The sequence below is a fragment of the Vicia villosa genome, unplaced genomic scaffold (assembly GCF_029867415.1).
Source record: "Vicia villosa cultivar HV-30 ecotype Madison, WI unplaced genomic scaffold, Vvil1.0 ctg.000602F_1_1_3, whole genome shotgun sequence".
Classification (NCBI taxonomy): Eukaryota; Viridiplantae; Streptophyta; class Magnoliopsida; order Fabales; family Fabaceae; genus Vicia; species Vicia villosa.
The window spans coordinates 196,933-269,021 of record NW_026705276.1 but is presented as its reverse complement, the minus strand read 5'-3'; the positions used below and the strand labels follow the sequence as shown (position 1 = coordinate 269,021).

Below are 72,089 nucleotides of genomic sequence, written 5' to 3'. Positions count from 1 at the left end.
CAGGAATCGAAGGTTTATTCGCAGCTGAATCCGCAGGAGAATGCGCGGGTAAATCCGCAGGAAAGTGGGGCCAGGAATGTGAAGAAGATAGTGACTAAGAAGGATCACGCGTGGCCGAACGTGGTTGGGGGATTGAAATTGCCGAGTCTCTCCCCACATCCTTTGGAGGGTCAACGGTCCAACGCATCCTCTCTCCACTCTGATTCGTTTCCATGTGATATCATGGGGCCCAGGTTGACTAGCTTCTTGAATATCCCAATTATTATTTGTTTTAATATATATTTTTGTTTGTTCAGTTTAATATCAACACAAACGAGTAGCACACATGGCAATGAGAGAGTCCTGGTAACCTAATAATACTGGGTTCGTGCCCCAGGTTCATCACACTCAATCAAAATCCTGGTTACTTTTATTTTATTTTATTTATTTAAATATTTGTTTTATACTTTTAGTTGAAACCTTAGAAACATTTCATAACCTATTTTAATTTAGATAATAATAATTTTAAGTTAGGTTTAGGTTAATAGTGTTAAGTTTAAAAAAAATTTATAATAATTTTAATTTAAGTTTAATTTAGGCTAATTAACTTAGTTTTAGATTTAATCAATAATTTAATCAATAATTTAATTTTAGTTTAATTATTTTTAGGTTTTAATAATTATTAATTTTAGGTTATATCACTAACCTTCTCTCCAACCCTAGAACCCTCAGGTAGGTGTTATCCACTAACGCAATTTTTAAGCCTTATAAACATTTTGGGTCACAATAAGTTTTCTTAAAAAACCCTTTTAGGTTCAAGATTAGTGTTCATAGGTTTTTGCCTTTATTATTTGTGCTTTTATTTACCTTTATTGTTTCTGTCTCTTTATTTGATTTTTTTTATGTGCCTCTTTATTTGATTTTTTATTTAAATGAAACTGTTCCGAAAAGTTTTCTACCTTTCTTTCTGCCTTTTATTTTCTGTTACCCTTCAAGGGTTTTGTTGTAATAATAATTAGGTTTATTTTTTGCCTTTACTTTTCTGCCCTTTAAATTTCTGCATACAGGTGTTTATTGTAATAGCGTAGGAATATTAAACTGTTCTATTTTCTGCGATGGTTAGTAATCCTAGGGAGTGACAAGACTATTAACTGAATCTAGATCACTAATTTACAAGATAATATAATTGAATCAGAATCACATGATTGTTGCACCCACACACCTTTAGGGTACCCCTTCTTATGCTGCCTGTTGCCTCTAATTATACTAAAAATAGTCAAGTCCCTTTGAGCGTAGGGATACCTTAGCTTGTTGCCTTCGATTCAAAATCACCATGTCCCTCCGATGAAAGATCATAGTCCCTTCCGAGTTGCCTACGATAAATATGATCTCGCCCCTCGATTAAATGGTGATAGTCCCTTCAAATGCTAAGGTATCCTTACTGTTGCCTAAAATGACTATTATATCCTTCCCTTAGACTACCTGCCCTCTTTATGGTAGGGACAGTCTTTTGGTGAACGATACTCTCGATGACCCTTTCAAATCCAATTGAAAGACTTCCTGCCCTCTCATGGTATGGATAGACCCTTTCGCCCGAAAGACTTAAAAGAACATGAAAGACAAACTTAGGGTAGGTAGTTCTTAAATGCTTGCTCATATTCAATTCAAAGTTCAAATTACTTTTCGCACCCCTTTTCAAATCAATTCAAAAAGGCTACGCTTATTTACAAGCTAAAGTCCTTATTCAAATCTTTACTATTCACACACGACACTTCAAACTTTTCAAACAAACAAACAAGTGAGCTAAGCAATTAAGAGCCTAAGGATAACCATGGATACAAAGGGTGCCTTAAACCTTCCTTTTGTATAACCTACCCCCCGAACTCAAAATCTTTCAAAGGTCTTTCCTGTTCTTTTTGCCTTTCCAATTGGATAAAATAAAAGTCGGTGGCGACTCTTGCTTAACCGCGACATTTTAAAAGTCAGTTCAAACCACCGCGTTACAGAACTGGCGACTCTGCTGGGGATGCTTTCGATTAAAAAGAGGGGTTACCTTAATGTTTAGGATTCACTTTAAATGTTTGTATTGTTTGTTTTATATTTGTGGGCCTGTTTGGGTTTACTTATGTGAAAGATCCTAACCCGAATCTGAGTACCTCAGGTAAATGGCATGAGACCAAGGAGACTGCACATCGTATACTGATGTGGTTGATATGGTGGCCATCGTTAGTGTGGCACATTGGTTTGTCCTGGTGTTCCTTGGGATCCGACTTGAGGAAACACTTGGCTGCTGCGTGGTGTCATTAAGCACTAATCTGCCCCTAGAACCCTAGTTAAACTTGACTTTGGCCTATTAGAAAGTAGCGAGATGGCTGGCTTCGGTTCCGACTGAAGTTGGTTGATACTCGAAGCTACACTCATATGGACTGGACTTTCAATATGAGAACATCCACAATCCTGCTTTCCGCTACTTTCACAAGATCCTTGCTCACTACATTTTTGGTAAACCTGATAATGTCACTGAAGTTACTAGAGAAGAGTTGTTCATCATGTTTTGTACCTCTCAGAATCGCCCGGTCAATGCCATCGCATTCATGCTAACAAACTTCGAGCGCATCACGCAAGACGAAGTTTCACCCATTAGGATCGGCGGATTTGTCACTATGATTGCTAATGCCATAGGAATGAGAGTGCCTTTGCTTAGATTGACACCTTTTGGTACCCATACCTCTATGGACATCAATTTCTGTTTTAATCGAGGTATCATCGGTAACCTTGGACCTGATCGGTTTGAATTGCTCATTGATAACAAAGTTTGGTATCAGTTCACCTTACCGAATCCTAGGACGAGTGTGCACAACCCTGCCAACTGGCTTTACTATGGTCAGATTCCCGAGAGAGAGCCATCACCTGAAACTCCTCAAGCTTATGAACATTTTGATGAGGAAATGCCTGCATCTGAATCTGAACCTGAAACACCTCCTGGTTACAATGAACCTAATCCTGAAGATGAACCCATTCCTGATTACGAACCTCTTCCTATTGATGAACCTATATCTGAGTATGAACCTGAAACTCGTTCTGAAGACTCCGTTGATGATCACACTGTTGATATGACTGATGTCGAGCTCGAGCAACAACAACCTGCTACATCTACCGCATCGGTAAATCAAAGAATGCCTAATCTGAATACGCACGAGCAAGCCATCACTGCGCTACAACAAGATGTACAACATATGCGCAACGAGCTACACACTTTGCAAATGCATTTCTTCGATTTTATCGACACCGTAAATGCTCAGTTCGACGAAGTTTTCAAACACATTCAGTCTAATCAGAACAACAATAGACGTGGCTAGATGTTACCGTATTAGACTATTAGATTTTATTTCTAGTTTTAGTAGTTTCTATTCCTAGTTTAGATTTTCATTTTTCTGCACTTTTGCTTTCTGTTTCTGTTAACACTCAGCACTGGTTTAATATTAATTGCAAAAATTCTTTTGATTACTGCTACTGTGTTATGTTACACTGCTATTGACTGCTATATATATACTTGCCTAGTTATCATTTTTGCTGTTAATAGTATTAAAATTCGACACTGTTATGAACTGATGGACAATATTAATGGTATCTGTCAGCACTGTCTGGTCACTTGCATGCGTGACTCACCTGCCTGCAACAGGAGACGCCCGTCTCCATCTGTGTGGGACCAGCTGACACGAAACAAGGGACAGGAGACGCACGTCTCCATGCTCTGCCCCAGCAGACTGGCTGCCTGAGACGCACGTCTCCCAAGGCCAGCAGTCTGCATTTGACCACGCAGACCATCTCTCTTTCCCTCTTGAATTTTGAATTTAAATTTCAAAAATTCATCTTTCAATCTTCTTCATTCTTCCCCTATTTATTCCATTTAAACTCCATTAACCTCATTCATCCTCCATCATTCACCTCTTAAACTCCATTCATTTCCCACTTCTCTATTCTATTCAAACTTCAAACACCACCATTAATCCATTTTAATTTTCCATTAACCACACCATTTTCAAACCTCACTATAAAACCACACCACCACCACTCTTCTTCTTCACAACTATCATACCATTCTCTATTTCTCCTACACTACATTTCTATTTTTCATTTCCATACTCACCATGCCTCCACGTTCATTCATCCGTCGCGAGCGTCCCGAGAGACCACCTCCCGACCTTTCAAACATTATCTTCCGAGATGATGACAATGATGCTCAACGAACAAAATATGTCGCCTTCTACGAACGTTCGGTTGTTCCCACAAAATTTGTGAACACCGAGTGTCTAGAAACTTTGGGTCTCATTGATGGTGTTACCCGTCTGCTCACCAAATCTAGCCTCCACCATCTTTGTACCGAACCCGTACCTACTTATGAGCCGCTCGTCTTAGAATTTTTGAGTTCTTTCAACTACGACACTCCCTCTAATCAACCACTCTCAACCGGTAGCATCCAATTCCGGATGTTCAACCGTGAATATGCTCTAGATCAAGATGTCGTAGCTTCATATTTGCATTTTAATCATGCACCAATTGCTCACCGCTCAATCTTTCAAGAACTCAATGGTCGATCCTGGGAGGAACTCGCTTTTGAATTTTGGTTCCATCTAACTGGAGAAAATCCTACCGGTTGGAGGGCTCTCCATGCTTCCCACATTCAAAACCCCGCTATACGTTATTTTCAACGTGTTTTGGGGCATACTATTTTTACGAGATCCAACAACCACAAGGTAAACCAAAATGAATTATTTTTCCTTTACTGTGCGCTTAACAACATCCGTTTCAATGCCGCACCGTTTATGTTCCAACACATCCAAGGTTTAGTTAACGCCCCCGCTACAAATCCATTCTTGCTTGGAGGCATTATTACTACCTTGGTCTGTGCTTTAGGTCTTGGTGACGAGCTCCTATCACTCTCACATCTCATGAAGCCCGCTCAGTCACTAGATCTCACCTACTGCCGTGACTCCCACTTGGTTTCACCCCGCCATGATGGCCGATACACTTTGGTCGTCAACAAAGTTCCTATTCCTTATGTCATCCTTCCATGCCCTGAAAGAATCAACATCCGTTATGTTCAACGTTGGAGGCTTATTGAAGACAACCCTCAAGATGACCAACAAGAACATCCTAATGAACCTATGGATGCAAATGAAGAAGAACTCAACCAAGGGCAAGCTGATGTCAACCAACCTCCTCCAAACAACCCTCCGCCTATCACTCTTGAAGCCATGTATGCTGCTATTCAACGCCAAGATCAACTCGTTCAAGCTATGCAGACAAACCAAACTGAAACAATTAGGCTCATCCGAGAGATGCAACAGGAGCACCGTGACTATGCTATTAGGAACGAAAGTCAATACGCTGAAATTGCTACATATTTGCATGATCTTGACATTCGTGTGAATGACTCTCCTGATAGACGTCGCCGTGTTCGTACAAGAGGCGCGAGCAGTTCTCGAAACCGCAACAATGAGGAGTAGTTCTTATGCACTGAGGACATTGCATCATCTAAGTCTGGGGGTGTCGTATTATTTCTATTTCCTTTAGTTTTATTTTTTCCCTTCAGTTATTTCCCTTCCTTGTAATGTTTTTCTAATTCAATAAAGAATATTTATGGAATTTAAGTCTTATATGTATAATTCCGTAGTTATTTCAATTTCTTCCATTTTCTTGAGCCATAACAAAAATTTTGCTCCTGAACGATAAACGCAAACCCCACACGTTTAAGAAATACGAAGCTACTCAAACACTCAACACATTGAAACTGAATATAGTCAATATCCTTATTTGTCCCAACACTCTAAAACCCCCGAGTATGCGTAACCGATTTGAATACCCGTTATACCAAAACCATCGACTTTAAGTTTTGAAATAACCCTTAGTAGTTTATTCTAGCAGTCGGCACCGTCTTAGATACAAACTACGCAGAGAGTCGATGAATATAAGTGTATGATCCTCATAATAATAATTATGTGCTTAACCATAAGAAGAAATGTGCCTACTAAGTAAGGTGATCTTCACAAGATCATTTAACCTAACGGTCGCAAATCTCAAATACAAAGAATTTAAAAACTCACTGTCGATTGGTTCAGAAGTCATCTGGTACTGAACTTGGTAGGAAGGACTATTGTCCGATTCCCCACAATCTACAAGTGAATGCTAAGGAGTATACCACTTATTGTGCCAGAACTCCATGAGAAGGATCATAGTCACTAACCGACTACTCTGCTATGTGCGTGTCAAGATAATGGGCTTAATGTGATTGCGCGCGAATGAAAAGGGTGAAACATGATGACGAGTCAAAAAGGTCGAGCTATAATGGCATGATTCGGATTGGTATGCATACTGGGAGTCGTTTAGTGTTGTTACTATAAGTTTATTGCTAGAATCATTATCATTATTTTCAAATAAGAACACTATGTAGCTGAGTATGACTGAACGACGTGGTGGAAGTGTGTTTCATTTATCTTTATCTTCTTATTTTGCTTGAGGACAAGCAAAGGTTCAAGTCTGGGGGAATTTGATAACACGATTTTATATCGTATATTTAGCTTAAAATCCATAGATATTTATAGCATTTTCCGTTTATTACGTTAATTTATTATGATATTACGCGAGTTTTTGCTTTGTTTCAGGTTTTACACTCTTATTATGCCGAATTGTGAAAAAGAGAAGAAATGGAGCCAAAACGACCCTTTTCTATGCCTAAAAGACGTAAATTGGGTGCTGAAGTAAAAAGGGAGTGCAATTAAAGGCCAAGTGTGCTGAAAGAGACCCAAAGGCCCAATGAAGTAATCCAGCCCATGAAGGAAAGCAGCCCAAGCCACACAAGTAAGCAGAGACGCACGTCTCTGCCACCTCAGCAAAAGGGAGACGCACGTCTCCACCTCCCTAAATTCTCTCCACTTGAGACGCACGTCTCAAGTCTTCCTGAAGAATAGGAGACGCACGTCTCCACGTCCAAGTCTGCAAGAATCTCCTCTTTTCACGCAAAGCAACTGCAAAGCTTCCCCTATAAATAGAAGCAGTCACTTCAGTCCAAACGGTCCGATTTCCTGCCAACGAAGTGCTGCCGAAATTGTACCGCGAACTGTTTTTCCTTACTCTGCTTTCATTCAACCGTTTATTTTCTCACAACGATTTCTACACTGGAAATTGTTGTGAACTTTTCGTAGATCTAGCCTTACGTTGGATTTATCGTTTTATTTCATTGTTTTTATTTTCTGCCATTTAAATTCCGAAGAACGATCCAGCCAACCTGTGGTGGAAGTTCGAGTACTTCAAGATTCAATTCAATTCAGATTTATTTTAATTCAGGTTTTTATTTACCGCCTTTATTTATATTATTATTGCATGATATATTATATGCCATTTAATATGCCTATTATTATGAATCGAACCGATTTATGCATGTTTAATCGTATTAATATGTCTGGCTAAATTACTAAAGGTGTCGGTATGTAAAGTAAGTTAACCGTAGGGATCCGAAATAAATTGGCTTGATTATGTTTTATTAATTATCACTTATTTTTTGTTTATATGTCTAGTTTAATTAGTAAGTCTTAAAACCAATAGAGCGAAAGTTTGAGGGGTTAGGACGGTCAAAGGTTAAAACCAATAGAGCGAAAGTTTGAGGTCTTTAACTGGATAGTAGACATAGGACATTAGTTTTAAGGATGGCGAAAGCGTATTACAACTAATTGGAACTTATTTATTTTCAAAAATTGTTTTTACACTCGAGCGGGATGGCGAAAGCGTACGTTAGGGTTATTAGCTTGCTCCGAGTCAACAGAGCGAAAGTTTGAGATTAGGAGATTTAAATAGATAACAACCTCGTAAAATAGGCATTTTATTAATTACATTGTTTCCAAAAAGCTCTTCTAAAATCTAATGGGATGGCGAAAGCGTACATTAGGATTAGGATAGTAGTCTGAATCAACAGAGCGAAAGTTTGAGACGAGGATTTTTAATCAATGGAATTTAGTAAAGATTTTTAATTTAATTATGCAAAAGCCAATGGACCTTCGGATTACCTTTAGTTAAACGAAATACATACTGATACCTGTCTTTTATTATTATTCTTTATTTTCTCACAATCACTTTCCCTTAGGAACAATCGAAATTTTAGTACTCCTAGCTTTACATAGTAACCTTAGATAACGGTAGATCGATTCATAGTCCCTGTGGATTCGATATCTTTTAAAACTACACGACACGACTGTGCACTTGCAGTTATCAGATTTATAGACACGTAAAGTCGCGATCACCCTTTGGTTTTCTTGCAGGTTTTTCTTGTAGGACTTACTTGTCCATACTACCTTCTGCTTTTACATAACCTGTTGACTAACCTTTTTCTAGGATCTTAGGGATTTAGGGCGCATAGTTTCCAAGTACTATTACGGAAGGACTATCAAGAGCCTAAATTTCTATCAAGGGGTAAGAGGAATTATTTTCCTCTAGACAGATGCTTTTCAAACTCGAAAGTACAATAAACTTCTGTCAAGGGGCAAGAGGATTTATTTTCCTCTAGCCAGATGCCTTCAAACCCAAAGGTACAGTTCCTATCAAGGGGCAAGAGGATTTATTTTCCTCTGGCCACGTACCTTCCAATTCAGAGGCGTCGTACCTATCAAGAGGCAAGGAGATTTATTTTCCTCTAGCCTTATACATTCAAATTCAGAGGTATCCCAAATCAAAGGCGATGGTGAGCTCAATTCCCATAGAAGAACGTCCAAGAATCATAATTCTTCAGACAAAGATGCGACCAAATCATTTTCTAATGTTGCTAACTAAATTCATAAAGATCCTTGAAAAGATTGCGTTTGCATTCATAACATCACAGAGAACTAACTTTGCCTTTCAGGTCAACCAACTGGTTAGACAAATACCGTCAACAAATCAATCTCTATCAGATGAACATTCTGGAAGCTTGACCCCTCAGACTTCTGAAACATTCCAATCAGATTACATTCCAAAAGCTCGAACCCCAGACATTCTGAAACATTCTTATCAGATACACATTCAGGAAGCTCGAACCCCGGATACTCTGAATCTCTACACCAATTCCACAACAACGACGCAAGCCAGACACGCCTAAGCGTCAATTCACCCAAATTAATATGTCACTGGCTCAGGCATTACAATGCTTGTTGAAATCAGAGTTGATTACTTTAAAGGACCCCCTAAGAATCCTAGTACTTTTGCTCGTGGCTATAGTCCCAATGCAAGATGTGCATACCACTCCAACAGCCCTGGACATGATTCGAATGATTGTTGGCCATTGAAAAATAAGATCCAAGACATGATTGATGCTGGTGAAGTTGAGTTCGACAGTCCTAAAACTCCTGTAGTGATCACTGCTCCCATGCCTAATCATGACAAGACTGATTAACGTCTAGAAGATGGACTATCGATTCAATAGCTTTATTTTCATTTGCAAATTCTATCCTGTTTGTTTAAACATTCGGCTTATGATAGACATTATCTGTTTTAATAATCATCATCTGTGCATTGCATATGTTTGTCTTGAATAATTTATTTCGCTATCACTCATTTTTAACTGCATATGTTTTGTGATACTTAACTCCTGCTAAAGTTGTATGCCTTTTGAGGGAGGATGACGAAAATGATACCGCAAACTCATACAACATGCTTTTGAACAGACTGTGCTGACCAATTAGGAAAACAAAACTAATTGTCTAATCAATCAGAGCCTTCTACTAGTTGATTTAGGAGTGGGTTTACCTCCTAACCGAGTAGGAATCCAATTAATCTATTAAAAAGAAAACCTCGAGCCGAGTTTTTTATTTTGGCCAAGTCTAATCGATTAACATTGCAGTATAATCGATTAGAGAATTGTTAAAGTCATGATTTGTTGCCTTTTTAGCTAAAATATTTTCCTATATTAATTAGTGTCGTGCTAACTTATAAAACACGATTTTTTGAACTAACTACTCTCCTATTAAACTCATTATTATTTTAAAATCCATTTTATTCACTATACATTTCTTTAGTGTTGAGAGAGTGAAAGGTTTGAAGTTGCTCTACACTTCTAGGGTTTCGGTTTTGCTACTTATCTTGTTTTCTCTATTATCTGGTATTGCTTTTGGCTATTGAGTATCCTCTAAGGTAGGTTTTACACATATATTAAAATTGAGTTCAAAGAATTAAATGATGTTTTGCATGCATTAAATTTAATTATGAGATAAAAGTCATTGTAAAGTAGTTAAGTCAAATTAGTTGATTATTGGGGCCAAGAAATACATGAATGAATGGTTCCTATTATACTAGTTTTAGATTCAATCAAACATTTAATTTTTCTTAAAATATCAACTTTTTGAAGTGTGATTTGAATCAAGGTTATGCATGATTTGAGTAAAAAATTGAATGTGAAAAATAGGATTTGCCATTACCCATAGGATTTCACTTGTGTTAGCTTGATTTGAATCAAATATTTCCTTGACTCAAGTCACTTTCTCGAATCACTGATTCGAATAAAATTGTCAAATTTTGGGTTTTAAATTCTTGAATAAAATCACTTCCTCGTTCTTATTGAATCATACTCACTACACTTGACTCAAATCAAATAGGTATTTTTACTCACTTATAGGACTCTATCTCAAGCCCATATATAAATCATCTTGTGTCATTTTTCAAAAGGATGTGTGATAACATCATAACTTTGATATTTTTTTAAATCGAGTTTTTAGCTTTCAAAGTACACCAAACCACAATATTCGTTTAAATCTTCATTCATATTCAACCTCTAGCAAGATACCACGAATTGTTTGCTTCTCAATTCTTAGTGATAGTGAGATCTATCATAGAGAAGGGTCTTTTATCATTTTCGGGAAATTATTGAGGTGCAAGTCAAGATTATTATTGTGTGGTGTTTATTGGAATTGATAATCCAACAGAAGCAAAAAGAAAAGGATTTCTTCTCTACCGAAGACTTCGGTAATGCAAAGAGAAGGTAGTTGCGGAACAAAGTTAAGAGTTTTTGTCTCGTAGATTGAACCAAGAGCTCAGACAAAGAACTAGTACGATCAAACAAATATCACTATAAAACAAATGCTTAGAGCCAATCCTTGATTGTGTAAAACACACATTATATAATTGTGAAAATAGTGGAAGACTAAAATAGTTCGCCATTAGAGATTGAATTAGGTGTAAACCAAGAACGAGCATGTTGAACTAGTACTATAAACCCCTAGTGCAATGTTCTCTTTCCCTATCTCATTTAATTTTTTTCCGAATATAATTGCATGTTTGGGTTTTTACCACTTTCTTAGAAATTGCATGTTGTTAGGTTTCTTCTTTTCATAGAGATTTGTTGTGTAAAGTCTAGGTTTGGTAGTGATTAAGTCATCGATATTATCTTTCTTGTGATTAAAGTTGTCTATAAATGTAATGTTAGATTGATTAAATTGATCGATAAAATTCTATTTAGACATCCTGTATAAATTGTTTTTTAAGTTGATTAATTCATTGATTGGATTTATTATTCAAGATTCCATATTTCATTCTCTTGTCCAAATATATAATAATTCTTGATATCAATTCAGTGCATACACAATAAATTTTTTGGCTCTGGTTTTTGAAAAACTCTTATTTTTAAGAAAATATTTTTTAAACAAATTTTTTAAGGTAAGATCTATTCAACCCCCCTTTTAGACCTTTCTCACTCATATTTTACATGTACAAGAATTATATTGAGAGTTTTGTAATTATGTTATTGTGTTGATATTGTAATATAAGAGCTTAGTATCGTTGTGCATTTGTAATTGACTTTAAGTTTGCACTCTAAAGTTAATAAAAAGCTTGGTGTAAGGAATGTTGTTGGGTTGATCATGTGTAAAAACTCAAGTTGTTGATAATGTAAATATTATGGAGAAACACGTGGGAAATGTGTAGGCCGCGTGGTTTAAGGTCGCTGAAATGTAATTTATGGTGTAATTCCTCTAACTCTATCTTTTTACTTTTTGTTCTTTATTTTTTTCGCTGCCTAATCTCTGTTTCTACTCTCTTCTGAAAATCAATCAACTTAAAATTAACCTTTTGCAAAAAAAAATTAAAAAATCAATTAACATGATTCAGTTCTCTCTTTTGTTTGAAGTCACTTGGTGAACAAGTGGAGTCATATTCTAACTCTTGATATAAGATTAATTTTCTCATGAGGTATGAATGAATTCAAATGATTCACTAAACAAAATATTATCCTTTAATGGAGAGGGGTATTCTTATTGGAAATAGAAGATGAAAATCTTTATAGAAGGTAGGAATTATGATATCTTGGTTGTTGTAAAAAAAAAACAATTCATTTGTTTCCACACATCTAGTTGATGGCATGAATGCATTTTTTCGTGTTTCACATTTTAATTTTACAAAAGAAATGTGGGACACCCTTCAAGTTACCCATGAAGGTACAATCAACGTAAAAGTTCAAGAATGAACGCATTGATCCATGAGTATAAATTGTTAAAAATGTAACCTGATGAAGATATTCAGGACATGAAAAACTATTTATTCCTCTTGTTAATCAATTGAGAACTCTGGTAAAAAAAATTATATATAAATATTTAATTAACTAAGTCTTTAGATGTATAATCCATAGCAGGCAACCTAACGTCACTTTGATTTATTAATCTAAAGATTTATCTTCTATAGATTTGGCTATCTTGTTTGAAAAATTGGAGGAAGGGACTAAAAAATATAGCTAAGAATGAAGAAGGTGATAAGAAAAAGAAAAGTTTTGCAATAAAATCTACGAATGTCAAAGACATTGAGTCAGAAGATGAAGTATGTCAAAGTGAAAGTGATAAGGACATGTATCTCATATTTCAAATATTCAAAGAATTTTTAAAACGCAAAAAATATCCTCCAAATGACAAGAAGAAACTGAAGAAATATCAACCTCTATGTAAACATGCTTCCAATGCGGAAAGAAAGGTAACATAAAGGTAAAATGTCCGCATGATCAAATAACATCTACAAAAGACCTCAAAAATGACTGAAAATAGAATATATTGCATAAGATGACAACAACATGGACACATTCAATTAATCTAAAAAGGAGAAAAAATTTATATATGTCCCATGAAAAGCCATGAAGAAAACGAGGTAAATAATTTAACTTCTAAATTTACTTATAATGAGCTATCCTCTTCTTTAAAAATTTAGATAGCGGATCAAGTAAATTATAAAACATTGTTTCTATCTCTAAGTCAACTATTTATTTATTTTTTTGAAAAAGAAAATAAAAATTTATTGAAGGAAATAGTCTGTCTTATAGAAAAAGAAAGTATTTTAATTCAAAATTATCATTCTCCTTCTTCTCCTTCTTATGGGAATTATAGAGAACCTATCAAGTGTAATAAATGCAACCTTTTAGAAAATAAAAATTGATACTTACATAACACAATTGATAAGTGTACCAAAAGGAGAGATAACTTTCTCAATCTAGATAATCAAAGAGCAATCTTTAACAAAATTCGTATAGGTTATGAGTTTAAAAATAATGCTAAGAGTTTTAGCAATATTTGTCGTTCTAATTGAACCTATAAGTGTAATATTGCCTAAATGTAATTATTGTGGTAAAAAAAAAGTCATATAACTTTATTCTATTTTATTGAAAAAAAGTCGTGAAAGTAAAAATATTCATTCTTCATCTCATTTACTACAAAAATAAAATGAAATTTTTCTTCTTCTTTATCTTACCTCTATTATGATAATCTATTTGGAAATTCAGAGATAATTTATATTTCAGTAACGCAAAAGGACCCAAAAATATTTGAGTATTAAAAGTTAAAAAGTTAAGTTATGGTGAATACATGCTTGAGAATTCAAAATAGTATCTCGATAATGGTTCTTCAAAGCACATGATCGAATATAAAAATATCTTTTTTTCTTTCACTCCTAATAAAAGAAACTTTGTATCTTCTAGTCACAACAAAGATAAAATTATTGAATTTGAGACTATTGGTAAGAGTCATGATACTACTTTTGAGTTGTACTGATTGATTGTTGAAAGTTTTATAACATATTTTACTGAGTATAAAATAAGTTGTGTGACAAAGGTAATCGAGTATCGTCTAATTCTTTTTTATACAAGATCTTTAAAACTCACAAATGAAATTTATTTTTTCTTCTATTAATTTTTTCTCGAAAAGATCATGACTATAAAAGAACTCATACATGTTATCTTTGATGAAACTAACCTTATATATATATATATATATATGATAAAGGTATAATTGTTTGTTTATGCAAATATTATAAATAAATAAAAAGCCTCTCAAAAAATAAGGAAAAAACAAACTCAAAAAATGAACAACCTCAAAATATCATCATCTTGACGGATAACATAATAAATATCTCAAAAGGAGAATGCATCCTTAATCTAGTCAACAAAGATGAACAACATCAACAAAGACTTCCGCTAAATAATCTAGTCTAGAAAATGAATGTTGCCAGCCATAGAGATATCTTGTTTAAATGTGTCTCAGTGTGCTTATTTTTTCCCTTTTTATCATACAACTCATCTCTTTCTTTTAAAATGAGTTGTTTTCAGCTATTTTAGAATGTGAATTCAAAAATACAATTTGTTATTTTTCATCAAGGACACTAGAGTGTTAAACCATTAATAGTATCCCTGGTAACCTTTTTAATAACTATTATTTTATAATTTATGTACTTATTTTTATATTATAAAAAGAAATTTATAATGTCTCAAAATAATTATAGATTTTATAAACATTCTTTTTTTAATGGCAATTTGATTGAGCTGTATCAAAACAACACGTTCTTCATTAGTCTAATTTTCCTCAAATTGTTTTTGAAAAAGATATTACAAAAAGCCAACACAACTATTTTTAATTGATTTGTATTTTTTTTTTCTACTACGAACTTAACCAAATTCACATGTATTCTCTAATTTGAAAAATAAATTAGGTGATGAGTACCATACAAAAAATATATTTCCTATGTCATGCTTAAAACTCTTTGATAAAGAAAGGAAAGAGTTGATAAACTAGCTTATATGGAATGATATATAAATATGTGTATAGTTGATGGAGGATAAACGAATTTATGGAATTTATAGTCTTTAAAAAAATTAACCTGACGAATTAGTTTAAATTACACTTAAATTTATATATATATATATATATATATATATATATATATATATATATATATATATATATATATATATATATATATATATATATATATATATATATATATATATATATATATATATATATATATATATATATATATATATATATATATATAAATAAAACTAAAATTATGCGTAAATACAAGGTAAATGGACAACAAATTAGAGCGTTATTCTATTTTAGATGGCAACAATAATATTTAATTATTTATTAATTAAGATTATATAGATAAAATTGAGTGAAATTAATAAAGTATAAGTTTTAAACAATAAATCACTTGAATTGATTTATTAAAATAAGTTATAAGTTATTAAAAGTAAAATAAATTTTTGAGAAAATAAGTTTTTCAACAAATTTAAAAATAAATAATTTAATAATAAGTTATAAAATATAAACAAGAAATTCAAAATTTGGCATTGTCAAGTAGAAATCCAAATCTCAAATAATGCATGTATAAAATATAAAATAAATGAACCTTGGATAGTGATGGGGGATTACAACAATGTTCTTGCTAGTAAGGATAGAATAGGAGGCAACTCTGTTCACCTGTCTGAATATAGTGATCTGGAAGACATGATGCAGAGGCAGGGTCTTTATGAAGCACCTACGAGAGGTTGTCATTATACGTGGTCGAATAAACACTCTTCTGGGGTCATTTATTCGAGGATTGATAGGCTTATTGGTAATGTCCAATGGTTTCAGGCTTACCAGGATGCGATTGTTGAAATTCTCCACCCCAACATTTCTGATCATGCCCTTGTGAGGGTTTCAGTGAAGAATTTAATCAATAGAAGGAGGCAGCCTTTCAAATTTATGAATTGCACTATTAAGAAAGAAGGGTACCATGAGATTGTGAGACAAAGCTGGGAGGTGAATGTTCAGGGAAGTGCTATGTATAGACTTTGGTATAAGCTTAAGAGGCTTCAGTACCCTATCAGATATCTGCAGAAGAGCTTCAATGGCATTCAAATCCAGCTGCAGCAAGCCAGACAGGATCTCAGTAATTACCAACAGCTCCTCTCAACTGACCTGTTTAATAGTGTTGTTCTGGAACAGGTCAAGGTTCACACTGAGAAAATTATGGAACTTAGTCAAATTGAAGAAAGTATTCTGCAACAGAAAGCAAAAATTGACTGGCTTCAACTTGGAGACGGCAACAATTCTTATTTCCACTCTGTTGTGAGAGAGAAGAATAAACAAAAGAATATGGTGAGGATGACTTCTCTGACTGGAGTGGAGCTTAGCAACAAAGAAGACATTGTAGAGGAGATTATGGGATTCTACAAATCTTTGGTAGGAACTAAAGCACCAAATCTGCAGGGAATTGACTTGCCTTGTGTCTTGAAAGGAAGCATTTTGACAAGGGAGGATGCCCTAAGCCTTATTCAACCTGTCTCGGATCAAGAGGTGTGGGAAGCTCTTAATGGGATAGGCAATAACAAAGCCCCTGGCTTAGATGGATTCAATGCCCTATTCTTCAAAGACTCTTGGCCAATTGTGAAGAATGATGTTCTGGCAGCTATACAGGAGTTTCATAGAACTGGTATCATGCATAAGGCTTTGAACTGTGCCTTAATTACTCTTATTCCGAAGTCTAATGAAGCCAAGACCATTAAGGACTGGAGACCCATTGCTTGCTGTAGCACATTCTATAAGATTCTCTCCAAGGTACTCACTAAAAGGTTGAGCAGAGTGCTTGGAAGTGTTGTTAATGAAAGTCAGTCTGCCTTTATACCTGGCAGGAATATTCATGACAATATCATGATAACTCAAGAGCTAGTTAGGGGCTATGGTAGGAAGAACATTTCTCCTAGATGTATGGTCCAAATGGACATACAAAAAGCATACGACACTGTTGATTGGGCTGCTCTAACTCAAATTCTAAATGCCATGGGATTTCCTCACAAGTTTGTCATGTGGATTAGGGCTTGCGTGGAAACAGTTTCCTATCGATTTGCCATTAACGGTGAGCCTAGTGAGGTGCTTAAGGCTAGGAGAGGCCTCAGGCAGGGAGATCCTATCTCCCCCCTGCTGTTTGTCTTGGTCATGGAATATATGTAAAGGGTTCTGCAGAGTTTGAAAGAGAATCCAGGGTTCAGATTCCATCCTAAATGTAAGAAGATGAACATTGTTAATGTGTGCTTTGCTGATGATATTGTTATGTTTTCCAGGGCTGACATGAATTCCATTAGAATTCTTATGGACAAAGTCAAAGATTTCTCTCAGGCTACAGGGCTCCAAATGAGTATTCCAAAAAGTAAAATCTATTTTGGAGGTGTGGATAGGAACAAACAAGAGCAACTGCAACATTTGACTGGTTTTCAGATTGGTGAGCTGCCTTTCAAATACTTGGGTGTGCCGTTGGATAGCAAGAAGATCACCATTAACAACTGCCAGCCCCTCATTGAAAAGATGATGTGCAGAATCAAACATTGGAGTACTAGGATGTTGTCGTATGCTGGCAGACTGCAATTGATTAAGAGTATAGTCTTTGCTATCGCTAACTATTGGTTGCAGATTTTCCCTTTGCCTAAAAAAGTTCTTAAGCATATTGAAAGCATGTGTAGGATCTATCTCTGGACTGGTAAAGATTCAAAAAACAATAAGGCTCCTGTATCTTGGGATCATGTGTGTGATCCAGTTGCAGCTGGAGGTCTGAATGTTATAGACCTAGGAGTGTGGAACAAAGCTACTATAGGTAAACTGCTGTGGAATTTAAATGCAAAGAAGGATAGGATGTGGATTTCATGGATCAATCACTATTACTTGCGTGACCAAGATGTTAGGGATTATGTGACCAAACAAACTGATTCGTGGATTCTCAAAGCTATGTTCAGACATAGGGATGCGCTGATTAATTCTGATGCTTGGAATCAGTTTGCTAATGCGGGTACCTATAAAACTAGAGTGATGTACGACGAGATCAGAGGCGATAGAGATAGAGTGGTGTGGAGAAATCTGATTCGAGGTAATCAAGCTAGCCCTCGTGCCATTTTCATCCTTTGGTTAACCTGCCAAAACCGAATTCAAACTAAAGACAGGCTGCAAAAGATTGGCACTCAGACTGATGGGCTTTGTGTGTTTTGTGGAGAAGCCGAATCCAGTAAACATCTGTTTTTTGCTTGTGAGGAAACTGATAGAGTTTGGGCTGAGATGCTGCAGTGGATGAAGATATCACATAGACCAACAGACTGGGATAGGGAATTAGCGTGGATTGCTGGCCAAGTGAAGGGAAAGAGTAATCGGGCTAAGCTGCTTAAAGTTTGCATAGCAGAGGTTATTTACCATGTTTGGATCACGCGTAACAAGAGAGTCTTCATTCCCACAAAAGAGGAACATTTAGATATTCAAGACATTCAATATAGAATTAAGGGAAGAACTCAAAAGGATAGGGCCCTTTGGCATTATGTCAATGAGCTTTAGTTTTTTCTCCCTGTTTTGTTAATTAGAGGCTTGGACCTTTTTGGGTCAGCTTGTATCAACTGTTTTTGGATATAATATAATTCTTATTTCTCCAAAAATATATATATATATATATATATATATATATAAAATAAATAATAAAGTCGAGAGTAATTGGAAAAAGAAAATCATATAACCTTGATTAATATATTTAAATAAGAATTGAGGGAGTACGTTGTAATTTCAATACTATTCCAACTCAACATACGTCACTACGCATTCTTGACAATGATTAATATTCCATTGTTGTTTTTAAATTGATGGAATATTAAGAATTATAAATTAAGAAATTACTTAGAATATAGTAATACACTTTCACTAACTTATAAGTCATATACTAAACTAATTATAATGTTTATTATCCATCTTAATCTGAGATAACTATCTTTGTCCGTCTTAATTTTTTTAAAGAATTTGATTATTGTAAATGGTAATCCCTTTAGGGCAACTAAGGGTTGTCAAAAAAACTAAAGGGTTGTTAAAAGTTCAACTGTTCCTTACACTTTTATAATTAAAGATTTAAAGGGTGTCATGATTGCTTTAATTTAACAATAATTACTTAAGGAGTTGTAGCTTAACAATAAAAATAAAGTCTTGGTAGACATGCTTTGGTAAGTTTTTTTATGTTGTATCTTTATTTTTCACCATATAAGAAAACATATAGGGTGTAGCAGTGGGTGCACAATTGAAAATATTACAATTGAAAATACATTAGTGCAAAAAGAACAATATAATTTAAAATTTACACCCAATATATAAAAAATGGGTGTAAATGAGAAACGCGGTGGCAATTTTGTAAATAAAGTATCTTTCTAGGTATTTTCAGATGACAATATACACCATATTTTCTAAAAAAGGGTTTAAATTAAATATATTATTATAACCAAATCTGAATTACTCCCTTTAAACTAAAAAATGGGTGTGAATTTACATAAACTAAAATAAATTATAACTCAAAATATTATTAACAAGTTAATAAATTAATAAATGAATTTTAATAGGTCTCAATTTATTAGAAATAAAATAATTTAAACATATTAATGACATAGTAATAAATAGTAACAAATTTGTTAAAGTGAATAAAATAATCCAGATTCGTCACATTTCACGCAGATTCATCGCACAATGTTCTAAACCCAGATTCATCGCATTTCACCGGAACCCTTTTCACCAACGCTTCTCATCGAAACTCTTCGCTTATTTCACAGCTCACCATCACAGTTCACCACCGACAACAAAGCTGAAGAAATTTGAGAGGAACCCATCGTTCATTTCACAGTGACGACAACGAAGCTGAAGCCGTTTGATCAAATTCCCCAACCAAATACCCCAAAACGAACTTCATGGCGACGCCGTCGTTTTGTTCTGGAATGGAAACTGAAGTGTGCTGACGGCGATGCCGAATTGCTTCACGTTTCCGACAATCATCGAGTCGTGTGCGGAGTCGAAAGGATTTGCAGAAGGTGAAGAAGTTCATTATTGTGCTGCAAAGTGCTGTTTTAAGTAAAATTCATTTGTGGATACTTTGTTGATTGACATGTACTCGGTAAAGGGTTGTATTGAAGATGCTTATAAAGTGTTTAGTGAAATGCGTGAGAGTAATGTTGTTGTGTGGACTGTTGTTATAAGCGCTTATATATCTTGTGGTGATGTGGCTTCTGGGAGATTGTTGCGTTGTGGGATGTCGCTATTCTTCGGGTGATGATGATGATAGAGATGAAGGATTGGCATCGTGGTTTGGTGGATGAAGGATGTTGATGGTGATGATGTCGTTGCCGTATAGAGAAGATGAGAGTTCTGCAGATTGAAGGTTGAAGTGGTGGAGATGGTGAATGGTGAATTGAAGGTTGGAGTTTGAAGATTGTTTCGTGAATTGGTGAATGAAGACCCTCAAGGATTGAAAGAAATTTTCTGAGTATTTGTGATGAACAAAGAGTTGATTTTTCTTCAAGGTACCCTCAAGGGTGAGCCAAAAATGATTTCCCTTTGTGAATGAAGACCCTCAAGGTATGCTTTATTTCCTTTATGAGTTATATGTTAATGACTAAATTTTGGTGGACCGGTAAGAACCCCGACATCGATTCCAGCTTGCTGTAGGGGCTCAATGGCTTCTGGTACATCCTCTAGCAGCTTGTCCTCAATTCTAGTTGCTCCAAATAAATTCAAATTGCCTTCTATAAGAGCTGCAGATTGGTTTTGAAGTTATTGCTCTTTTTTTGTGGTGATTCTTTCTACTGGACCTCTATTGGTTAATTTGAGTTTTTCTATAAGCATAAACATCTTTGATACTGTTTATGATAGTTTATAGAAACAACTTATAACATGTCCATAAGCTGTTTTTAACAAATATCCAGAAGCTCTCCAACATAGCTTATTTGATAAGCACATATGCTATAAGGGCTTAAGTAAGTTGTTGATCCAAAAATATAACTAATAAGCATTCTATAATAAAATCACCTAAAGCTAAAATTACAATTTTCACTTTCAGATGCAATTTTCCTTTTTTCTCTATCAGTTCTCAGTAATGATTATGGCATGTTGAAAACAAGCACATAAGATTGTGTGATTTTCTGTGTTTGACATTAAAACATGCTATAGCAAGAGGACTTAAAGATCCTTCTTTTCGAGTGATTTAAAGCCACTTTGCAATTTCAGCTAATCTAGGAGAGGTAGCAGCAAAGGTGATGTATACTCTCATGCCATTCACTTAAGATCATTTGTTTCCGCATTATTTTCATGGTGTCGTTCTGTTATGTTACAGTGTTGATTTAGTGGAACTTCGACTATAAACACAATGGTTGGCGCTATTTCAGTAACCCACCCAGCAACCACCATTTTAACATCTCGGACATATAGTCGAAAACCTGGTAGGGAATGCAATCTAGACTTTCAGAACCACCAACCGCTCTTTTTCTTCATCTTTTATCTTCAACAGATTCCAGTAATACTTTCTTACTATTATTTCTATAGGTAACAAACCACGAACAATATCAATGTCTCTCAGAAACGGAAATAGCCATAAACAGCAGTTAGAACGTGAAAGGCTCTATCTCGGGTTAGACTTCGACTTATGTAGGTAAGATTTCAAAATTCGAGTCAAAACTAACCTATGTTATTATTATTGTATAGCAAGTCCGTGCATTCACGCAGTCCCTGCATTGGTAGTCATTGGATGTCAATTCCAGAATGCATGGATTGTATAATTATTTTCTTCAGGATAAGTCTTGATATGTTGCTAAAGTTTGTTGATATGTTACAGCTTTTACATTAATCTTTGGGATCACTTTTCCTTTCTTTGGAGATCTTCTTGGATTCTTTGGTGGATTTGGTTTTGCTCCAACTGCATATTTTGTAAGGCTTTTTGTTTTCACATTTTCTTCATGCTCATATCAAATTGCCAAATTTATTTCTCAAAACTAAAAAATAATGCAATTCTTGGCTTGTAATTGTTTCGGCTTCCTAGCATAATGTGGCTAATAATTAAGAAGCCAAAGAGATTCAGCACCAACTGGTTCATCAATTGGGTATTATCAATTCACATTATCATCTTTTCTTTAAAATCTAATAATCCAAAATCAGAATACAATTTATGTGTATTTCATTTCAGGGTTCAATTTACATAGGAGTGTGTATTATGGTGGCATCCACAGTTGGTGGCTTAAGGAACATTATTGCTGATTCATCCACTTATAGTTTCTATACCTAAACTACACGATGTTGCAATTATCTCAAACTTTACCCAATGTCTTTACTTTTTTTAGTAGTATGATGAATCATAGTTATTGTATGATTAATTATAAAAAATAATAGCTCACATAAAGTAGCACAATGTTGAATTGCATGGTGTATACTATTAAATTTTAATTGCAATTTTAGTCCTTCCTACTATTTCACTTTGTAAGAATAGTCTCTATTTTTTGTTTTATAATGAAACTCAACTGTAAATACGAAGGTTTAAACTCTAGTGATGACGTTCAATCTAACAATATTAACTTTTGTGTTTGTTGAGTTAGGATTTGTCAACAAAACAGTCCCAGATTGGCTTATGTGGCTTCTTCATGAAAAGCTTGGAGTTTCAGATTACAATAATGCGCAAGCTCTAACTTAATATCTGTTTTTGAATTGGACAATTTATCCATTTTTATGTTTTGCAGGTTGGTTATGTTCCTGAAGCTGACTCATATCCATCATGGCTAATCTCTCAACCTTACTCTCATCTTTTACCTTCAGTTGTTGCACCAGGAACTCCAATTGCTTGTTTAAAGGAGGAACTTAGAAATAAATTTGGTATGTTTTCTTTATCTGTATAAATTGTGGTTATATGAGAATCTATACAAAGCAACACTTAGGGGAATCTGTACAAGTAACAAATCTCTCTGGTCCTATTTATTGCTGTGTTGTAGTGGTACCCGATTTTCCTTAATTAACTGGTTAAAATATTTGTTGCTGAGAAATTGAGAAATATTTGTGGCCAGAAGTATTGAATCATAACTACAAATGGTATACATGCTCACATGCAAAAGAATCTAATTCAAAGATATAATCAGTCACATACTTCTTTAGATATTCATTTCTAAAATAGCATGAAAGATCTACATAATAATTAGTTATGGACTAAACATATAAATTGATTCAAATCATTTTCTATATGAACTCTTTTAATGGAACAAGTTCATGCATGCGCTAAAACCGGTAATTATTGAAACATTGGTAATTATTGAATTGGGGGAAATTGCACCTATCACTGAAAAGAATCTTATTCCTTTGGATATTCTGTTTTGATGTTGTTTTATTAGCCAAAGATTGTTTGAACTATTTAGTCATTTGACTTATGCATTTTCACGGTTGTTCTGATTATCCTGATTGGGCTGTTTCAAATATATTGTCATCTCTCTTATGCGTATTGAAGTGTTTTTTTTTTCTACTTTCGAGTTTTCAGTTGCAAAACCTCTAGTTGTGGATGGCACTGCAAAGTCACATGAACTATATCTTGCTTATGACGAGTTCTCTCTTTCAGAGCTTGAACCTCCTCTGGTTCTACAAGAGTTTGTGAATCATGGTGTGTAATCTGATTCATAGTCCACTATCAGTCTGTATGTTAGAAAGGATAACTCAGCATTAAAAATAAATGACGTGAGTATTATTCAAAAGACTAACGTAGAGAAAGCGGAATCTCATACAAATTACAATTGTTAATTTCTTTTATGTGTATGATTTTATAGTACTTGAAATATTATGACTGCACATGATTTTGTATACCTTTTGGTTAATATTAAAAATATTTTGACTTAGTGAAAATATGATTTTTATGTGTATGATTTTATAGTATTTGCAATATTATGACTGAAAATGAAATATAACTAAATGGTGTATATGAAATAGGGTGTAAATAGATATAATTGTTCATTCATAAATGGCGTATTTACACCCGATTTTTATTAAAATATGGTGTAATTAAGAACATATTTACACCCGATTTTTATTAAAATAGGGTGTAATTAAAACGTAATTACGTCCAATTACACCCGTTTTTTATTAAAACAGGGTGTAATTAAAACGTAATTACGTCCAATTACACCCGATTTTTATTAAAACGGGTGTAATTAAAACGTAATTACGCCCAATTACACCCAATTTTTATTAAAATAGGGTGTAATTAAAAACGTAATTACACCCAATTTTTATTAAAATATGGTGTAATTAAAAACGTAATTACGCCCAATTACACCCGATTTTTATTAAAACAGGATGTAATTAAAAACGTAATTACACCCGATTTTTATTAAAACAGGGTGTAACTAAAAACGTAATTACGCTCAATTACACCCGATTTTTAAACGGGTGTAAATTCGTTAGACATTTCTCACCCTGTGGATATACACCCGATTTTTATTAAAAATAATGGGTGTAAATTTAATAAAAAACGGGTGTAAATTAACATTTTTGTACTAGTGATAGTTGATAAAGTAGGGTTAAATAAGTTTTAGTCCTATAAATACGATATTTTTCACTTTTAATCCTTACAAAAAAACTTCGTCGAATTTTGGATTTTATAAAATTTTCCGTCATAAATTTTGGTTCCTTCCGTTAGATTGCTTTAACGGAGACTTACGTGACATGCCACACGTCTCGCCACGTCAGACAAAGGCAGAATTAATAAAAAAGAGGCAGATTGCGGGGGTTTTAAACACCCTTTAAATACCCTTTTTTGCTTGATATAGATACAATACAATGAATTTCCTTTTAATATAGACAATATTTATAGCTCTTTTTAAATCTTAATATTGCTTGATATATCACTATAACAAGACATTTGTAAAAACCATTAAATTTCATCAGTTTAGAATATCAGTATAGAAGGTCTATACAAATACAAATAAATTAATGTTTAACAAATCATTCAAATTTGCAAATAAATATATTATTATGATAATCATTTGTAATTTTGTTTTGAAGATATTCAAATTATATTAAATTTTTCTCATTAATGAAAAAAATAATTGAAGTGTGAAAAAGTATATTAATTTTACTATAATTATTTTTATTTTTACTTCGACAATATTAAAAAGAAATAATTTTAATTAATTTTTTATTCTCATTTGTCCCTATATATTTTTATAATAATATAATAATTCTGATTTTTAATTAAAATATAAAAATTAAAACTTACTAATTGAATTGTGGTAAAAATCATTTTTATATAAGGGTTAAAAATTTAATGTGTAAGAAACTATAGGTAATGTATTATTATTTTAATATTGATGTTGGCTATTAAAAAAATGATTAATTTTATTCTTTTACTACAAATATTTGTCATGAATATAACTTTTATAAAAAAATAATTTATATATTATAATCATTTTTTATTTTTTTGAAGATAAAAAAATAAATTACCGTATTAATTAACGACAAATAGTTCTCCCGAATATAAATTACATGCTCCAACATCAACCTTCGATGACTATTTTCGCAAAAATAAGATGAAAATAGTGAAGTATAAAAAATTATAATAGGTGTATTATTGTTCTTTATTTTTATGTTGTCAAATTTAAACAAAATACTAATTTACGTAAATGACATGCATTTCTGCTAAATATAGTTTTTATAATAATTATTATTTTATTTATTATCATTTATTTTATTAAATAGAAAAAAGTTAATTTGATTAATTGATAAAAGATAAATAATTGTCCCACCCATAAATTATATCTTTCAATGATATTTTTTATTGATTTATTTGTCAAGTTTATAATTCTTATAAAAAAATTATTAGGAGTACTAATTTATATTAATTTTATACAAATTATGCAAAAAATATTAAATTAAATTCATTAATGAATAAAAATATATATAGGTAGAGCAATACTAAATAAATAAAATAAACAAAAAAAAATAAGAAAGGTGACTAAGACTTTAATAATTTGATTAATTGATAAAAGATAAATAATTGTCTCGCTCATAATTTATATCTTTCAATGATATTTTTTATTGATTTATTGGCCATGTTTATAATAATTATAAAAAAATAATTATGAATACTAATTTATTTTAATTTTGTTAGAAATTGTAAAAAATTATTGTTTTTTAAGTTATTTAAAGGGGGTTTAAAACCCCCGCAATCTGTCTCTTTTTTCTTAGTGTTGACTATTACTGACGTGGCGTGACACGTGGTGTGCCACGTAAGCCTCCATTAGAGTAATCTAACGGGAGGGACCAAAATTTGTGACGGAAAATTTTGTGAGGATCACAATTCAATGAAATTTTTTGTAGGGACTATAAGTGAAAAGTGTCATATTTATAGGGACCACTAACATATTTAACCCAAGAAAGTATTATCACAACACGAAACAAAATGACACAGAGAAAACAGATAATAAAATTTCTTTGTAACTTTTATTTTAAGACGGCATGAATAAAATATAAAATATTTTAAAAAATAGTATAAAAGGATTTTATATTATAATCATACATAAATGAATATTTTAGAAATAAGAATAGGTTATTTAATTTTTTAAATATATTTATTAATTAGAGATTAATAATAATTAAATATAATTTCTTGATTGTGGGATCATATTATTATTTATTTTTTTTTGGTAAAAGGGAGGGCCTAAGCCCAAGACAACAAACAACTAACCAACAGAAAATCTAGAAACAAGAACACCATCCATGTCCAACTTCAAATCCTTCGACAGGAAGTCGGGCGCCTCAATAAAGGTAAAAAAATCTTGCTGCATCACTCTCCCATGGCAAGCTAGAGAATGAGCACAAGCATTTGTCTCCCTATGTGTAAAGGTGATTTCCACCTCTCCAATAGCTATCATCATTTGAAGAATCTGCTGCTCCATTTTCGAAACGCCATCCATGTTCTTCTTAGCTTTAGAAAGAATCTCCACAGCCACCCGAGAGTCCGAATTCACCTCCACCTTTGAAAAACCATGCTGCATAATCAGCTTCAGCCCCATAAAGATGCCTCATAACTCCGCCGCTAGCACACTGCACTTTCCAATGAACTTGGCGAATCCACTAATCCATCTCCCATGCTCATCACGAATAAGACCCCCGCAACCAACAACACCATCCCTGTCCCTCGAGCCATCCACATTGAGCTTAAAAAACCTATCCTTAGGAGGATTCCACTTAACCAAAGTAGTTGTTCTCCTACTACTGTCCATGGTTATAGCTTTAGTCATCAAGGCATGCTGATAATCCTGCAGCCTCTCTTCAATACAAGCTACGGGATTATACGACCGCTTGTAGTTATTAATATGGTTCTCTTTGTTCCTCCACGTCCAAATCAAATGGCACCTCAGAGCCCAGTAGTTGCACCACGCCTTATCTTCCTTAGGGCTACGCATGACATTAAGAGTAATCCAGTCCTGCAAATTAGAACCATAAAACGCTTGCACCATGCTCAACGGAACACGATTCTCCCACACTTTGCGAACCACAGTACAGTCCCTTAAGGCATGGATCGTATGCTCAGTCACATTCCCACAAAGGTTATAGTTAGCACTACCAAGACCATAAAAATTCATTCTGAAATTAGAGAGCAATCTATCATGATTCAGAATCCAATTAAAACTCCGCACCCTTTCCGGAACCTGCAAGGACCAAATATGTTTTCAAACTTGGTTAATACGAGGAACCTCTGCATGCATAAGAATATGGTACATACTCCCCACAGAATAATTTCCATCTTCTTCAGTTGCTATCCTGAATTTATCTTCCTCACTATCCGCTCCAGGGGGAAGGATAGCAGTCATACATAACTTAAGATGATTCGGGAGTCAATCATCCATCAATTGCCAATTCCAGAAACCATCAGTTCCTACCAAATCACGCACTATAGCATCCCTGATCTCCATAGGGATATTCACATCATGGTCATTAATGCAAATACCAGCCTCCAGCCAGCTATCAGTGGGATCATATTATTGATTGATTGTGTAATTGATTGTATTGATTTGTAACTAACAAGTTATTTATTAGTCTAGTATTACTAGTTTCTATATTGGGATATTGTCATTATCGTTAGCTTGATTTTCGTATCACGAAGGTTGTTTTGAATGGTCAAAATAGTCTCATATTGTTTTGGAATTGATACTAAGAGTAGTTTGTATACAATATCAATACACATCAATTCAACGAGACGCATTTTTTAAAGTACACAATTGTGAGGATTTTTACACCTAAAACGAACAATACCTCGTAGCCGTAATGACGCAGACTTGAGGTCGATCGAAACATCGGTGCCTCATATATCGCTAAGGAACCGAGACTAAGGTAGTTTATATACAACACTCATATACCTCAACCCAACGAGACACCTTTTATTAAGGACAAAGTTATGTGGGTTCTCACACCCAAGGAAGATTATATCTCGTAACTGTAGTGGCGCGGACTTGAGATCGATCAGAATAATGACCAAGACATCATTTTATATATGTGTACATTGTCATCTGATAAAATACACAATCAGTTTATACATCCTCTGTGGAAATCCTTGGTATTGCTTTTAATCAAAGGTTGCAGACTTTATGGATACATGATAGGGACAAAGGTCTGTCTTGGTGAATTCATCATAGGTGAGAACTCAAGCAAAACACTAAATTATGCATAAGAAGATTCCATGTATATGATCAATAACTATTGGTTGGTTTAAGAACTTCATGATTGCAGAAACAACAACATAATTATTGCACTCTAAAAACTCGAAACAACTTTGGAAGGAGGCTCAAAGTCTAGCTGGTGCACATACAAGGTCTCGAGTAACCTACTTGAAATCAAAATTCCATGATATCAAGAAATGAGAAATAGAGATGCAAGATCATTTGATCAAGATGTAACACCTTGCTGACAAACTTAAACTTGCAAGAAATTCAATCTCTACCACGAATCTAATCATTCAAACCTTAAATAGTTTGGACTCAAAGTATAACCTTATGGTGGTTAAACTGTCTGATCAAACCTCTCTTAGTTAGATTGACCTACAATCTCAACTCTTGAGATTCGAATCCAGAACTAAAAACTCAATAGCTTCAACAACCTCACTCATTAATGCCTCAACAAATGTAACTAACAAAATAGATCACCAAGAAAATTGGAGAACATATGGCTTAAATGGCAATTGGGGAAATTCAAATTTCAAAGATTGGAGAGATGAACGAGAAAGAGACAGGACTAGGCCAACATGTCAAGTTTGCTACAAAATTGACTATACAACACTGTTAAGGATGACAATGGGTACCCATTGGCTCAAAAGTCATTGGGAAATTCATCGTGAAAGGGAAGTCAGGTGTTGGTGTATTTCTATGCATCAAACTGATTATTCCGTTGCAATGACAAAAAAAAAATTTGGGGCCCTAATCTGAATGGGCGACTCAGCATGATGCTTGCCCATTTCCTCCTCTTCCTTGTCTTTGATGTAGACAATGACATTGTCTTTTTTACTGGGAGCTGCAGAAGATCTCCCTCCAAGCCCTTTTGGCTTCATGGTTTTAAGGGAGCAAGTTTCAACAATGGTGTTTCCTTCAATGCCCATTTTATTGCCTTTAGTGATGAGGTCACCAATGACTTTTTGGATCGTTAGTCCATTGTTTATAATGCCAAACCTTCTTCTTCACCAAGCGAGCTTTCCTATCAGCACCATAAATGGATGATATATTTTCTATAAACAATAAGAAAAAGGAGATAAGTAATGGGGTGATTAAAAGAACCCTAAACTAGAAACAACTACAATAACTAAGTAATGCAAATACCCATCGATATTGCCATCATCCCCTTAATCTAGCTCTACATTTTCCTAGAGCTGATGACATTTTCCTGTGAGGGTGAGGTAATTATAATCAAAGCTAGTGATGGCCATTGGGTCCACTATCCAATACAGAGGGAATCAATGGGCATCATTCTATCACATCGTGACCATGGAGGCATTATATCACCCCCTTACTCTCACAAACCTATCCTTCCAATTTTAATAGTTGTTTGAATGAGGCTTGAACGAGTTTATTCCCTCCAGCATGCCCAAGGTCACCTAGCCTCTTCTCAAACGGGTCTTGGTACCATAGAAGGAGAAGAAAATCCCTACAATAGGGTATGTATCCAATCTCTGACATATGATCTCAAAGGTCCTAATAAAGGCCCAAAAGTTTGGTGACATTTGAGAGGGAACGACATTTATAGTCGCGGGAACCTCTAATTCAAATAAAAAGAAGGAAATCAAGACCCTTGGGTCTTGGAGGACCGTGAGATGCAAGTAGAAGAAAGGGTTTGGCGAGTTAATCGGGGAAATCATGTTGGCTTGCTATGTTAGTGAACAAGGCCCAGAATGACATCTTCCCCATCGCCCACACTAGAAAGGTTGATGTCCCTCCGAAAAGAGGCTACCCTTTTGACCCAGATGTAGTAGGTTTCAAAATCCTCGACGCTCTTATGCTTGGGATTGTTGGTTGCCATTAACTACTCGAGATTTCTTGGGAAAGAACATGAAGAAAGAGAGTCACTATTTATTCTAGAATCAGAGGTGTTCTTATAACTTCCAAACGTCCCCATTTCTAAAATCCTATATTTGATTGTCCCCTCAACTCGCTCAACGTTATTCGTGCAATGTAAATACCACTATGGTCACTCTCTATCGTTAGAAGCTTCTATCACCTTGCCATTATCGTTTAAATCCATAATAATTGCCATCAACTTTCTCTCTCTCCCTCTAATATTTACATTCATAAATATAATATTAATATTTTATATATTAATAAAGAATATTGTTCTGGACAGGGCCGACGCCTGGCCCAAATACAGCGAGAGGCCCAAACTCATCCTAACCCAAAAGAAGAGCCATCATCGCTCCTCGTCACAAGGGTTCGCACTTGCCCGTATGAGTTACACTGCGTTCAACCTGGCATGCCCACGAGCACCTCAGACAACACTGTGGACCGAGAAGAACTCTCCACGGTGTCCCGAGCAGGTGCTCCCTACGAGCGCCCCCGTCTACCCTTTTCTCCGAGGACCCTCCTCCTTGTAGGGTTCCTTCACCACACAATCCTTCGAGTAAGACAGAGTCCACGCACCTCCGAGAAGACAGCGTCTCCCCTGAAACCTCGGAGTGGTTGACCCAGGATGGAGACCACGTGATGATCCCCACTACACACTTAGGATCTTGGCAGTCTCCATTTTGGGCCTGGACATCCCGTCCAAAGTGGAGATCTTGGCCCAGCATTGGGGACTATAAATACCCTCTTTCATTAGAGGACTAGGTAACTTCAATCATTCTCATTCTTACCTTGTACTTGCACTCTGATTGCTCTCTCTTATCACTTTGGCATCAGAGTATCTTGCAGGTACACGCCAGTTCATAGAAGCCCAATTCGTTGCAGGCAAGAAGATCCGTCTGATCAGATAGGATCAAATATTATAATAAATATTATATTATTTTTAAAAATATTTTCTCTTCATCTTTTTTCTTCTTCTTCTCCTCATTATTTAATATTTTGATTCATAAATATTAATATTTTATATGTCAATAAAAAATATTATAGTAAAATTCATATTATTTATTTGGTGCATAAACATCTCAAACAAATTTAGGTAAAAAAAAACTATCTTTTTTTACTCTTTCTCATTATTTAATATTTTAATTCATAAATATTAAATTTTATATATCAATAAAAAATATAGTCATGATGCATTGGCACCGGGTGTAAGTCTAAAAGTCTTACACCAAATCTCAACCGTTAATAGAAATGAATCAAACGGTCATATAAAATTAAATTAAAAAATATGGTATTTATTTTTCCTAAAAATTGCCTATTTTATACGAAAAAGAAATGACGATTTGGTTCATTCTTTTAAGGGCTGAGATTTGATGTAAGACTTTAGACTTTCATGTGGCAGGAAACCAATCTCTTGGTGTTCGAAAAAGGAAACGGTGTCGTTGTGATCTTGCCAAGCCATGTGGCTTATGAATCTATGGAAGGAGTTGGATAGCAATGAGGGTGAGGCTACTACACTTCTTCTTGATAATGTTTCTGCTATTAATCTTGCGAAGAATCCAATTGCACACGGAAGGAGCAAGCATGTAGAGATGCGATTTCATTATTTGAGGGAGCTAGTGAGTGAAGGAAAGTTACGATTGGGATATTTTCAGAGCGAGGACCAAGTGACGAATTTGTTGACTAAGGGAGTAACAAATGAGGTGTTTAAGAGGCTAAAGATGAGCTTGAGCATGGTGCACTTGGACCAACTGAAATGAGGTGGGGTGTTGAAAATGTTGTTTTTTCACACTTCAGTTGGTGTAACCGGTTACGAGCCCGTGAAGCTGAAACAAAAGTGTTGCATTTATGGCGTAACCGGTTACGCTATTTGCCGTAACCGGTTACACTGAAGCAGACATGTTTTATTTTTCTGTTTTGATTGCTTTTGGCGATTCCAATCATTTGTAACTTTGTTGTATATTAGAGACTCACGACTCCCTATTCTGGTTAATATCTCTCTCTCTCTCTCTCTCTCTCTCTCTAAATTCTCTAAACCTCATCTTTCAATTAAACCTAATTCTTCATTGATTCACTTTAATTGATTTTGTATGTTCTAACTGATCTTATAAATGAATAACAAGAAACATTTGACCTAATCAATGTCTCCTTAAAAAAAATGGATGCGATAGTTGAAAATATGCAAACATGGTGATTTTTGTCGTCAAAAGATTAAATGAATCTCGTGAGGATCAAGTGTGTGTGTATATATATATATATATATATATATATATGTATATATATATATATATATATATATATATATATATATATATATATATATATATATATATATATATATATATATATATATATATATATATATATATATATATATATATATATATATATGCTAGTATTGACTTTGTATACAAACCATTTCAACTATGCTATCAAATATTTTTAATACCCTACCTAGTTTTTTTTGGTATCAATATACCCTACCTAGTTCTTCTTTATGCCACTTTCTTCCTTAATTAAGACATGAACGAGAAAGGAAGTTAATGTCACCCAAAATGGCAATAAAATTTTCCGTTATGTATTTAATTTAATTATGGTAGCATTACAAGCGTGTTTTCCCCAAAATCGATTATCTAAACCTAGTTATCTAAATAAATATATAGTTAGTTGCTAAAAGTTTCATTTCCTCTTACACAAGAAAGGTGGGGGACCGAAAAATTTAGGCCACCCAATAAGAGGAATAGGAATAGGACATCCCACGTAAATTATTGGAGAAATCTACTATTATCAAACTCATTCGTTTCGTAGCTTGTGTATGTGATGTAATGCAACTATGCAAGTATAAATCTATCTTTATTTGCCCTAAAACTAAAAAATAAACTAGTTTACAATAATTTAGATTTTCAAAAAGATATATATAAACTAGTTTACAATAATTTAGATTTTCAAAAAGATATATATATATATATATATATATATATATATATATATATATATATATATATATATATATATATATATATATATATATATTATTGGAGAAATCTACTATTATCAAACTCATTCGTTTCGTAGCTTGTGTATGTGATGTAATTCAACTATGCAAGTATAAATCTGTCTTTATTTGACCTAAAACTAAAAAATAAACTAGTTTACAATAATTTAGATTTTCAGAAAGATATATATATATATATATATATATATATATATATATATATATATATATATATATATATATATATATATATATATATATATATATATATATATATATATATATATATATATATATATATATATATATATATATTATTATTGGAGAAATCTACTACTATAAACTCATTCGTTTCGTAGCTTGTGTATGTGATGTAATGCAACTATGCAAGTATAAATCTGTCTTTATTTGACCTAAAACTAAAAAATAAACTAGTTTACAATAATTTAGATTTTCAAAAAGATATATTATTTGACTATTATTGTTATTATTATTATTAGAAAAAATACATAATTAACCTGAAGATAGTTCATAAAGTTTTCATTTTATTTCTCAACTTTTGCATAGAGAAAAATGTTGAAGAGTGATAGAGCAATAAGATAAAATACAAGGGAGTTTCACGCAGAACCCCATGAGTTATCCAAAGGTTTAGATGAAGGCAACATGATATTGTCAAGTGCAGTCCTTATATTGTCACGTCACTATCCAACAATGCTTTGGTACCATCAATGGTAAATTTATTTTTCTTCAAGACAAAATACTCTATCTTATCAAAACTTTATTAAGTGTTTTAACATAATATTTTATTAAGTGGTGCAGTGTGTATTTGGTTTATGAGTCTGAAAGACAAACAAATAAGTACAATTAGCTTATTAGAGATAATGTGACATGTAATTACAAAATCTATATTAGCAAAAATATAGTGTTGTTTACTTAGATAAAAATTATGTTAATAGAAATATTAGATATTATAAGAAAAATGTTGCATAATTGCAGTTAGTTAGAAATAATAGATAATAGTAACATTGACTAATAAAAAATATGACTAAATGGTTGGATAGAAGTGTAAGATGAATATGTAATAGTATGTAATAATGACATTGTCAAGTCACTCAATTTGCTTTTTGTATAGTCACATCAATACTTTATTTTTAAAATCTTCTTTTCATTCTCTCCCAAGAAAGATATATTCTCTTTTCCCGATACTATATTTTGATTAAAATGTAATACTATAACATTTTAATTTTATTTTGAATTATCGTTATAAAAGTATAATATTTCTCAATATTATTATGTTATTAAAACTATTACATCTTAAATTAAAAATAATATTAAATTATTTTTTTCTGTTATAAAATTCAATTGGTGTAATAAATACAATTAAGTTAACTTTTAAAAATTAAATATTATTTTAAATGTAAATTAAGAATTATTTAAAATGGTTAAAATAGACTTTCTCTTTATAATAATTTTTTATTGTTTTTTCTTAATATACAAATTATATGAAACAGGAAAACTAAGCCATTGAGACAGAATTGAATAATAATGAAAACAAACTTAATTGTAAATTAAAAATATGCGGGAAAAATCATTCTATTTAATTTAAATATTTTTATGTCACATTGATAAATCAATACACGTAAAGAGAAATAATATTGTCATAATGTTGATAACAAATAGGAGTATAATATATTCTGATAATTATTTTGTATTTATATTCCTTATCAATATCATTATACAGGTGAACAACATAAATTTTTATGCATTTCATGTAAACAATTTTACATATTTAAATCCATTAAAAGATCAAATGATACTTAATGACCATTATTATAAAATTAAACACTAATTAATAATCACTATTATGATATTCTCTATTTCTTATTTTATATACAAATTTCTTTTTTATTTTTTTATTTTATAGTATTTATTTATGATAGTGAGAAACACAACATTCATCATTCAATAATAGTTATTTCAAATGGATAATATTTCTAAATATAGATTAATACAATTATTGATAATTTTTTAATAAATAGAATAATATTCATAATGTTAAGAATTTTTGTTTTAGATATGATTGTAAATATATGAAAGTAAGAATGTTAAATATTTATATATGACAGTTGAATTTGATAATTTTTTCAAAATAAAAATATTTAATACAAATTTTCTTAACAAAGACTCTTAACTTAACAAATCAATCATATGAGAAAAATCATATATAGTTGTACATAATTAATAAATAAAAATATGTTTCAGATTTGTAATAAATAATAGGAATATAAAATTGTAATATCCTAAACTAAATATATTTAAAATTAATGTATCAATCCAAACACGGAATAAATTTTGTTGTTTTTATAATTATTTATATTACTAAATTTTTTAGTATTTATTTTTGGATATATTACAAAAGTTTTATTGATTTAAATATTTTTACGGTGCCAGACTTTTTTCTAAACATTTAATTATTATTTTTCGGGTACTTGACATTTTTCTTTAAATTTAATTATTTTATTTTTTCACGGATATCAGATTTTTTTCTATACATTCAATTATTATATTTTTATAGGTACCAAACATTTTCTATTAAAAAAATATACATTTAAAAAAAATGCGCGTCCCATACCAGAACCCGTGCGAACGCACGGGTTTTTTACTAGTTAATAAAAAAGAGAATATAATTCCTTCCCTTCCCTATATAACAACAGTAAAAATATCGGCACAATGTTATGTTCTATATTACTAATTATCTTATGACTTAATTTATTAAAGTGAAAAAAATTATTTTTATTTTAAAACTTGAATTAAATATGTCTAAAGTCCCATTAAAAATATGTATTTTTATTTTATTTATTTTTAAAAAATTTTGTTAAAAAATAATTTCTCTAAAGTTGAAAATTTTAACTCTTGACCCCTCCAGCTAAAACATTTGCTAAGTAGTAATCTGTCCATAAAAAGTATCCATAATTCATTTGATAAGTAGTAAACCGTCATTAAAAACGGTCACTAATTCATTTGTTAAGTAGTAAATCATCCCTAAAAATTGTTGGTGATTTATCGGCTAAGTTGTACAAATCGTAGCTAAGTTATAGGAAGGATTAAAAATTAAAATTTTTAATTTTAAACGATTCTATAACAAAAACTTTAGAAAGATAAAAAGTAAAAATACCTAATTTGAGAAAAATCTTAAATATATTTAACTCTTACAATTTTAAGCAACAAAAGTCAATACAACCTTTAAATATATGTTTAACTCTTGAAATTTTAAACAACAAAGTCAATACTAAAGAAGACATTCACGGCCCATTTAGGGTTGTACTCCGAAAATTATACCCCGTACCCCTACATTTATCCCAATACCCCTACAATTTAAAAAAAATCTCAATTTTGTTCTTATTAAATTTTTAACTTTTCTTTTTTATTTTTTATTTTTACATTTTTACCGTATGTACGGGCGAACTGGTGAGTAAAATCCAAAACCGGACAACCCAGGGGTGGGTGTTCCGGTTCCTTTTTTTTTCAATTTTGCTGAACCGGATATCCCAGAATTGGGTGTTCCGGTTTGTTAATTTTTACTAACCAGATATCCCCTATGTGGGTATTCCGGTTTTTTTTTTTCAATTTTTTTTTCATTTTTTTTTATTTTTTTTTACATTTTTTTTAGTCAAATCATCGTTCATTTCAAGCACAGCTTGCTCCAAGATTTTCTCCGGATCTTCAAACGAACTCACAAGAGCATTTGCATAAGACTGCATTACTAAGATGACAAATGAGAAAAATTAAACCTAAACCGAAAATCTCAAAAACAACTTCTAGAGTGATTTCTTCACCTTCACGACTCTAGCAAACCTATCAAATAGGTTCATGCTGGCACCGATCGCTCCTCCGCCTCGCATCCGTTTCGCAGTCCTTACTCCTCTAAATTTCAAAGTGTCCACTGCGAGAATTAATATTAACAAATTAAAATTAGCTAAACTAATCACGCGCTAATTGTTGAGGTTAATTGAATTCGCTGAGAGAGTAATGATTGTGAGAAAACCTGGTATGCCGAAAAATGTAAAAAAAAATAAAAAACATGAAGAAAAAAAATTGAAAAAAAAGGAACCGGAATACCCACATAGGGGATATCCGGTTAGTAAAAATTAACCGGAACACCCAATTCTGGGATATCCGGTTCAGTAAAATTGAAAAAAAAAAGGAATCGGAACACCCACCCCTGGGTTGTCCGGTTTTGGATTTTACTCACCAGAATTCTCCATCTTTTCGTCCGTACATACAGTAAAAATGTAAAAATAAAAAAGAAAAGTTAAAAATTTAATAAGGACAAAATTGAGATTTTTTAAAATTGTAGGGGTATTGGGATAAATGTAGGGGTACGGGGTATAATTTTCTTGTACTCCAACCCAAAATTATTCTAACTTTTTCGGTAAAAAATCTCAATAATTAGATTCCTAAATTCCATATAACTAATTTTCAAGTGTGTTTGTGAATTATGCACAATTCTTTAAAGTACAAAATAGATTCCACTTTTTATATAAAAAAAATAGAATTAAATATATCTTTTAATTTAAAAAATTATATATCCAAAGATGAAGTTGGCCTCTTCAAAGAGTATTTTTACAAGCCTCAATCTTCCATAAAACTAAACAACTCAGATGCTTAGGTTGCAGCTTAAGTATCATTTGTGATGATATATGTATCTAGTTTCATTTGTGATGATATATGTATCTAGTTTTAAAAAAAATAGTTTTATTAATGATGTGCCACATTTTAATTGGTATAATTCATTTTTATTTTTTTGGTTTTCTTATTATAATAGTTATATTATTTATACTCCCTCTGTCCCAAATTATAAGAGAAATTACACCAATTAAATAAAACTAGATAAAATGCCAATTACATTGAAAAAATCCCAATTACATTGCAGCTTAAGTATCATTTGTGATGATATATGTATCTAGTTTTATTTATACTCCCTCTGTCCCAAATTATAAAATGCCAATTACATTGAAAAAATCCTAATAAATGACCAATTATAACGTTTGGAATACAGAAAATTAGGTCTGCTTTTGGATTGATAGGTTATAATTATATGGGTGGCTACGTTCTTTGAAAACATAAACTCCTCCACTATCAAATGTTACAATATATAACTGCAGACCTTTCAGATTTCTAAAACTTTCTCTTAATTTTTATATCTACTCACCCAAATGGAATTCACCCAAATGAAATTCCACTCTTCAGTATCCTGTTTTCTCCATTCTAATTCTTCTGCGCTTCTGCTTTTCAAAGAGTACGAATTTTTATGTTCCTCCATCTCAATTCACCGTCAAATGCGTCTGCCACCACCGTGCTATTGCCAAACAATGACAAGACCATTGTGTTGCACCGACGACATCTCTGATTCTCCATAGCATCACATCACAAAGCATCAACGCATCACACATCAATCACTGCAAGATCCGCTTCACCTACTTGTCGTCACCGAAGATGTTCGCTGCTTTTTATTTTTGATTCACGTTTTGTTTTCTTTTGATTATTCTGGGTTTGTTAAATTTAGAGAATATTGATTGAATTATGCTCTGATTTGAACTTAGATTGGGCAATAAACAGAAAGTAAGTTCAAAAAGTGATTGAATTGTTTTCCTTTTCCTTTTTTTTTTTGAATCCAGAAAATTTCTAAATATTTTTCTTTAATTTAACCACTTCATTTCAGATTTATGAAGGAAAAAATCACGAGTTTCTGTCAATATAAGGGAATGTGAATGTGTTTTAGATTGAGTAAGCATGATTAATATAGTTTGTGTTATATAAATATTGACAGATTTATTTAGCCTCTTTTTGCTTTCATATTGGATCTGTGAATGAAAATGGAGTTTTTGTTTTTTTGCAGTAGTGTTGTTTTTAAGCGACTACCAGCCGATGCTTACATCAACATATTTGGAAAAACTATCAAGCATCACAGCAAACACAACATTCAACAATATCCTTTCTATTTTTCATCTACAACAAGCATATCCTTTGAAAAAAACGCATAGGAAGAAAATAGGGAAGACTCAAAGGCACAAGAATGAGGTTTATACCACACGATTGATTTCCTGTAAGCTCTGAGTTCGATTTCACGGTGATGGTTGAAGGTTCCATGCTTTGATTATTTACTTTTCATTTGCATTTATGATTTTGTTGTTTGTTTCAGATGTGCCATAAACATGGTGTGATGCATAGAGATCTAAAGCCTGGAAATTTTTTGTTTGCGAATAAGGAAACAACGACTTTGAAAACCATCGATTTTGGTTTGTGGGTGTTCTTTAAACCAGGTAAGGATTTTGGATGGTGATTATGCTTGATTTTTATTGAATGGTTGGGTTTTGTGGTTTTACAATTAGCTTAAAGTTTTCCATTTTCTGTAGGTGAAAGATTTAATTAGATTGTTGGAAGTCCCTAACTTAACAAGGTTTGAATGTTTATCGAGGAATCATCCATGAAGTATTAATCCTTCTGCCCATTTTCACGAGTTATTCGTGCTGTCTATACAACTAATTTTTCTTGTGTGAGAAGGTTATTGTCGAGCATTTGTCAGCAGAAGAGGCAGTGGGACTAAAAGAGGGATTCAAGCTTATGGATACAAGCAACAAATGCAAGATCAACATTGATGAAGTGGTGCTTAGACCATCTTCAATGGTAGTTTCTTCTATTGAGTTCTCCACATGTACCATTAATTTAATAATTAAATATTTAAAAAATTTGCCATGTCATAATAGAGTTGCATTGCAATGCAACAACTAAAAGATTGTAGTACCCAATTAAATCAAGTTATGAGGTAAAGTTGTGGGACCCATATCAGATTTTTATTAAAGTTAAAATTAAATAAATTCTTTTACTATGATGTGGCTTAGTGGGTCCCATAAAGAACTCAAATGTAAGTTGCACCATTGGAGATGCTCTTAGAAATCTGCAGTGATGTTCCAGGATTTATCATAAAGCTTGGTTTTAGTTTTGTTATTGTTTTATCATCTGTGACATCTCTTGAGTTGGCTACATGTTGATTTAGGTGGTTGGTATGTTTTTTCATCTTAAAATACAATTTTGTTATTTTAAATTGGTTATTGTTTGCAGTTACTTACAAGTTGAGTTGCTTTAAATTCGTTGGTTTATGGATTAATATATAAAGTTTATGAGGATGATAATTTATACTTTGATTTTTATCCATAATTAATGAAAGAGCTATGATGCATATTTGTTGTTTGCAGTTGAAGTATTTCTTTTTTATGATATTTTATGATTATTCATATTAATAAATTAAATTGGAGAAATATAACTATCAAATTTCTGTATTGAATCCATTTAGACAATTATATACATGGCATAACTGAAAGAATAGGAAGGAGATCTTAATATAAAAATGTTTTGGATTAGAAAGTGTTTTCGTAACAAAAATCACACAAAAATAGATAGTGTAGTGATTTGTAATAATAACATTTATTTCTGATTGATAATATATTAAAATATATGTTATTGTGATTTTTGTCTGATATATATCATTAATCTAAGTAGTTTTCTGGTTTCTATGGTTCTAACAATGATTTTATGGTGATAAAGTGTACTAGTCAATTCTCAATAGAATAAAGTGTAACTTTTTATTTAGATTAAATGTCACCCTCTATTTGTCAAAAAAAATATCATTCTCTAAATTATTTGTAATATTTTGGTTAGTTGAGTCGTCATTGATAATGCCACTTTTACGTGGAAAACATAATTATTAGATTTTTTTATTATTTTGAATATTGATATAATTATAGGAAAGAAATAATTAAAAGTCAGTTTTTAATTACTAATGGCATACCTATATTGGACTAGGGATAATGATACTACATGTTCCAATTCTATTCATCAATTTTTTATGTAGGTTGAAAATATATTGAAATATAGTCGTTTTGTTCAAATAAATAGGAATATATTTTATGTATTTAATACAAAAAAATTACACCTTTTAAATTGATTACAAAATCAATCACCATTATTATAAAATTAAATAATATTTATTGATTATTATTATTAATGTATATCATCAAAATAATTTTTAGAAGTTAAAAATGAAATAAATTTCATTTACGTGTTTTTTATCACCCTAAAGTATATATATATATATATATATATATATATATATATATATATATATATATATATATATATATATATATATATATATATATGGCTTTGGCTAATATGCATAAGGATTTTACTTATGCACCATGCATAAACCTACATAAGACATTGGATCATGTTTTTAATCCAGTATTGAGTATTGAGTATTGAGTATTGAGTGGTGAGTATTGAGTAATAACAATTGATGTCTATAATTTGATCCAATGATCCAAGGGTCCATAATAATCTATGCATGGTGCATAGATTTTTATCTATGCACGATAACTGCACCCTATATATATATATATATATATATATATATATATATATATATATATATATATATATATATATATATATATATATATATATATATATATATATATATATATACATATACATATATACATATATACATATATACATATATATATATATGCATATATACATATATATATATATGCATATAGATATATATATATATACATATATATATATGCATATATATATATATATATACATATATATATATATATATATATATATATATATATATACATATATATATATATATATATATACATATATATATATATATATACATATATATATATATATATACATATATATATATATATATATATATATATATATATATATACATATATATATATATATATATATATATAGAGGAAGGTTATATTTACTCAAAGAGTAAGTTATTATAAGTTACTCCAAATCTTCACCATTAATTCTTTTCAATCAAATGGTTATTTTCCTTATTATTTTTAACCATTAGATTAAAAATAATAAATGGTCAAGATGTGGAGTAAGTTATATTAACTTACTCTTTGAGTAAATATAACCCTCCTCATATATATATATATATATATATATATATATATATATATATATATATATATATATATATATATATATATATATATATATATATATATATATATATATATATATATATATATATATATATATGTATATATATATTAAAATTATGTTTTAAATGTGTGAATAATTCACGAAGTTAAAGGCTAATCGCACAGACATACACAGGTAAATGACTATTTAATTATCATAGCTATTAAAATTCATGTTTTTAACTTTTCAACATAAAATCAATTTTTTGAAATGTCACACGGGAAGATGAAAAGTTTCTTAATGCAGATACGGAAACTCAATCTTTTTAGCTTTTCATTCAAAAGGTAGACTTTTTCAAATCTTAAATTCAATTAAATGATAATTATAATATTGAATGAAATTATTATTATTGAATTGAAAAAACTAAATAATTTCTCATAATTATTAATTTAAAATTTATTTATAATACAACTAATTTGTTTATACTACTAATTTGTTTTTTATTTAATTTTTTTATTAAAATTAAAAGTTCTAACTTGAAATAAAATATATTTTGTAATCATTTAGATTATTAGAAAAAGGTTAATAAAAACAAATCTAAATCAATAGAGATAAAATTTATAACTTTTTACTACAACTTATAACTTTTTTTATTCCAAAGTTAAATATTTAGTTTTTCATTATAAAAATATAAGAATAAATATTATTTTGTAATTATTTAGATCCTTATTTGAGATAAAATTTATTTTGAAATTATTTAGACTTTTATAGAAAGGTTAGTGAAACAAAACAAAATCAATTGAGATTTTGTAATTTTTGAAAACTTTTGAAATAACTAAAACTTCTCAGAATTTTTTCAAATTAACTTCATAATTGTAATCATGTTAAAAATATGTTAATGGGTAGTAATAAAAATTTAATGATAAATGGTAGTTATAAAAAATAATGATAAAAGATAAAAATGTATTAATATAGTCAATTTTTTAAATTGAATAAACTACGATTGTTTTTATAAACGGGATTAAGTTACAAAGCATTTTAAATTTGAGACTTTATATTTATTACACTATCCAATGGAGACTACTTAATGTGATTATTTTAAATATATGAGAATAAATATATATTATTTACCATACAGTTTTAAATTTCTATTTTTTTTATAATTGTATATTTTTCATCTCAAATAGGTTTAAAAAATTTATTCTGTAGCTATGTTTAATTTCTTAATTAAAATTATATTTTTTAAACTTATAAAATTATATTTTTTTTTATTATAATAATATACATTAAATGTAGAAACTCTTAAGTATTTAACGGGAGTTGTTATACATTTTACGTTTGGGAAAATGGACTAATATCTCAAATAGGTTTAATAAATTTAGAATTAACTCATTTGGATCCAACTGGGTTTCTTAACTCATCTAAATTGACGGATAGATGTGAACGTATCTATGAGATACCAGTGATTGACAGATCATTTTAATGTCTATCTTTTAACTATTTCTTTTGTTACTGTTTTATATATTTGAAGTTATAAAATTAATTGACGGGTAGATGTGAATGTATCTATGAGATATCAGTTATTGATTGAAATTACGTGAATATTTATGAACTGTAAAATAAGTTATATTATGTTTGATATTCCAAACACATGAATTAAATTTTGATAAATAATTATAAGTTATAAATATATTAGGCTAAATTACAGTTTTGGTCTCCTGTTTTGGTATTTTCACAGTTTTAGTCCCCATTTTCTTTTTAAACAGTTTTGGTCCCTCATCCCAATTTTGATCCAACTGTTCATGTACTATTCATGTACTGTTCATGTACGGTCATATATTGTTCATATACGGACCATGCACTGTTCATGAACAAAATTGGGATGGGACCAAAACTGTTTAAAAAGAAAATGGGGGACCAAAACCGTGAGAATACCAAAATAGGGGACCAAAACTGTAATTTAGCCAATATATTAATGTTATGTAACTGAAAATATGATGTCATATTTAATAATTTAGTCATTGATACGTGTAATATGAATCCATATGTTTATTGTTTTACTTAAAGAGCTAAAAAAAATTAATGTATTATTAGCTCTTTCATGGTTAACTATTATATTTTTGGTATTAACATTGACTAAAATTTGTTTGCATTTTGGTTAAATATATATGGCTGATTTATATAAAAGAACTTTATAAGTGATATTTGGATACATGTAATGTGAAACCTCGACCAGACCCTTGCGATAGCACGGGTTTCCTACTAGTTTGTTTTAAAATAATTTAAAATTTTGAATAATTTATGACTAAATGTAATAAAAATTCATCGTAGCATATAATTTAATAAAGAGTTAAATAAGTTTTTTATCCTTATAAATATTGCAGTTTTTATTTTTAGTCCTTCTAAAAACCGTTGTCAAAATTAGCTAAAACCGTTGCCAAAATTCCAGAAAGACTAAAAATAAAACTGCAATATTTATAAGGACCAAAAACTTATTCAACTCTTTAATATATATAAATCACATATTTTATCATTACTATTATATAATTGTAGTTAGATTAGATTATATTGTCGTTAGATATGTTAAGAATCTTGATAGAATCTAAAGAAATTATAGAAGAGATAAAATATGAAAAATGTAATAAATTTTGTATTGACTAAAATGAAAATTTAGTCCATGTGATACTATGAGACTGATATAGATTAAGATTATAACTAAAATTTATAATTAATTTGTACTAGTAACTAATTTGTAATTAACTCGCAATTGATTTCTGACTAATTTTAATATCTCTAACACATCCCTCAAGTTGGAAGGTATTATGGGTCGATCAAAGGCCCAAATAACCAATGTTTGGTCCATCTTAAATCCATTTCATCTGCCTCAGAGTATAAAATCAGTTTACATGCTAAGAGCAACGTACAATCTCTATTCTCTACTTTCAATATACTCATCTTGAATCTTGAACTAATTTGGGTGTTGGAGTTCTAACCATGCAGATCCACCCCGCACCACCGTAAAAGAGATCAGAGTCACCGTTCAAAATCATCATTTTTCAACTGCATTAATTTACGATTTCCACGAAATTCACGTTCGCTTCACAACACCATCAAGCAAACATAGAAGTTCTAGATCTAGATTCTTAAATTTTCAGATCCAAAACTTCAATTTAGCGGCTTGTAACCTCCTTAATTCACCGAATCAAGAACAAACCAACTTACAATTTCTACACTTTCAACGAATCCATAACCACCTTTTAATTTGATTGTGCACAACCTTCCTCAAATCTGAGAATCAAAAAAGCGCTCAAAAGTGAACACAGAGATCTGTCATAGTTGATTTGATCAATCATTGTTTCTACTTCAATTCCTCAAAATTTAGATATTTGATTCTCTCAAGAACTCCACAAAGTGGCAAAGGAAAAAATCTCAAATCCAAAGTAGGTTTACAACAGGGTCTGAAGGGAATTTCCGTGAAGGTCATTACCAGATATTTGCAATCCACTTCCACTTTAACATCGCCCATACTTCCCATCGTTGTCGTGGTACTTGCAGTGGCGACGTCAAAAGGTACCACAAGTTCATAGTAAATGACGCACAAATACCACGAGGTACCACAGAACTTTTGCTTGACACGCGGAGGTCCCTTCGTGTCGGATCCAAGAGCAGATGTTCGCCAAGCGTGCCAGAAGAAAGATATCATGGACTCTGGTTATGAGGAGACTACAGCCCCGAATTACCTAGTGAAGGCTACGATTTCCCTAGAGACACAAATCCACGTGAAATATTTGAGAATGGTCCTGGATTATAATTACAAAGAGAGGGGGTCCCCTCCATAAGCACTTTGGGTCGGCATTCGCCTTTGATCCGTCACCCGGCCTCATTCAGCACCATCAGCCCTCGGGAAAATCGCCAGATGGTAAGAGTCAATCGAGCTCTATTCATGAAGGTTGGATATTTCTCATCCCAAGGAATTTTGACTTCATCTAACCATCCTCTAGAACCTGGGGAGAGCCGACCACAAGACCAGATTGTTCGTGAGCAAATTGACAACCATCTATCGCCCGTTTGAGGTAGATACCCGCTTCGGAGTAAGACGGGGTTCGAGACACTCAATACCTATGACCGAAAAAGTGCCTCGCCCAAGAATTAGACAGAGCGATTCGGGGATCCTAAACCTTCAACAATTTTCCTCAAGCTATGACCCCGGTGAAGCCGGCCATTCAACGACACACCAATGACTAGATATAAAGTGGGGTACTTTGGAACCCCACCCAACCAAAGAAGACACCTTAAAAAAGAAAAGTGCACTCATCCTAGAGTCACGGGGAAGGACAATGACCAATACTCAAGGCGATAACCAACCACGACGGAGTTGCCATTAAAGGTTTATCTACCTAGTTGTTTCGTTGTTTCACTTAAATAATTCACATGATTGAATATTGGCTTAAATAGTCAATTGATCCATGTAAGTTGACGTGTTTTTGTTTTTTAGTGCTTGTATCTTTTGTTTTAAAATAATATCTAAATGTTAAAATCTTTTTAGTTTTAGCCCTTAAAGTTAAAATCCGCAGGAAATCTATCGATTTTCCTGCAAATTTCATTTTAGGGAATAAAACCAAATGAAATTCAATATTTAAGGACTTTATCAAAAAAAGATACAGGGACGAAAAACAAAAACATGTCAATTTACATGGACCAATTGACTATTCAAATCTTAAATATTTAATGATTTCTCTTTATATTTTCCTAAATAATCATCTAATATCTCCCATCTTCCTTCTAATGTTTTCTTTTGAGATCTTCCAATTTAGAGGAATTTAAAATTATAAATAAAAGTAAATAAAATTTTACATTCAAGTCGATAGACTACAATTTCTTTTTCCTCCTTTTTCCTCTAAGTTTCCTCTTACCCTATTAATTCACAAGATTCAGTAATTAACAATCATCAGTCTAATAATTATATAAGGTATGTTGTTTCACGGTTTTGAAAAATTGTCACTAAAAAATTTACCGGGTCGAGCCGCAGATTAAGTTGTTATCTTTAAGAAGTTTCGCGGAACTGTGCAAAGTTACGCAAAAGAGTCACTCAATCATGACGTCTCTAGGATAAAATTGTTTGGCTCTATATTGTACGATTACTACTTGTACTGTAGATAGTCCGTCTAAAATTACACTCTCTAGTGACATAAAGACTAGTCGATAATGATATAAATATCAGTCGTTGTATTTGGTCATGTATATGGAGTAAACTAGTTGTATCTGATGCGGGGTAGCTAGTCAAATCTCATGACAAAAAAGAAAATATGTAGAGAGAGAGAGAGAGAGAGAGAGAGAGAGAGAGAGAGAGAGAGAGAGAGAGAGAGAGAGATTTTCAAGTGTGAAAATGTGGAGTGAAGAGAATGAGATGAGAAGACCTCTATTTATAGAAGAAAAAAATTATGACCTCGATGAGAGAAAAATATAGAGGAGTGGAGTAGATCCGATCCAAAACTAGTCGTTATGAAACTTAGTCAGCAAGACAATCGTGAAAATGTGATAAAAAATTAAAATTATCATTAGAGTTAACACAATGATAATTAAACTAATTAATATTAAATAGTTTTCACCATTTCGAGTAATAAAAGTAATGGAACACCCATGCTCAAGCCCAAGTCTAGCATAAGCCGAGCCGAGTCAATCAAGCAGTGCACGTACACGTGTGATGGTGCATCCTCACTTTTTCAGAGATTTTTTTTTTGAAAGAAGCAAAAACATTTCCATTAAAGCTTGGCATAAGAAATGCCCAGGCCATTAGCCAGAGTACATATAATGGAGCCAGAATACAGCATCCAATACAGCAAATATATCAAAGCATATCAGTAGCCAAATCATATACCGGATCCTCTCCTACATTACAGCATACCAGCAGCAGAATCAAAATACATTATACATATCAGACATTATCGGCCTCAGACCGGAAAAATTTAGAACGAATGCTGAGCACCGAATCTGCCTTGCCACAAACCAACACTGATAAGGAAATACCTCCGGCTAAGGATGAACTCTAAGCATCTAGCAGAATAGCAGCACCAAAACCGTCTCCGCACACACCGATATTCTCAATCATCAAGAAAGCCGAAGCACGCCTTAGGATTCTTGCACCACGCGACTATATCGTCAGCAATAAGCTTAGATTTTAATCTAAGCCATCTCCAAGCCAAGATCTTTGTCTCTTCTACCACTTTTTCCAATTGGATTTCCTCGTTCCGGAACACTTTATTATTCCTGTATCTCCATATACACCACACACAAGCAGCCCATATAATTCTCAGTTTCAAGGATAGCTTTCTTTGAGTACCAAGCAGACCTTCAAACTGTTCGAGATGTTGCCATCCATCATTGTGTAGATTTGAGTGCACTCCTAGCCAGTTGCAAATGACGCTCCACGCACCTGCAAATTTTGGACACTCAAAGAAAATGTGAGATACCGATTCCTCTCTCCCACACTCCCCGACACAGTCTAGTTGGCTGTTGGATAAAATTCCCCTTCGGGCTAAATTGTCTTTTGTAGGAATTCTATTCTGTAGCACTCTCCACACCAGGCACGATACTTTCGATGGTATCGCTTTATTCCAAATTTTGCACCATGGGTGGCTAGTAGGTTGTCGGTCATCCGAGTCCAAGCTTTTGTACACCTCCTTCACCGAATATTCCCTTGACGCTATCCCCCCACCTATATTCAAATTACAAATATCCTTCCACCAAATTGACGCTCCATTTGGCCCCGACCTTAAAACCCCATTAATCATCCCGTATCTATTGACTATCGCTTCAAACCAAATTCCTTTCCTCTCATTAACCACTTTCCATTCCCACTTTCCCAACAGAGCTAAATTGAACTTCCTAAGATTTCTAATCCCTAAACCCCCATTCTCAACAGTTTTACACACTGACTCCCATTTGACCCAATTAATTTTCCTCCCTTCCTCACATCCCCCCCACAGAAACTGTGAAAAAATTGACTCTAATTTTGATATGGTACCTGCTGGAGCTTTGAAGAAGGAGAGATAGTATACCGGAATTGCAAACAGAACAGATTTTAACATTACCACCCGGCCGCCAATAGATAGATTTTTGTTCTTCCACCTGCTCAACCTTGATTTCACAATATTGATCACATGGTTCCAAGTCTCTTTCCGATTCGGATTTGCCCCAATTGGAAGCCCGAGGTACATGAACGGGATTGAACCCAATCTGCACCGAAGGATTTTCGCCGCCTCTGTTATCCAGTTTTGAGATATGTTGATCCCTATAATCGAGCTTTTTTAAAAGTTCACTTTCAACCCAGACAGAGATTCAAACAACAGTAAGATCGCCTGTATGGTTCGAATATTGGTCCACCTTTTCTCACTAATGATCATAGTGTCGTCTGCATATTGAAGATGAGAAAACCGTTTTTCGCCAGCCTCAAACTTGTATCCAATAAACCTTCCAGAATCAACCGCTTTCTTCATTAATTGGCTAAAACCTTCAGCTACTATTAAGAATAAGAACGGAGAAAGCGGGTCTCCTTGTCTCAACCCGCGACCCATATTGAACTCCTTAGTGGGGCTTCCATTTACAAGTACCGAAACTGACGCTGTCCTTAGACATTCAAAAATCCAGCTCCGCCATTTCTCATGAAATCCCATTTTCTCCATAACCATTAGCAAGAAGTTCCAGTCCACCGAATCATAGGCTTTCTCGAAGTCCACTTTAAACAACATTACTTCTTTCTTCTTTCTCCTCGCCTCATCCACGATCTCATTTGCCACTAACACCCCATCAAGAATCTGCCTTCCGGAAATGAACGCTGATTGTGTTTCTGAGATAATGGAATTAATTACTGCTTTCAGCCTATTTGCGAGGACTTTAGAAATAACTTTGTATATGCATCCAATGAGGGATATTGGCCGGTAGTCTGATATCTTTAGCGGACAGTTCTTCTTGGGGATGAGTACGATGAATGAACTATTTGCTCCTTTAACCATCCTTCCATACTTGTGAAATTCTGCTAGTATTCTCACAAAATCTCCTTTTATGATATCCCAGAAATCTTTTATAAACCCAAAATTCACTCCATCAGGACCCGGGCTTTTTGAGCTCTCGCACTCCCAAACCGCTTTACGAATTTCGGCTTCTGAGAACTCTTGGACTAACCGCTTTCCATCGCCCACCTCCAATTTTTTGAATTCCATATTAGATGGTATAGGTCTCTCCCCTCTATCTTCGAAAAGCCTCTGGAAGTAAGTATATATCTCCTTTTTTATTTCGTCTGCTTCCTTTGTTGTTCTTCCATTTACTTCTAGAGCTAGTATTTCATTCTCTCTTATTCTTCTGTTAATGCAGCCGTGAAAATACTTTGAATTCGCATCTCCTTCCCTTAGCCATTTGATTCGAGCTCTTTGACATTGGATACTACAATTAAGATTCATGAGCTTATGCAAATTTGAGTACATTTCTCTTCTGCGATCTATCTCCACCGAGGATAGTGTCGATGTTTCGCCTTTAGCTTCGATTTTATTTATTTCTTCCTTAGCGCTCTTGATCTTACCTTCCAAGTTTTGAGTGTGTTGCTTGTGCCAATCTTTTAGTTTGCCTTTGATCAGTTTCAGTTTTTCCTTCAGAACATACATCCCCCATCCATCGACTTCCAATTTCACCCATTGTTCTCTAATGAAACTGTGATACCCATCTAAATGTTTCCAGCAGTTTAACATGCGAAACGGTTTAGGTCCCCAATTTTGCGCAGAGACACCTAGAAATATAGGGCAGTGATCGGATAATCCTTTATCTAATGCCCATTGAGTACTGTCAGGCCACGTTCTGCACCATTCCTCTGAGATAAGGAATCGGTCCAGTCTGCTCATTGCTATACCTCCTGGTCTTGACCACGTGAATTTCCTCCCATGTAACGGCAAATCAATAAAATCCAAGCCAAAGATAAATTCATTGAAATCCTCCATATCCTCTCTTCGCGAGTTATCATTCGCTCCTTTTCTTTCTTCCTCTGATCGTATAGCATTGAAGTCTCCTGCTATACATATTCTATCCCCATTTTTGTCTTTTACTCTTTCAGCTAACCATCTCCATAGATCTCTTTTCCTTCTGTTTTCACAAGGTGCATATATGTTTACTAGAGTAATCTGTTTTTTGTCTTCGCCATACTCACCTTCCAGCCAGAGGCACGACTCAAACAACTGGACATTATTTGCTGAAAAAGAGCCTTTGTCCCAAATTGTCAGTATTCCACCTGATCTTCCTTCGGATGGTTTACTGGCAAAATCAAAATCCGCAGAGCCCCATAACAAGCCACAGGTCCTTCTATCAATAACTTCCATCTTTGTCTCTTGGATACACACAAACGTTGGTTTGTGGTGTTGAACGAGCTTTTGGATCTCTTTTTTCTTCGCCATGCCTCCTAATCCTCTAGTATTATAACTGATCAACTTCATGATTGTTCTCAATTACGCTCCACACCCTATGTTACCCACAAGCCTTATTTTCCTCTTCCTCCACCTTTCACCTCTACTGCCAACTGTTGAACCAACTCTCCTTCCTCTCCTTTATGTATCAAGCCGAATTCTTTCCCCAAATCCCAGACATCCTTTGCCACTTCTACTGCATCTCCGTGTAATATAATCCAACTATTCTTTTCCATTTCGTTCCCCCCCAAATTAGACTCAGAGATTGGTAGAACCTGATTTTTTGACGATGTTCTCTCTGAGCAGCTGCATCCAGGAATTGTTCTTTTCTTCTTCTTCTTTTCCTTCTTCTTTGCCCTAAGGATCTCTGATCTTCTTCTCCTTCTCTCCTTGAACGACTGCGCCTCCTTATCTGTAGCTTGATCATTTACTTTGATGCTGGATTCCGCGCGACCTCCTTCCTTATTGACTTGTTCGTTCGGAACCACCCCTATTTTGTCTTGATTTTTGTCTTGCTCAGTATTGATTTTATCTTGGGGGCAGAGGTGTTTTTCCTTTTCTGCTGCAATTTCCCTACTAAAATTTTCACATACTGGTTCGGGTCCCGGGTCTATACCTGTTTCTGGATATTTTCTTAAACAGCCCAATGTGCTCTCCGTTGGATTAGGTTCTACTATTGGGCTTTTAATGATTAGAGGTCTCGCTCTGCCTTTTTGGCCCACATCCACATTAATGCTAGAGTTTTGGTTGTTACTTTCTCCACTACGGCCTGCTTCCATCTGTTCGGGACTCTTTACACCTGAGCCTTCTCTCTCTTCATTTAATTTGCGCAATAAGTGATACTCTTTTTCTCTCACGACATCTCCCTCGAAATTCTCTATTGCCTTAAAAGTATCACCTTCTTCCTCGAGCCCTTCCTTTTGGCAGTCATGCGACTTTTCGGCTTCCTGCAATAACTTCCAATAATTTTCTACCATCTGCTTCTCTGTCTTTTCGTCATCCATGGAGGAAATTGACGGTGGAATGAAAGTATCATCTGAGTTTATTGAATCATCATCTTCCTCAACCATATCCACCTCAGGGGTAGTATAGACTTCTACATCTCTTATTCTGTTTTCACAGTTACATGTTTCTTCAGTTATTCTAATAATGAAGCTTTCATTATTTATATGGACTCTCCTTGTCTGGTTAATGAATTCTTGGGTTGAAGTTCTGATCATCACTCGAGCAATATCCAACCTCTGCATATTCTCAGTTTCAGGGTCAATCTTTATTAGCCTTCCGAACGGCATTGTCAATAAAGAAAACACTCTTTGTCTCCATGCATGAATTGGTACTCCATATATACTACACCATATAAATCTTGCTGGCGCCACATCTTTTGTCTCCCACTCTTTTACTGCACTAAACCATTTATTGAAAAGCTGATTTGAATCCTTCAATAATTCTCTAAAATCTTCACTTTCATCAGTTTTTATGAACACCTTCTCTCCCCCAAGGGGTAGTATTTTTACAGTGACTATGCCTTCATCTGTTAGGTTCTGTTGTAGCAGTGGAATGTCTTCGATGTTGCGGACACACCCAACGAATCCTTTCTTAGCCCACGCCATCTCTTCCTCGCTTATTGTTATATGGATACCTGTCTCTTCTTGCATTCCTTCCTTCTTGTTCCCTTTTTGGGGCTCTTCATGCCTCCGATGTGAGGTTCCATCATTGGTTTGATCTCTTGGCTTGTTTCTTATCACATCAGCATATGATATACCTTCCCTTCTTCTACCTTGGAAACTGTTACTAACCATGTGCTCCACTTGAAGTTTGTTACTTCGTTCCATTTTCCTTGTTATTGTGTCACTTGCATACTTCCATACTTCCCTTTCTGCTCTTGCATATTTGGATATATTAACCCATACTTTGTATGACCCAAACCATGTGTCCTTTAGTTGTTCCTCTAGCCACTCTTTGTCGTCAATCCCATAGAATCTCACGAAGCCGAAAAATTTTCCCATCTTGTTTCTTCTCTTAGCGATATACACGTCTACCACTCTTCCCCATTTTGCGAAAGATCTCTCCACTTCTAACTCTGTGACATCTGCTGGAAGATTATTTACGTAGCATGTGACTACGCCATCTTTTTCCGACGAAAATCTCTCTGCTTGTAAGCAATCTGGTTTTCTATCTCTCCTCCTTCTCGATCTCACTTGAAACCAAGGCTCACTCTCCCTCTCTCTAACTCTCATTCTCTCTCTAAACATTAAATACCATGTTGTAAAGTAATCAACTTTTTTTTTTCTTTACAAGGTAGGTCCTTCTCTAGCCGTATTTTTATATAAATACAAGTAGTTGTAGACTCTCGTAGTAGTAGTTTTTCAGAGATTAGTTTATCCTTGAGGTCCCAAATAACTAACCTTCCATATGTAAACACTATAAAGTATAATATCGCTTTATACGAGACTGTAAGAAACTTTTTTGAATTCACCTTTACTTATACTTATCTTTTTACCAACTTAAATTCAATGATCTCTTCCCGTTCCCCAATAATCCTTTGATTTCCATTTGAGATTAACAAAGATTCTCTTAATGTTGTCGACTCCATATTATTTGAGGTTTAAGTATTCAAAGTTAAGTGACTAAAAGTTTTGTTTTATTCAACGTCGACATTTATATTTGTGAGATGTATAACAAGATGCTTTTGCTTAAAAAAAGTTTCTCTTCTTAATGTTGTCAACTCCATATTATTTGAGGTATAAGTATTTAAAGTCAAGAAACTAAAGGTTTTGTTTTTATCCAATGTCGACATTTATATGTTGTGAGATATGGACGCTTACTTAAACATCAACCGGTGCTCCAACAGTTAGAGATAACTTTTGAATTAAAAAAAAAAGTTTGTAAGTCACTATTAAATATTACGTAGTAAGTACTCCCTCTGGTCTCATTTATAAGCAAAAATTTAATTTTTAGATTCATTCAACAATCAATGTATTTAGTCTATTATTAGACTAAATACATTGATTGTTGAATGAATCTAAAAATTAAATGTTTGCTTATAATTGAGACCGGAGGGAGTATGTTATAAAATTTCAAAATAAGCATGACTAGAAATCATAATTACAACCCAAAAAAACAAAAAAATCATGCATCCATTAGAGTGGATCACATGTAAGTTTTTCAAAAATGTTTATCAAGATTTAACTATATATCATGCACTAGTGATATTAACTAATTTAATTTATATATTTTTTTACAATTTGTTTCACAATAATTATATTTAAAATTTTAAAGAATAAAATGTTATACAATCGTTTGGTGATCTCACTTCAATGAATAATTTATTCTAAATTTAACATATGTCAAAAATTTCTTAAATATAGAAAACTCTTCAAATTTAAACCGAAGAAAATATATCTAGGTAAAATGATTGTAATCGTTAATAAATATGACAAAATATTTATAGGGAGTATAAGAAATTAAAAGATACATTTGCCATACATGACAATGAACAGGGCGGTTCTAGAGCCCAGCCAGCCCGGGCACACGCCCGGGCTCAATCCCGGGCTCAACTCCTATTTTCTTTGTACTTGTCTGACTTAATAGTCGATTTTTAAACAAAATTATGGGCAAAATTAATAAAAAATATGGTGTAAAAATTAAAACAGATGTATAATTAATGGGGTAAACTTTTTGTCCAGGCTATCTAAAATTCCTGGCTCCGCCACTGACAATGAATCATGTCAAAAAGTGGAAGCACAGTGAGCACTAAAAGAAAAGGGGAATGTTTTACTTTTAGTCAATTTGCAAATAGAAAAAGAAATAGAAGGATTAGTAACAATATTTTTATTTTCCAACAAAACACATTTTAAACAAATGAGACAAAATAAATGAGTTTGGATGACCCAAATTCCTATGCAAATCCTCATTGAATTTTATGATTAACATGATAAAAATGTAAATCGTGCAAATGTTTGGAGAAACTAATCATATGATTATATGCACCAGAATCAAAAAATCATGGAAAAGAAATATTATAAGACTTGTCTTGAATTACCAAGGCTAAAAGAGAGGAAAGTAGCATTTGTTGAATTATATCAGGATGAAGAGCCCCATCATTAGATGTCATAGGAATGGAAGTGTCAATTGTAGAACTTGTTAAGTGGCTTGGAATGCCTCAATCGAGCGTTGTGTTGGTCGTGGAAGACGCGTGGGACAATCAGAGATAATATAACCATGTGACTTGCAATAATTAAAAAACGCCTTACTACAACTACGAGTAATATGCCTAAATTGTTTTCAAGAAACCTTGGACATGTCACGTATAACGTATTTTACCTCTAATTTTAGCAACATATGCAACATTAACAAATTCGAAAAATGGCAGCATCGTGAGACATGGTTCGTTGAGTTATGAGACATTGTGTTAACCAAGTGATTTCAAACACAAGAGAGGGTGAATTATATTATATAGTTTTTGAAAACTTTTTAAAAAAAATAATTTTAGATTAGTCAATTTTAAGAAATAAGATGAAGCATAAAACTAATGCACGAAAGATGAAATGCAATAAAGTGAAATTGAAGAGTTAGAAAGAGCATACCAGAATTTATATTTGTTTGGCCTTAAACAACGCGACCTACTCTAGTCCTCAATAGCTTACTCTTGAGATTTCTATTATCAACTTGAGATTTTATCACAAGATCAACCCACAACCTCATTACACCAAACATTTACTCAAGTTTAACTTGCAACTTATATCTCAACTACAATGTCACAAGAGAACAAAATGCTTGATTTTCAATTACAATAGGATCTGATCAAACAAATAATTACAAAACTCCATGTTAAGCTTTTTTCTCTCTCAACACTAACATAATTACAAGTTTATAAAAATTGTCTATATGAAGAGAGTAAGTGAAAAGGAAGCGTGTAAAATCAGATATTGGTGATTAAAAGTGATCACAAAGACTCTTTTATATAGGAGAAGAATATTAGCCAATAAAGAAAATAATCAATGGGTTGAGGCTGCTCTCTAATCAATTAGCTCACAACGTTAATCGGTTAGGCCTAGATAATTAGGAAACAAATTGTCCAGATGATCCTAATTGATTAAGAGGGTTCCTACTCGATTATGAGGCGAGTTCTTCTTGGAGTAAGCCCTAATAGTCAATCGGTATTGATTATATTTACTTTTGTATCATGACCTTGATATACATATTTGTTAATATATATACTTATTAGGCATTGTATTTATTATGTTATTTGTATATGACACACTAAAGTCCTTACAATAACTAGTTTGTTTAATGTCCTATTAAGTGTGACTTAATCATGAGACCTTTTTAAAAGACGTAATTCTTAAAGATTTGTAATCAAGATTAGTTGTCGTATATGACAACAATGATGCATTGAGGCTATTATGTGAGTAAACTAATTACTGTACCTCACGGGTCATGGATATGAGATATCAAGCGTTCACATAGGTATAAATATTAAGAATAATATTTATACTGGATTGACTCACTGTGAGGATGTTACGTAGTATGTTATGTAAGTGTCATAAGTTATTTTTATAGTGATAATGATGTATATCATCCTTCGACTTGAAACCACTATGGATGATCATAAAGATGGATGATGGGTACTCTACAAATTATGTTGAGGGACGTGAGTGGCCTAGTGTAGCAACCTGCCCTAAAAATTAGACTTTTAGAGTCGCCACCTATTCTGAAGGGCGAATAGGAAACCCTACGTAGTACAGAGATTGGGGTAAGTTATTATAATCAGGTTGAGGGAAGGTGTTAGGCACCCTCAACCCTTTCCTATTGGCTTTGAATCTAAGGGTCAAATTTTATGGCTTAAGGTTAATAGCTAAGGAATTGAATAGGGGAAAAATTGAGATTTTAGGGAGGGGGACTCGCCTTGGTTATCCAAGTGCCTACGTATCTCCTTAGGGAGAATCAGAGTCAACGTAGTTCAGGCACAGGATTGTACGCCTTAGAATTGAATTTTGTGGTTTGAAGTTGTTTTGAAGGTATTTTGAGTTACCTTGTTATAGATTTAAAAATCACAGTATCTGTAGGGATGAAGATCCGTAGTGACGTGGTTTAGTGTTATTTAGATGCTTTGGGCGTACAACCCTGATTTGATTTGGCACCGTTAGATGCGGTGACCAATGGATTCGGTCAGTATAGCTAACGGATTAAAGGCATTGCTGCTTGCTCAGATCGATAGATTGATCATCACGGGCAGCAAATTGAAGGTGTTTTGGTTAGTGAATTTTTATCTCTCGTCTAAAGCGACTGATAGCTTCAATCGGGTCGAGGAGAGAATTAATAAGAGTCTAATTAAATTATAAGTTAATCAGAATAATTTATTTCTCGTCTACTACGACTAATGGGTTTAGTCGGTTCGAGGAGAAATTAAGTCATTAATAAAACAATTGAACAAGTTTCAGAAATTTAATTAATTAGTTATAAGAAGAACAATTAACGAATTTTAGCAATTTGATTAGTTAATTATAGAAAACATTTAACAAGTTTTAGAAACTTAATTAGTTAGTTAAAAAGCAATTAGCAAATTTTAGAAATTTAATTGGTTAGTTAAAAAAGCAATTAGCAAATTTTAGAAATTAACTAAATTTATTTTATTTTGTCTCGCAGGGGGGTGTACATTGGCTAACGTTAGTAATTAGGGGGTGAGTATAGCAACAGACCTAAGCCCAATTGTTTTTTAGTCCGTCAGATTGGCTGTAGCGTAGGTGTATGGGATGTGGTGTACGCTCAAAGCCATAGCCGTTGGATCTTAATCTAAATATAATGGACGGCCTGCATATATTGGTATTGAAGCACGTGGGAAGGGGTGACACATTGGATCACGTCCAGTGATGCTGCCAAGTGTCCATAGGAGGACAAATGACATTGATCTAGCGGCTGGGGAAGTTTCTACCACAAAAAAAACAAAAAAAGAGAGCCTAAGCTTCCATTTGCTCAGGATCCGTTCCTCTCTCTTCATCGTTCTCTCTTCTTTCTCCCACTCAGAGACACACACCCAGAAAGATACCTCACCGTGAACCACCCTCGGCCGCCATGAACCACCCCTCCTCCGCCGTATAACCCCGGTTTTCCGATGAAGATCATCATGATCTTCATCGTTTTCAATCAAAAAGCCCAGATCCTCAAATGATCCCATGAACCCTAACCCCTAAATTAAACCCAGAACAACATCATACATGCAAGCAATAAACAACCTAAGCTAAGTGTTCGAATCGGTACCTTATGCTCTTGAATTGTTGGATCGTGTTAGCTCCGAGTCTTGCGCTGATCCCTCTCTCTCTCTCTCTCTCCGTTTGCAGGTAAAGGATGAAGATCCAAGGTCCCTACGGTTCGCGTTCGTAGCTGCGCAAGGGTCTCAAAACTTCAGCAAAAAGAAAAATCCCCTCTTCTAATTCTTCTCTTTTCGTTTTATAGCCTTAGGGTTTTATATTTAAGTTAGGAAATTAGAGATTGTATTAGGTTATTTGATTTGTTTGTAGATTCATTCAGTTTTGTAATATGATCCAGATTGAATGAAAATTCTGTACGATCCTTTTTTGATTTTGTTAAGATTCGATTCAAGATTCTTTTGATTTCATATTTGATCATGTTTTAATGCTTGATTGTGATTCGTTTGCGTTTTGTTTTGGAGATTCTGGGCCTGGGCAATACGAATTGATTTAGGGTTTGTTGTTTGGAGGAGGGCGGCGCCGTTGGAGATGGTGGAGCAAGCCTAGGGTTTGCGTGAGGGAAGGAGGGAGTGAACAGTGGCCGGGTCGGTTTGACCCGGTCCACTCCATGACCCACGTGCGGCCCAGCGTGTTAGGCCCAGTCACCATTGCTTTGTGACCCAAAAACGATAAAAAGGCCAGCAACACAAAAAAACTACTAACTTCACTTAGTTCAATTAAAAATTTTTTTTGACAAGACTTAGTTCATTTAATTAAATTGCTCAATTAATCCGTAAAAAAAACTAATTAACTGATAATAACCAAATGAACATGTTAGTTAATAATATAATCTTGATAACCAATTATATTAATAATAATCATAAAACTTGATTAATCTTTAATAACCCAATATTAATTATTAAAACTAATATTTGAGGATTAATAATATTAATAAGTTTATGATTAATAATAATATACGTGGTTAAATTGTGATAAGCAAAATGGGCCTATTGGGCCCCAAAATGTCCTAAAACACATCCCTCTATTTTCTTTTTCCTAAGAAGCAAAAAGAAAGACCAAGTGCCAATTGGATTTAGAGAGATTTTGTTATTTACACCTTTTTTGTTTTAAACCAATCTATACAGGAGTTTTATAGGAGAGCGAATTTGATAATAGATATATCAGACCCTATGGCTCCTAATTTTTAACATCCTTAATAAATCGAAACGGGAATCACATCGGGTAAATTTTGGGGTATGACACCTAGATGAGATTTGTCCTTCCTACATATACGAGAATAATATGTACCCTTGATAGAGTATGATGTAAAATGCATGGTCGTGCTCAAATAAGTTAATATGAGATATTGAACTTATTTTTATTATCAAATATACTTGGTAATTAAGAAATATAATATTAGAGGGTTAAATGTACATTATCTCCATGTAATATGAGCGAATTTCAATTTATTTCCTTGTAAAAGAAATTTTTTGGATTCCCCCTTATAATGTTTATATTATGTTTCTTTGACCCCTTAGGTGACCAATCAACTATAGAATCTTCATATTTACTGACTTGGCATCCACGTGGATTTCTATTTAATTTGTTATTAATTTTTTGAAATCCACGTGAAAATTTTTATTATTCTTTAATTTATTTTTATTCATTTTTTTATTTTAATTTTTTTCATTTATTTATAGACTGATTTATATGAACTACAGTCGTCAACTTCATAAATTTTGTAGCATGGCTTTTTCAATTCCATTCTATATGAAGTGTTGAAGATAGTTTATACAATTAAAATAAATATAATTATAATTTCATGAAGTGTTAAAAATATAATTATAATTGCATAAAGGTGATTTTTATGGAGGATCTTGGTGGAGTTTGTTTTTACTGAGCTACGGATCTTTATAGTTTATGACGATGATTTTCATGGACCTTTGTTTGTAAGTTTTTGTTGTTCTCTATGATGTGGAAACAGTGGTGGATTCAAAGTAGTTACGGCTTGTTGTTGTGGTTAATATGTGTGGTTGAAAGTAAGATGGAGAGTGAAGGACAAGATGGTTTCATGGTGAGTTGTGGAGCGGTATGAAGGTTTTCTTCTTGGTGAAAAATCATAGCACAATGGGTTGTAGGTGTGTTGTTAAGATTGTATGGAGTGGTTTGTTGTTGTGGTCTGCAGTTTTGATAGAAACAAAGAGTCCCGCATCAAATTTTGTATAGAAAGTTTTAGTGTTTATATAGCACACAACAATATTAATTATTGACTTGAAAACAGATTGAGACTATATGGGCCAAAAGTGCAATACATTTTAAAATAAATTTTGGTTTAAATAAAGAAATTAAAAATAAAATAAATAAATAATTCGTCTATGAAAAAACAAAATATAAAATTAATGAAAAAAATAAAAAATATAAAAATTTCACGTGTATTTAAAAAACAATTAAAAATAACACTAAGTGGGCTGCCACATTGGCAGTTAGAGAGAATTTTGGGGATTTTAAAAAAAATCGTTTACAGGGGTCTAAAGTGAAATTCGCTAACATTACAGGGGTGTTATGTATTTAACCCAACATTAGACTATACAAGGGTGACACATTCTATGTCTTGTATTCAATATAAATATATGGCAAAAGGGTAATTGTACACATGATCATTATCATATAAAGGTTATGTATCACACGATATTCTCGTCACATTGGGTAGCAGTGATGTGTTGCTAAATACTGCTTATTGTTTTTTATATTAAATATGTGATATAATAATATTGGCAAAGTTACGAGAACCTACAAGATCTTATGATAAAGTACTGATAGTAAAATGGATGATTAAATTAAATATGATTTAATTTAATTATGTCTAAATAGTATTTAAATTATTTTATATATTAACACATCTAATTTATTTGATTTAATTAAATAAATGAGAAATGACAGCTGCCCCTATTTAATTACCTTGGATTGAATGGCGTGAGAATACGCAGCTCTCACGCTTTTCGAATCGAAGAGTTATTAAATAATGGAAGACCCCTAAATTTACCCTGTGCTCGAGTGTGTGAGGAAAGAAGCGTCTTGCTAAAGCCTGAGACTTACATAGCGAGGACTCGCAGTCAGTTGTGTAAAAGATTGTTTTTGTGAATGCATATGTATCATGTGTATGCATATGATCCTGTTGTTTGTACAATGTACATGTGTGAATGCTTATGCATAAAATGTTGCGTGTATGCAAATGAGTATGTATGATAACTCCAACACCTTATCTCCTTATCACCCACTGAATTTATTTAACCCTTTTGAGATATTTGCAAATCCTAGTTCGGATTGTATTTGAGGAGAGATGAAGTAATGTCTTACATAAGACTACCTGAAGAGGTTTCCTGAACAGGGTGGATCATTGACAGATGTGGCGGAGATTAGGCTTTAAACAACGCTCGGGAAGAACTGTCTTAGAGAAGACTAACTGAGAAACACCTTGAAGGAGCAAGATATATCTTAGAAAAGATTGGATAAATAGTTGCAGAATATTACCTAAAGAAGTTGAGACATGTCTTAAACAAGACTACCTAGAAAGGCTCCTAAAAGATATGAAGTATCTTGTACAAGATTACCTAGAGAGGTTTCTAAAAAGATATGGGATATCTTAAACAGGATTACCTAGAGAGGCTTATAAAAAGATGTGAGATATCTTAAACAAGATTACCTAGAGAGGCTTCTAAAAAGATATGACACGTCTTAAACAAGATTACCTAGAGAGGTTTCTAAAAAGATATGATATATCTTAAACAAGATTACCTAGAGAGGCTTCTAAAAAGATGTGAAACGTCTTAAACAAGATTATCTAGAGAGGTTTCTAAAAAGATATGAGATATCTTAAACAAGATTACCTAGAGAGGCTTCTAAAAAGATATGAGATATCTTAAACAAGATTACCTAGAGAGGCTTCTAAAAAGATATGAAATTTCTTAAACAAGATTACCTAGAGAGGCTTCGAAAAAGATATGAAACGTCTTAAACAAGACTACCTAGAAAGGATATGAGATTTCTTAAACAAGATTACCTGGAAAGGCTTCTAAAAAGATATGAAACATCTTAAACAAGATTGACCTGGAAAGGCTCTTAGACGGGAGATGATATGTCTTAAACAAGACTAACCTAGAGAGGTTCCTAGAAAGGATACGAAGTGTTTTAAACAAAATTACAAGGTTAACCTAAATATGTCTTAAACAAGATTGACATAGAAAGACTCCTAGCGATGATAAAAGGTTTCATCGAAGGCTACCTAGAAAGGTTGATAAGCGTCTTGGAGAAGACTACCTTGAAAAGTAAGAATCGAAATTGTTAAGATTAAATCGTTGAAACGATCGTATTTGCATCGTATTTGGATGATGATATCCTTTTGACTCTGGAGTGACCTGAAAAGGCGAATGTTGAATTTATGCAATGTTATGATGCATGTGTCATGTAATGAGATTCTCAAAATAAATGAGAATCATGTATGTACGACGACCCCCACTGTTGGTCGTAAATAATACAGGCGTAAGAAGGCCAATTACGCAGCAATGCTCCCCTGTCATGCCACAAACCTGATATGCACTGCCCCAGTATTTGAATTCCTGAAATATATGCCCCAGTCAATAGGATCCTTGATTGTATGCCCCTATAATCCTCGCTATTTTGCCCCTGTTTAGGAGAACCCCCTAGATGTGGTTCACCCGGTTCAGGGATCTTTATTAGCAATGATCGCCTTTGATTACCCCAATCTCCCTGATGCTAGGTATTGATTCGAATGTGAAGCAGATGCTTTTCAGAATTAGTCATGCGTCTTGGTCGTGTCCGATGGACCGCAATTCGCTGAATACTCAGAATGAGATGATATCTTCTATGAGATTACCTGAAGAGGTTCCTGGAAAGGATATGAGATTGTCTTGAGCAAGATTGTGCTTTAAACAAAGCTCAGGGAGGCACGTTTGCAAATAGGGTCAAAGAATCCCAGAGAGGATAAAGACTATTTTGAGGAATATGGTGTTTTTAACAAAACTCAGGAAAAGACATTTTGAAGAAGGTTACCCTAGAAAGGATAGGAGACTGTCTTAAAGAAGGACTGTACTTTACACAAAGTTTGACACAGTTTTTTTTTTGGAAGCATAAGAGAAGTTTGAACATGTCTGAAAAGATTGACGGACGTCTTTAAAGAGATTACCTAGAAAGGTTCCTGGAAAGGACAAGGGATTTCTTTTTAGAGAATATTACCTGAAAAGGAATATCTTAAAGAAGACTGAAAAAGTTAAGAGACGTCTTACATAAGACTACCTAGAAAAGGTTTTTTTAGAAAGGAATATGTCTTAGAGAAGACTATCTGAAAAAAAATTTGAAAATGACGAGAGACACCTAGAAAGGTTTGTGGAATGCGTCCTAAAGAAGACTATTTGAAAAAGGGCTCCTAGAAAGGATAATAGATATTTGAACATGTCTTAGAGAAGACCACATGGACAGATTAAGTGACGTTCTATAAAAGTTCCTGGAAAGGATGTGAGAGTGGTATTTGACGACATTTGATACTGAGTGACTTTTTGCAACGTGCCCCCCAGTAATGGACTTGCCCCATGGGCTATTCGGCATCTTTGAGAGATCTATGGATCTTGATTAGATTGCCCCTAGATAAATAAGATAATAACGGGCCACGCCCTGTACATACAACAGCCATTCGAGTCAGGCGTAAGAAGTACTTCTTCTTTGATGTGCTTTTAAAGCCATTGCGCCTGTTGGTAGGATTTTTTTTAGCCATTAGCCATGCCCCATGCAACTTCTCCCCGATGTTAAAACATTGGAATCTATATAGACCAGTGTGCTTTACGATGAAATTCATAAGATGCGAATGCATATGTCTGTCTTGGAAGTTTAAAAACATTTTTTTTGAGTAAAAAACAAAGTTTTTTTTGTAAGAAAGTGATATCAACTCAAAAGTTATAGTAGACCTTAAGGAGTCGGGATACCTTTTTTGTAACGGTATGCTTTCGAACTAACCATGTTTCAGTTAGAACTTTTAAAGGTTGTAACGTGGCCTGGTTCACGGTTTTAAGAAACAAAAGATATAAGGCTCAAAATTTATTTAACCCACCCCAATCTTCGTGAAGTTCTCCAGTCCTATGCTCAGTTTAACTATGCATTTAGTCTCCAAAAGAATTTGGGAATTATGACATTGACATTTATGATGGTTCAAAAACCGAAGGTTTATTTGCGAAGGCAGTCATCCTCTTTTTTGTAATATTTTCCATTTGTCGGGGATATATTGTGCCCCTTTTTTTACTTTATTATCCCCAATTTTGCCTGAACTGTTTATAAAAAATACAGTCAGCGGGATGCCCCAATTTTGCCTGAGTCTCCTTAATAGGTTTTGACTTGGCGGGCCTTGCGTTGTTTTTTCTTTTTCTTTGCGGACAATTGACTGCCAGGCTTAATTATGACGGAGAACCATCAGTGATTATGTTCAGAGGAACAATTTGAGATAATCGAGTTAACTGAACAGCTACCCTATCCCTGGTTATATTTTGAGGTTTTTTATTTTGTACGTGAAGGAAAACTCCTACTTCTTAGGCTCAACGGGGTTGACAAGGGATTAACATCCTTATATCTCCACTGTATTAGAATTGAAACAATGCATGTACATCGTCAACACGGTCTGTTCGAAAGCGTACTGTATGAGATTGCGGTATCGTTTTCGTTATTCTCCCTCTAAAGGTACATATCTTTGAACAAAAGTTGAATATCACAAATAATGAAACCAAGTAAAAACACAGTTTTGAATATAGTGAAAACACTGGGAATAAACCAAGACAAACGTAAGCAATGCATTAATGATCATTGTAAAGTACATAGCGTATATTGCAAACCAATGTTTAAACAAACTGAAAGGAAATTGCAAATGAAAACAAAAACTAATGATCTAAGAAACCCTCCTTCTAGCCACTTATAGCATTAGACTTGCGAGGCTCTTCGAACTCAATGAGCCCTTCTTCAATTAGATCTTGGATCTTGTGCTTCAACGGCCCACAATCCTCTGTATCATGACCAGGACTATCTGAATGATAAGCGCACCTAGCATGATGCTTGTATCCAGGAGCGGGGTTAGCTGGAGCTGGGTATGGAGGCAGCAGAGTTATCATGTTTTGACTGAGCAGATGTTGCAAAGCTTGAGATAGTGGCATGTGCAACGGGGTGAATGATCGTTTTGGTTTGGATCTCCAGGGGCGTTGGCCACCCTGTTGCTTTTGCTGATCCTTCTGTTGTAGTGTCGGGGTCTGACTGACCAGGATTGCTCCTACAGTGCTGGGTTCTTTCTTCCCATCATATGATTTCTTTGCTTGATAGGAACCTGAGGGTGCCCCTTGTATCTTCCCATTTTTTATCCCATTTTCAATCCTTTCACCAATGACTACTAAGTCCGAGAACCCTGAAGATATGCTTCCGACCATCTTATCATAGTATGGTCCTTGCAAAGTACTCATAAATATGTCCACCAGTTCTTTTTCCATCAAGGGAGGTTGGACTCGAGAGGCCATTTCCCTCCACCTTTGGGCATACTCCTTGAATGATCCATCCTTCTTCTGTGACATGTTTTGTAATTGCATCCGGTTAGGTGCCATGTCCATGTTGTACTTGTACTGCTTCAAGAAGGTATTAGCAAGATCATTCCAGCTTCGGATATAGGATTTCTCCAATTGCATGTACCAATCAACTGACGCTCCGCTTAAGCTTTCTTGAAAGAAATGTATCATTAGCTTTGGATCGTGGGCGTAGGCAGCCATTTTTCGCACATACATGCGCAAGTGATTCCTCGGACATGTGAGTCCTTTGTATTTCTCGAAGTCGGGAATCTTGAATTTGCGAGGGATAGTCAAGTCTGAGACCAAGCTCATTTCGAAGGTATCCACGTCGAAGACATCGTATCCTTCTACCACTTTTAGTCTCTCTTCTAGCGCCTTGATTTGCTCACTGTCTTTGGAGTCTTCCCCAGAGTTAGGAATAGACTGTTGTGTTTGAGGTGCTTGGTCTGTATTGTCCACCTCTTGCACTCCGTACTGTAGATCCAGGTACTCTTCATCCCTAGGGACATTGCTAGCAGGAATGCGAACTGTGCGGGTTGTCCCTTTCGTTTGTGGAGTGGGGACAAATCCTTCTTGGGAGGTCTCTCCTTTCTCTTGGAACTGGATAGCTCTCCTGACAGATCGGGCCTGAGATTTGTCCTTAGCTGGGCCAAAGCCTGAAACAAACCCTAGCAGCGGGTTTTCGTCATTAGGGATCTCATCCTGAACCAGGGTATCCCCATACTGAACCTCTTTTGCTTTGTCTTGTTTGTCTAGGAGGGCCTTCATGAATTCTAGCATCTGAGCCATACCTCCTTTAACCTCTTCCACGCTAACCTTTAGTTGATCCACTTCCTCACGAAGGGCGGCTTGATTCTGTTCAAGTTGATCCATTGACTTCTTCTGCTGAAACCTTGTTTGATAATATGGGCGGGATGTTAGATTATCCTTCCCAATGGTTCCTTGCTCTGGAGATAGAAGGGAAATCTTCTCTTAATGCCATGAAAATGATGTGCATGTCATGCATGATATGTATGATATTTTTTCTTTCCCTTTTTTTTTGAATAAAATATGATGCAAGAATGCTCATGATAAATGATGAATGAAAAAGAAATAATAAAAATAATGATCAACACATATATATACATATAGCACACAATCACATAAGTTCATAGGTTCGACGTAGCGGCTCTTGGGAGCCAACCATTTTATAGGGGGTTCTAGAAGGTCTCATGGGGTCGTTCGTAGCCTCCGAGACTTTTTGTCTCTTCGGATTTTAGAACAACTCATTTTATCCATGAGGTTCGAATTTTTGGGGTAGGTTCCCAGAGAGATCAGCTAAATACCTAGTCCAGCCCTCAACAAGGTCGAGCCTCGTATCAGACCTTTCCGAATATCTAACCCACTCTGAGTGGAATTATAATAAGACTCGTAGGCGATGTAATTCCCCTCTGGTCATTATTATAATTCCCACGCTTAGGCTTAACAGCAATTTACAATATCCCAACAGAATACCATAAAACAACAAATATAAAGATATTTAATTAAATTAAACGTAAATAAATAAATTGCAGATGAATGAATAAATAAAAATTTAAATATTTAAGGAAAACCTAAATTCTAAACCAAACCCTAATTTTGGCAAAACTTGCCAAACCCCAAAAAAGTTCGCCAAAACCTAAAAAGTTTGCCAAAACCTAAACCCTCTCAAGCCTTAGGAGCATAATAATTCACCGAAATAGTTATCCCCAGCAGAGTCGCCAACTGTAGCAACCTGCCCTAAAAATTAGACTTTTAGAGTCGCCACCTATTCTGAAGGGCGAATAGGAAACCCTACGTAGTACAGAGATTGGGGTAAGTTATTATAATCAGGTTGAGGGAAGGTGTTAGGCACCCTCAACCCTTTCCTATTGGCTTTGAATCTAAGGGTCAAATTTTATGGCTTAAGGTTAATAGCTAAGGAATTGAATAGGGGAAAAATTGAGATTTTAGGGAGGGGGACTCGCCTTGGTTATCCAAGTGCCTACGTATCTCCTTAGGGAGAATCAGAGTCAACGTAGTTCGGGCACAGGATTGTACGCCTTAGAATTGAATTTTGTGGTTTGAAGTTGTTTTGAAGGTATTTTGAGTTACCTTGTTATAGATTTAAAAATCACAGTATCTGTAGGGATGAAGATCCGTAGTGACGTGGTTTAGTATTATTTAGATGCTTTGGGCGTACAACCCTGATTTGATTTGGCACCGTTAGATGCGGTGACCAATGGATTCGGTCAGTATAGCTAACGGATTAAAGGCATTGCTGCTTGCTCAAATCGATAGATTGATCATCACGGGCAGCAAATTGAAGGTGTTTTGGTTAGTGAATTTTTATCTCTCGTCTAAAGCGACTGATAGCTTCAATCGGGTCGAGGAGAGAATTAATAAGAGTCTAATTAAATTATAAGTTAATCAGAATAATTTATTTCTCGTCTACTACGACTAATGGGTTTAGTCGGTTCGAGGAGAAATTAAGTCATTAATAAAACAATTGAACAAGTTTCAGAAATTTAATTAATTAGTTATAAGAAGAACAATTAACGAATTTTAGCAATTTGATTAGTTAATTATAGAAAACATTTAACAAGTTTTAGAAACTTAATTAGTTAGTTAAAAAGCAATTAGCAAATTTTAGAAATTTAATTGGTTAGTTAAAAAAGCAATTAGCAAATTTTAGAAATTAACTAAATTTATTTTATTTTGTCTCGCAGGGGGGTGTACATTGGCTAACGTTAGTAATTAGGGGGTGAGTATAGCAACAGACCTAAGCCCAATTGTTTTTTAGTCCGTCAGATTGGCTGTAGCGTAGGTGTATGGGATGTGGTGTACGCTCAAAGCCATAGCCGTTGGATCTTAATCTAAATATAATGGACGGCCTGCATATATTGGTATTGAAGCACGTGGGAAGGGGTGACACACTGGATCACGTCCAGTGATGCTGCCAAGTGTCCATAGGAGGACAAATGACATTGATCTAGCAGCTGGGGAAGTTTCTACCACAAAAAAAACAAAAAATGAGAGCCTAAGCATCCATTTGCCCAGGATCCGTTCCTCTCTCTTCATCGTTCTCTCTTCTTTCTCCCACTCAGAGACACACACCCAGAAAGATACCTCACCGTGAACCACCCTCGGCCGCTATGAACCACCCCTCCTCCGCCGTATAACCCCGGTTTTCCGATGAAGATCATCATGATCTTCATCGTTTTCAATCAAAAAGCCCAGATCCTCAAATGATCCCATGAACCCTAACCCCTAAATTAAACCCAGAACAACATCATACATGCAAGCAATAAACAACCTAAGCTAAGTGTTCGAATCGGTACCTTATGCTCTTGAATTGTTGGATCGTGTTAGCTCCGAGTCTTGCGCTGATCCCTCTCTCTCTCTCTCTCTCTCCGTTTGCAGGTAAAGGATGAAGATCCAAGGTCCCTAGGGTTCGCGTTCGTAGCTGCGCAAGGGTCTCAAAACTTCAGCAAAAAGAAAAATCCCCTCTTCTAATTCTTCTCTTTTCGTTTTATAGCCTTAGGGTTTTATATTTAAGTTAGGAAATTAGAGATTGTATTAGGTTATTTGATTTGTTTGTAGATTCATTCAGTTTTGTAATATGATCCAGATTGAATGAAAATTCTGTTCGATCCTTTTTTGATTTTGTTAAGATTCGATTCAAGATTCTTTTGATTTCATATTTGATCATGTTTTAATGCTTGATTGTGATTCGTTTGCGTTTTGTTTTGGAGATTCTGGGCCTGGGCAATACGAATTGATTTAGGGTTTGTTGTTTGGAGGAGGGCGGCGCCGTTGGAGATGGTGGAGCAAGCCTAGGGTTTGCGTGAGGGAAGGATGGAGTGAACAGTGGCCGGGTCGGTTTGACCCGGTCCACTCCATGACCCACGTGCGGCCCAGCGTGTTAGGCCCAGTCACCATTGCTTTGTGACCCAAAAACGATAAAAAGGCCAGCAACACAAAAAAACTACTAACTTCACTTAGTTCAATTAAAAATTTTTTTTGACAAGACTTAGTTCATTTAATTAAATTGCTCAATTAATCCGTAAAAAAAACTAATTAACTGATAATAACCAAATGAACATGTTAGTTAATAATATAATCTTGATAACCAATTATATTAATAATAATCATAAAACTTGATTAATCTTTAATAACCCAATATTAATTATTAAAACTAATATTTGAGGATTAATAATATTAATAAGTTTATGATTAATAATAATATACGTGGTTAAATTGTGATAAGCAAAATGGGCCTATTGGGCCCCAAAATGTCCTAAAACACATCCCTCTATTTTCTTTTTCCTAAGAAGCAAAAAGAAAGACCAAGTGCCAATTGGATTTAGAGAGATTTTGTTATTTACACCTTTTTTGTTTTAAACCAATCTATACAGGAGTTTTATAGGAGAGCGAATTTGATAATAGATATATCAGACCCTATGGCTCCTAATTTTTAACATCCTTAATAAATCGAAACGGGAATCACATCGGGTAAATTTTGGGGTATGACACCTAGATGAGATTTGTCCTTCCTACATATACGAGAATAATATGTACCCTTGATAGAGTATGATGTAAAATGCATGGTCGTGCTCAAATAAGTTAATATGAGATATTGAACTTATTTTTATTATCAAATATACTTGGTAATTAAGAAATATAATATTAGAGGGTTAAATGTACATTATCTCCATGTAATATGAGCGAATTTCAATTTATTTCCTTGTAAAAGAAATTTTTTGGATTCCCCCTTATAATGTTTATATTATGTTTCTTTGACCCCTTAGGTGACCAATCAACTATAGAATCTTCATATTTACTGACTTGGCATCCACGTGGATTTCTATTTAATTTGTTATTAATTTTTTGAAATCCACGTGAAAATTTTTATTATTCTTTAATTTATTTTTATTCATTTTTTTATTTTAATTTTTTTCATTTATTTATAGACTGATTTATATGAACTACAGTCGTCAACTTCATAAATTTTGTAGCATGGCTTTTTCAATTCCATTCTATATGAAGTGTTGAAGATAGTTTATACAATTAAAATAAATATAATTATAATTTCATGAAGTGTTAAAAATATAATTATAATTGCATAAAGGTGATTTTTATGGAGGATCTTGGTGGAGTTTGTTTTTACTGAGCTACGGATCT

At 33.5% G+C, this 72,089-nt stretch overlaps 2 long non-coding RNA genes across 10 annotated transcripts; both read left to right on the top strand.

The window, feature by feature from the left end:
- The first annotated feature begins 19,641 nt into the window (after nucleotides 1–19,641).
- LOC131629742 (uncharacterized) lies at nucleotides 19,642–24,074 on the top strand. 8 transcript variants are annotated; one of them, XR_009292094.1, is made up of 6 exons: nucleotides 19,642–21,517; nucleotides 21,621–21,726; nucleotides 21,910–22,001; nucleotides 22,114–22,174; nucleotides 22,258–22,937; nucleotides 23,590–24,069. It is a non-coding gene; the product is annotated as an uncharacterized LOC131629742 (long non-coding RNA). The 8 variants fall into 8 exon arrangements; XR_009292093.1 differs by having other exon boundaries at nucleotides 21,910–22,174; nucleotides 23,590–24,074; XR_009292097.1 differs by having other exon boundaries at nucleotides 19,642–21,331; nucleotides 21,412–21,517; nucleotides 21,910–22,937; nucleotides 23,590–24,071.
- A 14,657-nt stretch (nucleotides 24,075–38,731) lies between these two features.
- Nucleotides 38,732–40,819, top strand: LOC131629752 (uncharacterized). Of its 2 annotated transcripts, XR_009292106.1 has the most exons (5): nucleotides 38,732–39,136; nucleotides 39,361–39,425; nucleotides 39,538–39,744; nucleotides 39,841–39,961; nucleotides 40,055–40,819. It is a non-coding gene; the product is annotated as an uncharacterized LOC131629752 (long non-coding RNA). The 2 variants fall into 2 exon arrangements; XR_009292107.1 differs by lacking the exon at nucleotides 39,361–39,425.
- The last annotated feature ends 31,270 nt before the right edge of the window (nucleotides 40,820–72,089 follow it).